The 72,089-nt window shown below is 32.9% G+C and overlaps 2 protein-coding genes and 1 long non-coding RNA gene across 5 annotated transcripts; 1 reads left to right on the top strand and 2 right to left on the bottom strand.

Annotated features, from left to right (window-relative positions):
* The first annotated feature begins 30,324 nt into the window (after positions 1-30,324).
* On the top strand, positions 30,325-32,641 carry LOC140446162 (uncharacterized). Its single transcript, XM_072538690.1, has 2 exons — positions 30,325-30,482; positions 32,129-32,641. Exons 1-2 carry the CDS (start codon positions 30,429-30,431, stop codon positions 32,471-32,473), a joined length of 399 nt encoding a protein of 132 aa, XP_072394791.1. The 5' UTR covers positions 30,325-30,428; the 3' UTR covers positions 32,474-32,641.
* Positions 32,642-36,698: 4,057 nt separating this feature from the next.
* On the bottom strand, positions 36,699-42,198 carry LOC140446161 (uncharacterized). Its single transcript, XR_011951462.1, has 2 exons — positions 42,093-42,198; positions 36,699-37,113 (listed from the first exon to the last, which is right to left on the bottom strand). It is a non-coding gene; the product is annotated as an uncharacterized lncRNA (long non-coding RNA).
* Positions 42,199-49,621: 7,423 nt separating this feature from the next.
* Positions 49,622-67,154, bottom strand: LOC140444901 (uncharacterized). 3 transcript variants are annotated; one of them, XR_011951347.1, is made up of 2 exons: positions 54,613-54,736; positions 49,622-50,102 (listed from the first exon to the last, which is right to left on the bottom strand). XR_011951347.1 is itself a non-coding variant. In XM_072536584.1 (2 exons), the coding sequence occupies exons 1-2, from the start codon at positions 67,070-67,072 to the stop codon at positions 49,770-49,772; spliced, it is 387 nt and encodes a 128-aa protein (XP_072392685.1). In that variant the 5' UTR covers positions 67,073-67,144; the 3' UTR covers positions 49,622-49,769. The 3 variants fall into 3 exon arrangements, 1 of the variants encoding a protein (XP_072392685.1); XM_072536584.1 differs by lacking the exon at positions 54,613-54,736 and adding an exon at positions 67,019-67,144; XR_011951346.1 differs by lacking the exons at positions 49,622-50,102; positions 54,613-54,736 and adding exons at positions 64,733-65,128; positions 67,019-67,154.
* Between the last annotated feature and the right edge of the window lie 4,935 nt (positions 67,155-72,089).

Below are 72,089 nucleotides of genomic sequence, written 5' to 3'. Positions count from 1 at the left end.
TATAAATGCAAGGTATAACAGACGTTGATAAAGATGTTAATAGAGACATGGGGAATCTAAAATTTGCATTCCACGACATGTCTATCAACTAAGCAGAAATCCATAGCAAATTTGCTTCTTGTACTCATACAGAGTAGATCCGAATAAAATGAAAAAGACAGCAAAGATTTGATTTCACGTTCAAAGCGTCTATGTATCTGTTAATACGTATTTCGACTTACTAAGTCTCATCAGAACAGATATTCGTAGCCGTTCTTAACGTGAAAAATAATCTTCTCTGTCTTTTAGGAAGCAACAATAAAATGGCTTCGTTATGGACGCAATAGCGACATCTGATAGAAAGATTAAAGCAGAAATCTGAATTTGTTTCGAAACTATCTTACCGATTTTTCTATCAGATGTCGCTATTGCGTCCATAATGAAGCCATTTTATTGTTGCTTCCTAAAAGACAGAGAAGATTATTTTTCACATTAAGAACGGCTACGAATATCTGTTCTGATGAGACTTATTAAGTCGAAATACGTATCAACAGATACATAGACGCTTTGAACGTGACATCAAATCTTTGCTGTCTTTTTCATTTTATTCGGATCTACTCTGTATGAGTACAAGAAGCAAATTCGTTATGGATTTCTGCTTAGTTGATAGACATGTCGTGGAATGCAAATTTTAGATTCCCCATGTCTCTATTAACATCTTTATCAACGTCTGTTATACCTTGCATTTATAGAAGGTTCAGATTAAAGCAGACATCTGAATTTGTTTCGAAACTATCTTACCTAATATTATTAAATTGGAACATGTAAAATTTAAGCATAAAATCCAACCAGTATATTACACAATAAAAAATAACAACACTCACAATTATTTCGAGCTTTTTAATATCCCTGAACGTATCCTTTGTACCACAACTCAAAAAACTTCCGAAAGGTCCAAAAGTTGCGAAAGGACAATGACCCGAGAAATACCTGACACTGCCGCACAAATAAAAATTGAGGACCTCGCTATAAGTACGTACATTTGTGCTATAAATAAATGGCATATCGGGAGCCCTTTTATACGCGACTGCAATAAATATCCCTATACTCGACACGTCACAATAAATGTAATATATAGATATATAGGTGGGTATCAGATTCGATAAAACACAGGAACGAAATCAGGATAAAATCGTTATTTTATTTGAACGAAATAAATGACGAATCGATACCGAAAATAGGTTTTTGTGTTGGCTTAAAATAAAAGTGTTGTCCTTTTAGTAAAGAAATAATAATGGACGGTATTCGCGTAACTTTTTATTAAAGTTCTTAAATAGTAGGTTAAGTTTCTCATTAATTGTCACAACTTTTAAATTACTATTTGAATTTCCTGTCAGGAAATACGTTGTAAGCTCCAAATTTTTATGTTTCAGTAGAAAAACATTATTTATGCGTTAAGTAAACTACTGACGCCATCTATTAGTATTAATTCCAATTCAATACCCTCCTTTAAATATTTAAAATAAATAAATTAAATATGAAAAATTGTGGAGAGTTATCGTCTAAAAAACGTGTCCTCAACCATCTAAATACAGGTAGTCCAGGAAATGAAGCATTTCACCTCTCAATTTTTTCGTCCTGCGTAGATTGACTTGAAATTTTGAAGGTAGGTAATAGCCTAAGGATCAAAATCTATATCGAACCAAAGTGCGTCAAAGCCTTGGGGGTGGTTGCCAACCTATCTCGGGGGTGAAAATTTTTTTTTTACGTTTCAACCACAGGTTTCGATTAAAAAAGTGATTCTAAACAAAAAATGTTCTATACATTTTTTTTGTAAAACTGATATTTTTCAAGTTATTCGCGATTGAAGGAACAACTTTTAGAAGAAAAAATCGACGTTTTTAATCGATTTTTCGCAAATAACTCGACAATGGTGCATTTTATCAAAAAAATTGTAGAGAACAAATTTGTAGCTTTTAAAAAGACAAATACAATTCATTTTTTAAAATGTTTTTGCGATATAATAGGAACCGAAATACGGCCTATCAATGTTCAGCGGTTTTCTTCAAATGCCAAATTTGAAAGATTAAAAGTCAAATATCGGGAAAATAATGCATTTTTGGAAGAAAACTCATACAACCTTTTTTAAAGAGCATAAATAGACCTATCATAAAAAAAAAGACTCTAGCTCAAAAATTGAGTGAGTTATGATGAAAATAAGGTCAATACCTCATTTTTTTACGAAAAAATCGATGAAAACAACCCCCTAACAACCCCCATAATTCAAATCGATCTTCACCCTTCTGCAATTCTCTTTGTACATGTATTGTTAATACGTCCAAGAATTTTGACCCATTTAAAATGTTTAGTTTTAGAAAAAGTGCAGCTTAAAGCGAGAAACGATTTACAATTTCATATTTTTTACCCTTCTTTTTTTAAATATCCCCGAAAATACTAAATATATGAAAAAAATAAAAATGTACTAAATTGTAGCTTTTTTAATGACTAAAATTTTCCTTTATTTAGATTTGTTGTACAATGAATATTTGGCGAGATATAGCCGTTTAAAGGATCGATTTGCGATCAAGCACCTTTTTTTCGAGCCCTTTAAACTCACCCCATTTAAAAACCAATGGTTCCAAAAAGATTTAATTTACAGATCCTTGTAGCTCTTAAAAACCTCTACAAAAAATAAAAGATTTGGAAGCTTTTCTCGAGCAGATGCGGTACGAACAGTTCATCAAAGCTACAACGAAAAACTGTGCGGTTAAGCTATCATCCCTTCTGCCCACTGTTGATGCCTTAGATGAGCATTCAAAAAGATGCTATTACCAAATTCAACAGTGGCTTGGGAATGAAAATATCAGAGCAACAGATTGGGGATGGTATTCCAAAGATGGTTTGTTATTACCCGTACGCATGAACAAACAACCTGCACCCGATGAACTTTTGAAAATTATTTTTTGCCAATGCAAAAAAGGATGCGGCGTTTCATGTGGGTGCAGAAAAGTTGGTTTATACTGTAACTCTACTTGTTCTGGGTGCTCAGGTGAAGGGTGCAATAATAGTCCACCAATAATTGAAGAAGATGAGGATGACATAGATCACGATGAAGATGTAATTGATGACGAATAAAATTAATATTATAATTGTTTTACCTATAAATGTAAATATTTTCAACTATTTATGTAAATGTATAAGAATATATGGTGCCTTTTTATGTCGATAAATTTTTTTGTATTAAATTCCATTTTTTTTTATTTATATCTATTAAATTAGTTTATAAAAACTGCAATTTTGTAAAGGGTGATTTTCAAAAGTTGAAAAGTTGCAAAATTTTGGCAAAAAATTGTTTTCACCTATAGCACTCATAACAATTGATTTAGGGGTTGAAAATTTATGAAATTGTATTTTAAAGTATAAAAAATCACTCTTTAACTAATCCAAACCAAATTTCACTCATCTTAAGATTTGTAATGTTATTTTACAATTTTTGAAAATTAGTGGTAGTTTTCACCCATAAGAACAATCAGGAATCATCGGCATGACATAAACTATAAAGCAGAGGGTGAGTTGAGCTTAAATCCAAATTTTTATCCAAATCGAGCCAAGGCGAAATCATTTTTTTAGAATTAGTAATTTTTTTACATTAATCTCTAACAAGGGTTGCTTTTTAAGGGTTGAAATATGATGGAACTCTATTCAAAAGTATAAAATAATCATTATTTAACTAATTCAAACCAAATCTTACCCATATTCAGGTTTAATATGTTATTTTATAATTTTTGACAATTAGGGGTAGTTTTCACCCCTAAAACCCTTCAGCGCACTTCGGTTCGATATAGATTTTGATCCTTGGGCTATCACCTACCTTCTGTTAAAATTTCAACTCAATCCATGCAGGACGAAAAAATTGCGAGGTTTTAACTTCTTTCGAGCTTCATTTCCTGAACTAAGGTAAAAAACGAAAAATAATTTGTGAAAACTAGGTAAAAGAAAGGTGTGAGCGCTTAAAAAATAGTGGCAACCTTACAACAATCTGTGTTTCAATGTGTACCTAATCTAACCTAACCTATAAACTCATATTTTCGTTTTAGGCTAGATCTTGTGCATGTTCATTCAACGGATGTTAATTAAGTACTATGCTTAGGCAAATATGCAAAAAAGTGAAAAATATGCGCATAAATATGCACTTATTTACCCAAAAATATGCATTTCTTTTCCATATGGTAAAATACTATTCCAGAGGATTATGAAAACAATAAACTACCAAATATTTTTCAAAATTTTTCAATAAAAAGGTATGGCTTCTATCTGTGTACATATATTTGTAAATTGAGCACTTCTTTTCATATTAACAGATGTAATGGGATCATAAATTATTTTAAATTCAGAATAGAATAACTAAAGCCAATGGACAAATAATTATAAATTAAAAAAAAAATAAAACTTTAATAAAACGCTAAAATTTTATTAAAAAATTCTATTTCCTGAAAAATTTGTCAAAGTGGGGATTGCTGGTTTTGGTTCTACATCCCTCAATTTTAATTCGCCCTTGGTACATTGTAACACATCACTCGCAGATGATAATTGTAAAATATAAAAAAAAAACACATCGTTGGATCCCAATATATTGGCGTCTACTTTTCTGCCAAAATATTAAATACGTCACTGTAAACGAACAGATATACGTTAAGAAAATAATGTAATTTTCAGTCAGTACACAAAAACCACCAATTTGTCATGTATTTCATAAATACGGAGTTGGTCGCCGTTGATTAAAAAATGAAGTCTTATTTAAATACGTTCTTGTTTTGAAGGTGATGATGAATTGAGGTTAGGTTCAATATGGCCGTTTGTTATGTTGCAAAAGAAGTCTTATATTTTTGTTGCGAGCCATAATTCTTAGCATGACTGGTTTTTGGTCGGACTGCCGGTGATGGAAACAGGAAAAAGGGGCAGTCGAAGGGGAAAATTCGAGATCGACCGTACGGAAAAACGGGATCGGGTATTTTAATTCGGAAAATTACACTCCTCGCTGTATATATTTAACAAAGAAATATACAAGAAATAATTTAAACAGTGAATGATTATTGTAGGAAATGACAGCAAGAGAATTAATTCCCTATTAAAAACTAAATTTGTTTGGATGGTGTTTGATTTATGTATTTTAATTTCTTATTTTATTGAATTTTGACAAAAAATTAACAAAAAACATAATGGGTCGATCTAAAAATTAACAAACAATATAAAATGTTATTGGCACGATTCTGAAACTACGTTCTTATGACATGGTTAAGTTAAATATTATGTTTTTGTTGGATTAAGCCACAATTATTGATTTTCGTGGGACCTATGATTATATACTTGCGTCCAAAGTAACTCGTAACCCAAAAGTGTGAGTTTAGTATTAATTCCTGTAAAAGTATTCATCTTAGCTTTAGATTTAATTGTACTAACCGTGGAACGTCTTTTCTGTCCTTTTTTATGGTGTTGAATCGTGGAACTTGAACGAAGATATGTGTAGAAACTGGAAGCATTTGAGATGTGCCTATATGGGAGAATCCTTAAGATCCCGTAGACTACCGAGTCACAAATGAGGAGGTCCTCAGAAGAATGAATACGAACCGAGAGGTACTGACCACCATCAAATCTCAAAAGTTACAATTCTTCGGATCTTCTTCTTCTGAAGGTGGCCGTGCATTTCTGCGTAGGCGTCCACCGTACATTGTCTTGTCAGGTGAGATGTTAAATAGTCAGGATTAAATAATTCTGTTTTTAGCAGCACTGCGAAGCATCTCGTAGCTGTGGATTCCTGTCCATTGTCGAATATTGTGCAGCCATGACATTTTTTTACGTTCCAGACCTCTCCTACCCTCTATCTTCCCTTCGAGTATCAGTTGCTGAAAAGTATATCTTTCTCCTTGTAATATGTGTCCCAAGTATGCAGTCTTCTTACTTTTTACATAACTAAAAGTTTCCTATCCTGTATTTCCTCATTTCTGACCATGTCCGTCCATGATATTCTAAGCATTCGACGCAGGCACCACATTTCAAACACTTCAAGTTTGTTAATGGAACTGGCCTTTATCGTCCATGCTTCCATTCCGTAAAAGAGAACAGGCAACACGTAACACTTAAGCATCTTGTATCGGAGGTTGAAGTCCAATTTGCGATCAGTCAGAAACTCTGCTCTTTATTTCATTCTCGGGATCCCAACCCTCGTTCAGCAAACAACTCAAGTATTTAAATTACCTGACCTGTTCGATTTCTTCTCCAGAGACATATATCTTTGCGTTGAAGTAATCATTTCTACTTATAATCATTGTTTTTGTCTTCTTGATATTTATTTTCAAACCCCGAGCTTCACTTGCAAGAGTTAGATCATTTAAAAGGCATTGAAGATCTTCGATGTTATCTGCCACTATGGCTGTATCATCGGCATACCTGATGTTAGAGTCTGCAACTGCTTCTGCGAAGGCTTTTTCTACGTATAAATGGAACAGCATTGAAGACAGTATACAACCTTGCCTTACTCCTTTTTTAATAGAAAAATCGTCTGTCTCGTTGAAATTTTGAAGACATACTGTTACTGTCTAGTTCCAATACAGATTGGCGATAATTCTTATATCCTTGTCGTCCAATCCCAACTCTTGTAGGTATTTTATCATCAATTCGTGTGTTACGTTATCAAATGCTTTTTCATAATCGATGAAACAGACAAAAATATGCGTTCTTTGATCTAAACAATTCTGTAATAATGTTTGCATAATAAAGATCGCTTCTCTTGTGCCAAGTCCATTTTTGAAACCAAACTGACTCCATCCACTGACCTCTTCACATTTCTTAAACAATATAGTGTGCAGTATTCTCAGGAAAAGTTTTAAAAAGTGACTCATTAGGCTTATTAGTCGGTGGTCCTTGCAGAAGTTCGCACGTGGTGTTTTTAGTAGGGCGATAAATGTAGAGCGAAGCCAATTTTTTGGAATCTGGCCCGTATCGTAAATGTCGTTAAAGAGCTTGACAATAGTGTCTAGGTTTTCTTCATTAAGTAACTTGATTGTTTCTGCGTACATATCATCTGGTCCTGGGGTTTTGTTACTTTTTAATAGTTTGATAGCGTGACAAATTCAGCTTTCAAAATACTTATAACATACAAATGGTCCCCCAGTTGTGGTGGTTTTTGTGTTCTGTCATCATTGAACAAATTGGCTGTGTACAATTTCCAAGTATTAAGTATATCGCTAGGGTCCGTTATTAGTTCATTTTGGTCGTTATGTATACCAACGACTTGTTTTTTCTTGAAGACACCAGCAATTTCCTTAATTTTCTTGTGAAGATTGAAGCTGTCGCCGAGTTTCTTCGGATATGTTATGCGAAATGAATCCAGATATACTATACTGAGAATATATTACAATATTGAGTAATTAGTGAATTTGATAAAATATTCACTGGATTTGGGTATTGTCCTCGGCAATTCTCTATTTTCACCCCTATGTAACCAGGTCTTTTGGCCAAGACCTTTTCAATCTTCGTTTCTTTATTGGTGGATGATATAATTCACTGACAATTTGGCTGTGGTATGTTGAATTACGAATTTTGCCTTATTGGAATGAGGTGATATGACTCTGTTTACGGTAAGTGCTACTAGGTCATTGTAGATCGTTGCCTTGCTCACATACCAAGGAGCGTTATCTATCATATGCAATGTTTTTGATTTGAAGGTCTTTCTTGGTAGATGATATAATTCACTGACAATTTGGCTGTGGTACGTTGAATTACGAATTTTGCCTTATTGGAATGAGGTGATATGACTCTGTTTACGGTAAGTGCTCCTAGGTCATTGTAGATCGTTGCCTTGCTCACATAACAAAGGGGCGTTATCTATCATATGCAATGTTTTTGATTTGAAGGTCTTTATTGGTAGATGATATAATTCACTGACAATTTGCCTGTGGTACGTTGAATTACGAATTTTGCCTTACTGGAATGAGGTGATATGACTCTATTTACGGTAAGTGCTCCTAGGTCATTGTAGATTGTTGCGTTGCTCACATACCAAGGAGCTTTAGCTATAATATGCAATGTTTTTGATTTGAAGGTCTGCACAATTTTTGTGTTTGAAGGCTTGCTAAAGCCCCAGAGTTCTACGTCGTAAGTTCATATTGGTCTTAGTATGACTTTGTGTAAGCAGTATTTTTTTCTCCAATGATAGTTGCGACTTTCTGCAAAGTGATCAATTAATTTTTTTCAATTTTATATTAAGCTTAGTTTTTTTGGCGTTCATGTGTTGCTTCCAGGGAAACTTTTGGTCCAAATGCAACCTAAGATCGTTTCTAACAGGAGTTGACTTTAATTTTTCATTTCGTTAGCCAATTCTCTAATGTATGCAAGTAATTTTTTAGCTTTTTGGATGCTCTGTCTGGTTATTTGTTTAGAACTAAAACGACTGTATGAGAGGCAAAAGTTGCCACTGTGACGTACAATTCCCTAGGCTCACCTAGTTGACCGATTTTAATTTTTTAAAGTGCGTTTAAAATCGTAAGTCTATATTTATAAGTAAAAAAAATCGACTATTTAAAGAGCTAATTTTCGGCCTAGCATAATTCTGCATTACAAAATTATTATGCAAAATTTATTAAACCGATCCTAATGAAATTTACCACACTTTTTATTCGTATTAAGAAGTTTTTTTGGCGGAACATGAAAGTTGTAAATTACGTCATAGAGATCGAAAAAAATTTAAATTAAAAACTCCATTTTTCCCACTTTTTGCCAATTATTGTTATATTTTAGCAAATACTTAAATCTAAGGGCTTACCCTATGGCTTACTCTTATTTTATCTATCAACTTATGCACTACAACAAACATGCAATAACTTCACAGCACTACACTCTGCTTTTTACACTAAACTGTTACACATTTACACTAACTCAAATGGCTTTGTCCTTATGAGTCTTCTCTTTAGTTTATTGTTGTAAAGAAGCTGGATTGCCTTGATATTCACATGAGTATGCAGCCTCTGCTCGTGACTTGCTGCTGTTCTCTTGATTACTTCGGTCACAGTTTCCATACCCAGCTCCTGGTGGAGGCTGCTGTTATGGAAGCATCAACAATGTTCCTCAGTACTTTGTTTTGAAATATCTTTACAACTAGATTACTAGCTTTGGTGCAGCCCCAGAGTTGGCACCCATATACCCATACTGGCCTTAGTACTTGCTTGTAAATGGATAGTTTATTATGAATGGATAAGGTTGATTTTTTTCCAATCAGCCAATACATCTTCTTATATCTAATATCAAGCTCCCCTCTTTTCTTTTTGACATGGACTTTTCAGCGCAGCCTTGCGTCTAGGGTGATGCCCAAATATTTTGCTGATGTTGCATAAGGAACTTGGATATCATTTATTCCAACTAGGAAATTTTCTATTTTTTCTACTGACAGTTGCAACTTATCAGTCGCTTCTTTACTAGTGTCTCCTATCGCTAGTATGGTTGTATCATCCGCGAAGGAGGCAATAGTATTTTGTTCTAGCTCTGGAATATCACACGTATACAATAGGTACATGACCGGATCTAATACACTCCCTTGTGGCACGCCAGCTTTGATCTCCCTTAAAATGGTGTACAATTCTTCTTGTTTTACTGTGAAATATCTGTTCGCAATGAATGATTCAATGAAGTTTAGGCATGAACGTTTTTAGTTTATAATTTAAACCCTCATGATAGACTTTATCACACGCCTGTGCTACGTCCAAGAAGATTGTAGAGCAGACTTCCTTTTTTTCTAATGTTTTTTCTATTATATTCGTTATTATGTGAACTTGATCTATAGTGGAATGTTTATTTTTGAAGCAAATTGTTGATTTGGTATAGGATTTTTTCTTTCTATTATTGGTTTTAATATTTTTAATAGAAGTTTTTCAAATAGTCTTGATATCACCGGAAGGAGTGATATTGGTCGATATGATGTCACTTCATTACGAGGTTTACTTGATTTGGCGAAAAAAGTAATATGTAAAATTGAAAAGTGAAACTTTTGCTTTTATAATTTTTTTTTGAAGGTGTTATAGCTGGCTAGTTATAGGCGAAAATCTGGGCGAAATTCAGATGTTGTTTAACAAAAACTTAAGCACAATGTTTGCGAATGGGGCTTATTGTGATTATTAATGCAAGTTACATCGTGAAGTGATTTCAGTAAAAAAATTGACAAGTCCATTATGGAGTACTTTTCTACAGATCCTGCCTGGACTATATATCGATAATTCAATTTTTCATGCAATAAATTTTGGTTTTAAATTTGCTATATTTTATTTTAAAATAATATTTTACATGATTTAACCTTAAACAAAATTTACGTAGACATTTTTGACGTAGGAACAGCTTTACTAACATAATACGCTAAACGATTCATAATGTGAGCTTCTTATGTTATTTTGTAATAAATAAATACTATGTATCCACATTAGAACGACAAATTCAATACTCAAATTACACTCTATCAATAATTGAGTTTACCAAGTATTTAGATCATGCGTGTTTGTAGGAAGTTCTCAGGATTAATATTGCTTTGCACACAAACGTCGGAGAATGCTTTGCAGCGACAAGGGTCTTTGGTTTCGAGGTTTCTCCAACAGAAACTATTATCAGCAGAAGTTTCGGCGCTTTGGCATAATGAGATTTTCAGATGTAGAAAATCTGTTAAATGCAATGTCTCACTTGTAGTGTTACTCAATGTACATACTTAATTCCATTGCAAGCGATCGTACTTTTCAAACTTTGTTTTATTTGAGAAAGGAGTTCATTTTGAAGATATAAGTTAAACTCTAGTCTAAAAAATAAGATAATCGAGATAAATTTAAAGGAAAAGAATTTATTATTTACAGTTATAGTCATAAAGTCATATCCTATATTATATATACAGGGTGAGTCATGAGGAACTTTACATACTTCTACCATATGTAGAGTCCCTCAGGGAGCACATCATGTGGCCACTAAAAAATGTCAACTCCTCTTCTTTATTAATTAACAGGGTGATTTGTGTAATTGACCATTTATTTCATTTTACTGTAGTGTTTATACGGCTCATTTGATTTTTTTTAATTTTTCCATGATACTGTACACTACTATCAAGCATTCGACTGGTATTAGCTAAACTAAAAAATTCCAGGACTGGCTTTGGAAAAATTAATTTAGGGATTCGTATTAAATATTACACCCTGTATATATATTTTTTAAAATGCAATAAGTGATTTTCAAACTACATAAATAGCCAATGAAAACGACATATGCGACAATGTTGTCGCACTTTTATTAAATTTTTAGTGAACGATCAAATCTTACCAAAAATAGAACAACCATAATGAAGTATCAAATTATAAGGTATTAATTTAAACAAATGTTATAAATTTCAAACATTTTAATTAAAATGAGTTCCTACAACATAATCTAATACTTAGAAAATTAACATCTTTACTTTCACTTTGTATTATCTCTACGATAGAATCAATTGTTTTTCAATTTTAAATTTTTACTCATAGATCGTATTGGGGCATTATTTTCGATAAATAATAAATTAAATTGATTAAAAAGTCAAACCTCTTGTATGTGTTAGTTTTTGTTGATTGTAAATGATTAAAATTTTATGTCAAATAATAATACATTGCATCAACTGTACTAAATAAAAATAAATCTAAAAAAGTTTAAAATGAATGTTGGCGTTGACCGTTTGACGTTTCTTGATATTTTATACCCATTGTCATTATTGTCATTATCAATTGTTATTTATGTGTACAAGAATACATATTTCTTCTGTCATATCTACGTTAAGTACATTGTGTTAGTTTTGGTAGAGCTTTTGTTACTTTCGTTCAAAATGCCACATCAGTTTTCGACCACAGAATATGCAGACCTAATATTTGTTTATGGATTCTGTAATGGGAATGGTAGGGCTGCTAGTAGAGAATATCGCAGGAGATTTCCTAATCGTCGAACTCCCAGTCATCCAACATTTGGGTCAGTTTTTAATTATTTGCGAGAAAATGGCACTTTCCCTAGTGGAACAACAGAGCGACATGTAGATGAAGCGCAGGAAGATGACATTATGGACGCCGTTACTATGAACCCTACAATAAGCACTAGACAAGTAAGTCGAGAACTCAATGTTACTCAATCAAAAGTAAGTAGAGTCTTACAAAAAAATAATCTATACCCATATCACATTCAAATGGTTCAGCGACTACATGCTGGAGATGAGATCGATAGGTTGGAATTTTGTAGATGGATTAACAATAATCGACCAACGCTATACAGGACACTATTTACAGATGAAGCCCAATTTACCAGAGACGGGATAAATAATTCACGAAATTCACCTGTGTGGGCAGAAGAAAATCCCCATGCTATTCGAGAACGTCGTTCTCAGTTAAGGTTTTCGGTTAACGTGTGGATTGGTGTCATAAATAGCCAATTAGTAGGTCCTCACTTTTTTGATGGTCCTTTAACAGGGCAGGTCTATTTGAACTTTCTACAAAATATTTTGCCGAATTTGCTTGCCAACGCGAACGTTGCTATCCGAGGGATGTATTTTCAGCATGATGGGGCACCCCCACACTTTTTACTGGCAGTGAGACAACATCTCAATAATGTTTATGGCAACAGGTGGATAGGACGTGCAGGTCCTATTTCGTAGCCTTCAAGATCCCCTGATTTCAATCCCGTTGATTACCATATTTGAGGACGATTGAAGCAACTAGTTTACGCAGTGAATATTAATAACCGACAACAATTAATTGATAGAATTATACATTGTTGTAATACTATTAGAAACGATCCCCAGAGTAACCGTAATTGAATACGTCAATTAACAATTCGGCAACAAAAATGTGTACAGGCTGCAGGGTTCCATTTTGAAAATCTATTTTGAATTATTTTTATTTTGTTACCATTATTGTATCTTTTCCAGTTCTAATTTATGGGTTTATCATAACTATGTACATATTTTTAGTTTTTTTTTTTAAATTGTTCTTCATTATTGTTAGTAGTTACTGTTTTTTGTTGTGCAGTGACTTAGTTTATCATTTCAATTAAAATATTTGAAATTTATAGCATTTGTTTAAATTAATTACCTTATAATTTGATACTTCATTATGATTGTTCTATTTTTGGTAAGATTTGATCGTTCACTAAAAATTTAATAAAAGTGCGACAACATTGTCGCATATGTCGTTTTCATTGGCTATTTATGTAGTTTGAAAATCACTTATTTCATTTTAAAAGAAATTTATACAGGGTGTAATATTTAATACGAATCCCTAAATTAATTTTTCCAAAGCCAGTCCTGGAATTTTTTAGTTTAGCTAATACCAGTCGAATGCTTGATAGTAGTGTACTGTATCATGCAAAAATTAAAAAAATCAAATGAGCCGTATAAACACTACAGTAAAATGAAATAAATGGTCAATTACACAAATCACCCTGTTAATTAATAAAGAAGAGGAGTGGACATTTTTTAGTGGCCACATGATATGCTCCCTGAGGGACTCTACATATGGTAGAAGTATGTAAAGTTCCTCATGACTCACCCTGTATATATATATACACTTCCCCAAGAAATTAACGCACCACTTCAATAAATCAATTTTATTTCTAAAAGGGCAAAGAATAAAAAATGAAACTTCACCAGATTTACTCTACATTTTATTAGTAATTATAACAAGTTGTCTAATCATCAGAAAATGTTGAAGTACAGGAGAAAAAAAAATAAAACGGAAAATTCTAAAAAAATAATAATAAGAAAAGTAAAGTAAAATATGAAAAAAGTCTTAATAATGAGTGTTTCCACCTCTACTACGTATAACAGTCTCACATCGTTGGCCCATACTTAAAATTGATTGCCGTATTTCATTTTGGTCTAGTTCTCTCCAAATCTGGATCAGTCTCTCTCCCACTTCCTGTAAGTTGTTTGGTTATATCGGTGTCGCTCTTAATCGCCTACCAAGGATATCCCAGAGATTTTTAATCGGATTTAAATCCGGACTATGTGCTGGCCATTCCATAGTGTTAATTTCTTCCTCTTCTAGATAATTTCTGACCATCTGTGCAGCGTGAGGTCTGGCATTATCTTGCATTAGTAAGAAATTTTCACCGATATAAGGAGCAAACAGTACTACATGTTGCTCCAGGATCTCCAATATGTACCTTTCAGCTGTAACAGTTCCATTTTGTATGACCACTAGGTCCGTACGTGCGGTCAAAAAAATACCACTCCACACCATAAGGGATCATCCACCAAAAAATGTGGTGTGTGAGAAGTTACACTGAGCATTTCGTTCGTTGGGTCGTCGCAACACACGAACATATCTGTCGTTATTGTACAAACAAAATCGGGATTCATCAGTAAATAGCACTCGTTCCCAGTCAGCCTCTAACCAATTAACGTGTTCTCTGGCAAAAAGGAGTCTCCCCCTTCGATGCTCTGCAGTTAATAGAGGACCTCGGGCGGCAATCCTAGGTGTTAAGTTGTATTCCCTAAGTCGCTGGCGAACAGTTTCAGTACTTATTTGTATAGCATGCACGTCTCGAAGCTAAACTTGTAGACTTCGATGTGTTACAAAACGTTGTCGAAGAGCAGAAATTCTTAAAAATCGATCTTGAATAGGGGTAGTTACCCGGTTTCGTCCTTGCCCTGGTCTGCGAGTATGATCCCCTGTTTCGAGAAATCTTTATAACACCCGTGAGACGGATGTGTGGGACACATTAAACCGACGACCAATTCTTCGGTAACTCCAACCTTCTTCCGACAGTATCACTACTTGGGCACATTCATCTCGGGTTAAATTACGTGATTGATGCTCCATAATAAACACAATTAACAATAATCAACAATTAAACAGTAGCCGAATAAAATTCGTCAACACTTGGAAATTAGTATATTTATAGAATTAGTACATTTTTTGCTTCTTTTTGTGTTGTTGCAAAAAAAACTATAGCGATAAAACACAGTCAATAAATATAGAGTGTACGAATAGCATATACAACGGGCTTGCAAAATATAACATTACAATGTAAATTTTTATTAACGCTAATAAAATATGTTAATATTTCAAAGTGGTGCGTTAATTTCTTGGAGAAGTGTATATATATATATATATATATATATATATTCTTCTTCTTCACGTGCCATATCAAAATATGTGCCATTCTGCCACATAGAATAATTATGTTGCATTTGTTATCTGTGTCCATTCACGAATGTTTTTTTACCAAGAAACCTGTTTTCTTCCTACAACTCAACAGCCTTCTATTTTGTCTGTAAGGATCACTTATATAGTAGTATTTTATATTGATTTTTCCTCACTATATTCCCCCAGATAAGAAATTTTTCGGTGTCTTTAGCAATCGAACAACTTTTTGTCTTGGTGACTAAAGGTGCAAATCAGTTTATTATAGGAACATCATATTTTCCACCAAAGTCTACATTTGAGAAATATTCCATATTTTATGAAACCTTAAAACAAATAGCTGAAGTTTATCTATCTGCACACTATTATCTGTCTGACTGTCTGTCTTGACTGCTGACTTCAATTTACCAAACTGTGAATGATTTTCAAATGACATGTGCTCTACAACAATTCCTCTACCAGCTGCCACAGCAACTGAAGTTGAAGCCGTGCAGGGTTGTGTCTGGTATGTGTGCATACCACAATTAGTTTCAGTTCAATAGTATTGTGAATTCCACTAGTAATATTCTCGATTTGGTGCTGGTTGATATAATTGTGACCAGAGCAGAAGAAGCTCTTTTAAGGGAGGGTATGCAGCACCTTCCACTAGAATTTGAGATAGAGATGACCAAAAGGTTTCCCAATAATAATGGTTTGGTTAGTTTCTATAGGGACTTTAAGTCGGCTGACTATGTGAAAATAACTGTTTTTTTATCACAGTTCTGTTGGGATAATTTCTTTTTAGGAAAACCACTAAATTAAATTATGAATATTTTTAATGATATAGTTTAATAAGCTCCAGAATTATTTATCCCTCTAAAAAGTTAATTAAAACGTAGATTTCCTTCTTGGTTTTCACCAGAGTTGAAGAAATTGATAGTTGAAAAAAAGAAATCTCACACAAAATATCTTTTATCTAAATCGCATCTGGATTATCGCACTTTTTCTCAAATGAGGGCCAACTGTAAATTGTTAAAGCTGAAGGCTATAATCATCATATTTATTTAACAGAAACATCACTAAGAAATAATTTGAAGGGACTTTGGTCGTTTGTGAATTCACAGGGAAAGCCTTCCTTGCCCACTGTGTTGAGTTATGGTGGTGTTGAGTCCAGTCGTGACATACCCAGTAATCCACCTTCATTTGGCCTTACTAACTTGATTGGTTTCAACATAACTACATATATCTGATATTTATTTAAAATTATCAGAACTGGATGTGAAAAGGGGTCCTGGTCCTGATGGATTGCCTCCCAGCTTTATCAAGAATTGTTGTTTTATATTATCTAGACCCCTTTTTCACATTGTTAATCTATCCTTAAATAAATTTCCAGAATGCTGGAAAAATAGTTTTTTAACACCTATTTTTAAAGCGGGAGATTTATTGGTGAATAATTATATGCCCATTAGTAAAATCAGTGTAATACCAAATAGTCTAGGCGGGATCTGTTTTGGATTGGACATTTTCCATAGGAAGCTATTTTTTTGCTGGAATCCCTTCAGGATGTGTCCAATATCGATAATCACGATATGCGCCATTCGCAAACCCTGTGCTAAATTTTTTATTTAACAAAATCTGAAAACAATTAAAAATTTCTCATTTTTTTGCTCCTATTTTCGTTTATAATTCGGAAAATATTGATCCTACAGAAAAAATTATAAGAAGTAAAAAGTTTCGTTATTCAATTCTACACAATATTTCGTTAGCTAGAAATTGAAAAATTAATGTTTATTGTTGAAAAAATAGCAATAATTATATAATAAAAAAAAAAGTACAAAAAAATGAAGTTAATCCTTTAAATGTTTTCGACTTTCTAAACTTGACTTACAAGCTCCATATTCCGCCTAGAGAAACTTCTTAATATGTTTAAAACGTGTGCTAAATTTTGTTAAGATCGGTCAGATAGGTTTTGCATAATAATTTTGCAATCCAGCCTACTAGGAAAAAAAAAATCGCAAATTTCCAAATTTATAGTAGGCCCTAAATAAACCTCTCAGATAGTTGCAATTTTTTTTACATATAAAAGAAGGCTCCAACTTTCAAACGCTTTTTGTAAAATTCAAATCGGTTCACTAGGAGAGCCTAGAAAATTTTTTAAAATTTTAAACATTTTTTATATATATATTAGGCTTATAAACAAATTGAATAACTTTACGAGCTTTAAACATATCAATTTCAAAATTTATACACTTAAAGAATATTAAAAGACGCTTCTTTAAAAAAAAAAGATAAATTCGGCTTACTGGTTGCCGAGATATTCAAGGTCAAAGTTGACATACATTTGCCGTGTAACCATAAGTGATAGAGGGCTTGTTTTTAAACAAATACGAATAATTGTTTATTGCATATTTCCCAAATTGGGAAATTTGCAATAAACAAATGTATGTTAAACAAGTAATTGCATTTTTTCTTCATGCATTTTTTTTGAGCTTGCAATTTATACATTGAAGTAAATTGTTACTTTTAGTAAACAAATATGTATTTATAAATTGTTAATAAATAATTTAAATTGTTAAGACAAAGGCGAACGAAAAAAATTTTTTTTTTCATAAATAAACTCAATCTCTAATAATTTTTTTTAAGTCTTTCTTTTTTTAAAAGGACAAGAATCTTCAGGTCTTATTTCTTCCTTAAAACCTTCATTTTCCATTTCAATATCTTCATCCTAGATCTGTAAATTTAATGTTTCTTCTCCTTCATCTGTAGCTTTATTTTGTGCCTCTAGAAAATCTAAGGAATCCATTCTTGTACAAAGTTTTTTACATTTGCAACTAATATTTCTGAATAATGAGTCAGGTAGTAATACCTGCTCAGTTTGTATTGGCTCAAGACCATTTTGAGTTAGTTCCCACCCCCACTCAGTAGCATTCAGGTTATTTCCAAGCCACTGCTGTACTTGGAAATATACACGAAGCGAGTGTTGCTCAGCTGCAGATTGTGTTGGTGGCAGCATGGACAATTGAAAACAATTTAACAATTTTGCTTTTTCCTTGATAAAAAAATGCAGAGGTTGTATCACCACCTTATAAATTTTGAAATTGATATGTTTAAAGCTCGTAAAGTTATTCAATTTGTTTATAAGCCTAAAAAATGTTTAAAACTTTAAAAAAATTTCTTTCTTTATATGTAAAAAAATTTGCAACTATCTGAGAGGCTTATTTAGGGCCTACTATAAATTTGAAAATTTGCGATTTTTTTCCAGTAGGCTGGATTGCAAAATTATTATGCAAAACTTATCCGACCGATCTTAACAAAATTTAGCACAAGTTTTAAACATATTAAAAAGTTCTTTTAGGCGGAATATGGAGCTTGTAAGTCAAGTTTAGAAAGTCGAAAACATTTAAAGGATTAACTTCATTTTTTTGTACTTTTTTTCCAATTATTGCTATTTTTTCAACAATAAACATTAAATTTTCAATTTCCAGCTAACGAAATATTGTGTAAAATTGAATAACGAAACTTTTAACTTTTTATAATTTTTTCTCTAGGATCAATATTTTCCGAATTATAAACGAAAACAGAAGCAAAAATATGAGAAATTTTTTTCAGATTTTGTTAAATAAAAAATTTAGCACAGGGTTTGCGACTGGCGCATATCGTGATTATCAATATTGGGCACATCCTGAAGGGATTCCAGCAAAAAAATAGCTTCCTATGGAAAATGTCCATTATGGTCTCAATTTCTACAGATCCCGCCTAGTCTAAAAGATATTTGAATGTTTCATAGGTGGCTATCTTTAAGTTTCACTTGAAAAACAGCTAGTAAACCAACAATTTGGATTTCGGAATAGCAGATCAACTGTATGTAATATACTATTGTTTGTCGACTTCCTGAGGAAGGCTATGGAGAGGGGCTGTAGGATGCATGCCTACACACTGATTTCTCCAAGGCCTTTGATTTGGTGAACCATAATATTTTAATAGTTAAACTTTAAAAAGTGGGTGTTGATGGGCCACTTCTTAGATGGCTGAGAACATACTTGATTGACCGAGTTCAGATGGTGCGTATTAGGGATTTTGTTTCCCTTGAGATTAAGGTTTATTCAGGAGTACCCAGGGTTCTCATCTGGGACCCCTGTTATTTAATATATTCATCAATCATATACACTACTGCTTCCAGCACAGTTCACCTCTTCTTTTTGCGGACGATGTAAAGTTCTTCACAATTATCAATAATACAGAAAATTGTGCTATTCTTCAACACGATCTGGATCGGTTGAGTGAGTGGAGTGTTTTGAAGGCCATGGCCCTGAACGCATCCAAGAGTCATGCTGTTTCTCTTGGACGATCAAGAGACCCAATCGAATATAATTATAATATACAGAACATTCTCGTTGACTGGGTTACCGAAATTCGTAATCTGGGAATTAATTTAGACTCTAAACTTTTATTTGAATCGCATTATATGTCAATATTTTCCTAGAAATGCTTGGCTTTATAAAAAGATTCACTAGAGATTTTCAGAATATTAAAGCAATTAAATTACTATATTGTTCTTTAGTCAGACCCCATCTAGAGTATTGTTCTTGTATATATATATATTTAGGGATTCTACAGTATTCACTGCCTTCCCTCGCTCAACCGTTTCCATCTCTCTCTGTTGTTCCATTCTCCATCGTTCAGTCCTCTCTTCTACTTCGTTCCTCCAGGATTTTCGGGGTCGTCCTCTTTTCCTCCTTCTTATGGGGCTCCATTCGGTTATTCTCTTTATCCATCTGCTGTCGCTAGTTCTTCTTACATGTCCATACCACTTTAGTCTTTTTTGTTCTATATATGTTAGTATGTCTGTTTCTATTGATGTTCTTTGCTTTATTTCGTCATTACTTCTCCTATCCATTCTTGTTACTCTGCAGCATCTTCGCAGGCATTCCATCTCTGTTGCTACTATCTTACTGCTGTTTTTCTTGTTTATGATTCAATTTTTAGCCCCATATGTCATAATACTTCGCACTAATGTTTTATAAATCTGCGTTTTTGTCTTCATATTTAGGTGTCTATCCCACCATACTGAGTTAAGTTGTCGGATTGCTGTTCTTGTTTGTCCTAATCTTTGTGTAATTTCTTCCTCTGTTGTTGCCTTTTTCGTGATTATAAACCCCAGGTATTTGAATTTATCCTTTCCTTTGATTGTTACGTTGTCATCAATCTGTAGATCTTCTATGTCTTCTTCACTTGTAGATAGGTACTCTGTTTTCGCGAGGTTAATATCTAGGCCAGCCTTGGTATATTCTTCTTGTAGTTTCTTCATCATGTAGCTGAGGTCGTCTTGGTCTTGTGCAATCACTACTTGATCGTCTGCAAAACTTAATGTATATAGGTATTCGTTCCGTACCGGTACTCCCATGCCTTCGCATTTTCTTTTCCATGTAGTCAAGGCTTTCTCTAAGTACATTTTGAATAGGGTTGGAGATGTGGAACAACCCTGTAGGAGCCCTTTTGTTGTGGTGAAGTCTCATATGATTCTTGTTCCCATTTTAATGGACACTTTATTTTCTTTATACAGAGCTTTTGTAGCTTCTATGAGTTCCGTCTGTATTTCTAATTTGTACATTGCCTCCCATAGTTCTGACCTTGGTACAGAGTCATACGCCTTTCTCAGGTCCACAAATGCCAAGTGTATATCTCTATTTTTTGCTTTTTTATTGTTCTTGTGTACTCTGTAATTTTATGATCGTAAATTTGGTTTGAAGGGGATAAAAGATTGTGGATTTCATTTTGATATATTTTTGAAGAAAAAATTGTTGTTTTATAAGCGAAATATGTAATAAAAGAATAAAGAATACACATTGTCAATATTCCAGTTGTTTTTCAAAAAAAATCTTAATTTATTTTTTATATATAGGTCTTCAAATTGACTCAATAAAAGAGATGACGGCATACGGTTAAATTCGACTTAGAGGACTTGGAGACCTCTCTTAAATAAAATATCGTCCGCTACACTCGTCAGTCAAAATCCCACTGTCACAAATATTCGCGACAAGACGATGCCAATTAAGTTGGTAAACTCCAGTTCTACAGTTCAGATGTAGACATATTTTTTTCAACTAGGAACTTACTGTTTCTGGTAAGTAATTCAATTACATCGGAATTGTTCCATATAATTCAACGTCAGATGCAAAGTTTGTCCAATTAATTATATTATAGATGGCCGCTATGACTGACTTTTTTCTGCAATTTTTATCTTATTTCCTTCTACAGTTAAATTTTTTCTTATTTCTGATCATACATGTTCTAATGACAGTTTGTCAAAAGATTATAATAAAAACAAATCCCATCAAAGATAATATTCCGGTTGTTTTTTAATATGGTCAACTATAAATCAATTTAATATTGTGAAATAAAATTATAGAGTAGTTTCTTATAAAATAAACGTAAGTTTATTTAAATTTATTTTACACTTCGTTTCGTTCCTCGCTTCCGTAAAAACCTGCAGTTTTATCAGAGTCGCCGTGGGTGGTAAAAACACGTGAACAAAAGTAGCACAAACACCCTTAAACACGTATTTAAAGACGAAAGCGCATACATCAGCCGTGTAACATTTAGATATTATGTCAGTGAACCTGTAACAATACAGTGTGTTTAAATTAGTGTAAAGTGCCCTAATATCGGATACTTTTTTTTGAACCCTAATAATAGTTTTAAAACGTCAATTAATTTATGAATATTTTAGAGCAAAACAAGTAATAGACTATGGAGAATCATTTATTGAACGAAAATAAATCATTTCTATGAAGTAAAAAATAAAATTTAAATTTTTATAAAAAACGGTAAATTTAGACTGACAAAAAAAATGTTCTTAATACCGGATATTAGGATAACGGGATAAAATTAGCCATCGAGGCAGAAATCACAAATATGTGTGTCTGTTTTGTCTACATTGGTGCAGTCGGTGTGAGCCCACTTAAAACACTGAGCACTGAATCCATTGTTCGCCCGAGGTATCTTCAGAGAAGAGTCCAGTACAAAACATACATTCTGCTCCATGTAAGAATCATCATCTAAAACGAATTCCATTATTTATTTTATTTACTCCATTATTTGGGAACATTGCATCTATTTCTTGTTTTCTTGAGACATTAATGCACATTAGGTTATTGAAAATTCTTCATAGAAAAGCAATGTGCCAATAGAAACAAATTTATATTCCTGTACAGCGGAATAGCCAAAAGCAAACAAGCTCAGTAAGGAGTAGGCCTCTTAATGCACAATAAATATAGTAACAATATTCAAGAAATAAGATATATAACGAACACATGATGCTAGTTTGCCTTAAACTTCACCAGACGACACTTAATATTATCCCCGTGTATGCACCGGATAACAGCAAAAACAAAGAAGACAAAGATGCTTTTTATGGACAGCTCCAAGATCTACTGGACACTACAAAAGCCAGACCTAAACGCCAGAGTCGGCAACATACCTGCGGCTGGAATTACATAAAGATTTAACGAAGAAACGCTCAACGATAACGGAGAAAGACTTCTAGAATTTTGTTTAATGAATAAACACCGAATTAATTCACATACACACATACAATAACACATACTTTGACCACCCAATACAACATAAGATCACCTGGTCAGTTACAAGAGGGAGTAACTCTTTGATTGACTACATTATAACAAACAGGCAAATACACCCCAAGAATTTAATAGATATGCGCACTCTTTCTTCCGCCAATGTAGGATCCGACCATGGCCTGGTACTAGAAAAAATAGATATAGCAATCACCACACAAGGCAAGCGAAATACAAAAGTAGAAAAGAAATTTAACAAAGAAAGCTAAGAAGAAGAAGGGACACACAACTTGTATAGAAACAGACTAATAGAAAAGCTAAACAGCCATAACCGAGAGATTTAAAAGAATATAGAAGAATTCTGGAAAATTAATATTAATTAATAATAATTATATAACTAGAAGCTTTAGGTAAAAGAAAAGTTAACAGAAATAAACGGGAATACAAAACTCCATGGTACGACGAAAGGGTGAAAGCACTAGCAAATGAAAAGAAACAGGCTTTCCTAACATACAAAGGAGTGAAGACACCAAAGGCACGAGAAGACTACGTAAGAATCAGGAATAGAGTAAACCAAGAAATAGATAACATCAAAAAAGAACACTGGGAGAAATTTACCCAAGATATGGACTACGACCTCTATGGATCCCAGAAAAAGGTGTGGAAGATGATAAGGACACAAAAAACAGAAATGAATAAATTTGTACGCATAGATAACATTACGGAGGAACAATGGATAATGGAATAAAAAAATTAAAAAACAGAAAAGCACCTGGTCCTGATAATATAAACAATGAACTGCTAAAATATGGAGGAACAACACTACGCAAATGGTTCCTAAAATTATTCGTCGATATAATAAATACCGGAGTAGTACCAACGGAATGGAAGGAAAGTCTCCTGCTACCGATACTTAAAAAGGGAGACTCGAGAAATCCTGAAAATTATAGAGGCAATAGTCAGATGAATAGTACATTAAAATTGTTAGCGGCAGTCGTAAAAGATAAAATCGAGGAAAAAGCCAACCAAGGCAGATAAACAACAAGGCTTCCGGAAGAACCGCAGCACAATAGGATTATTAGACAAATAATAGAGAAGTCTCTTGAATATGTAAAACCAGCATACATGTGCTTTGTAGATTTAAAAAATGCTTTTGACAGGGTGAAGCGAAATGACATCTTAAATTTATTACAAGCTGAACAAATAGACCATCAGATAATAAGGACAACTAATGAAATTAACAAGAACAACAAGACCAGAGTTATAATGCCAACAGGGGAAACATAATGCATAGAACTAAAAGGAGGAATCCGCCAAGGAAACTCGCTCAGCCCATTGTTATTCAGTATGGTGATGAATCAAATAATTCACTAAGTAAGAAAACGACACGGATACCACATGGGAGCGCATAAAATCACGATAGTATGCTATGCTGATGATGCAGTACTAATTGCTGATAACAAAGATCCTACAAAGACAGCTTCACACCTTCAATATCACAGCAAACAAACTTAATATGAGAATATCAGTAGAAAAAACTAAATGTATAGTGATCAGTAAAGAGCCACGTAGATGCAAACTAGAAATAGATGGCAAAATTATTATCATTATCATTATCATCAGATTCTATTTTAAGTAAGTTTAGCATAATATTGGATATTACTTACTGACGTACTAGTATTATTTAACTAACCTACTTCGTCTACAGCAATCGAAAATAATAGATTAAAATATTTCATTTGACATATCATCACCCTGTACATGACTAATTGTTATTGCGTGTTCCATTTTTCTTATTTTAATTACATTTTTTATTTGTGATATCTCCGCCCCTGTTCATATTGCTTCCCCGGTCACAAATATATCAAAACAAAATAGCGTCGTAAGGATATTGCACCTTCTACCTTCAACATTGCATGTGCACCTCACATTATTTTCCTTTCCAGCATTCTGATATATAGTCAGTCACCTGTAAACCCTGAAAAATACTAAATAAAATATATAAAACATTCCGTATTATCTTTCTCTAACACGAAATTCATTTACAATTTTTTAATACAGTATAATCTAAATACATTTTTTTTTATTTTTGTAAACTCATTTTAACTTATTTTTAAAGATTGTTATTTACGGTAATTGGTGGCAAAAACACGCAGTTTCGTTATGTCCTGTCATCTTCAAAAATTGTAATAGTTTAGAACTTTTCCAATGTTATTACGGGAGAGCTTACATATTGTTTTCCATTATAAGTATCGACAGTAGTTCTATAAGTTCACTAATAAATGAAAAACAGTTTTTAAAAAATCTTTACTTGCGTACTCTTCCCCCTACAAATGGAGCAGTAGTACGCAAGTGCGTATTTTTGCCCCAAAACTAAAATGTATACAACCTCAAATAAAAAAAATGGTAGGCGTTTAAAAGAAACCAATCTTTCTTGAAAAAAACCAAACTTAAAATACAAAACGTTAATCGAAAAGAGAAATGTATTTGGCGAGGTCGTCAGAGAATCCTACTGCATTTAAAAATCTGAAAGAGCTGGTTTTTATTGGCTTTGACATCTTCAAAAATACGTCTTCATAACGATCATCATTGACTTTGCCGACTTTGGCAATAAATAATCTGTATGATTTATTTCCAGAAGCTTTCACTACGACAAAGTCATCAGGTAAAATATTTGGTACATGAATGTCTTGCTCTTCATCTTTATCGGAAAAATGAACGTCACAAGAATCAATAGTTTCTTTATAGGAGAATGTTACTGATTCATCAGATGATGATTCGTTGAAAGCTATTTTTATTTTATATTTTTTATGAGCTGAAAACAAGTGACTTTTTCAACTTTGAAAAAATGGGCAAAGTATCGAAAAGTCCGTTTATTAATAGGAAAGGGAACACACACAATGAACTGTTTCTATCACCTTAAATTGTGCACATGAAAGTCTAAAGAGACCACCCTGGCAATATGTTTTATAAAACAACATTTCCCCAGAAAAATTTTAACTATCAATTTTAAAAGGAAAATGAGGAGTTTTCTCGATGGTCTCCTACCAAAGATATTGGACTAAATAAATATTGAAAAATCAATTCCAATTTATATTTCAAAATATAACCAACTAATGGAATTGTTAGAATGGGTTTACCATTCCTTCTATAAATCTTTAAAAACAGCAAAAAATAGAGTTGTCGTTAACGAAGACAATTTTTCATGTTCCGAAGATGATTAACTGCTTTTTAATTTAAGTTTTACATTATTTTTCTAAGGTTAAGTTCTGTTTATAAGGTTCTTTTCCTAATAAAGTCATACCAAAAGGCGGTTGACTTTAAATTCTGACGAACAGATTTGTTTTAACCAAATTGTTTGTGATATTTTTTACGCTCAATACCTATGGATTTTATTATAGAAATAGCTCCAAGAAAATGGTTTTAAGATTATCATACTTTTGTTTATAACTTCGTCGCAAATGCCTGTCAACTTTGACCGATTATATCTCAGGAGCTACTGCTCGTAATTCAACGTCTTTTTTTATATGAAAAACGTCTTGCCGTGTCTTTTTCAATGCGTTTTCTGAATGTGTCCATAGGAAGTGGACTCTTCTGAAATTTTCTTAAGCTTTCATTAATTTGGCCCTGATAATTTTCTCAATGGGATGTTTATGGTATACATTTTGCATAGCCTTGACTGCGCTGAGAGAGTGAGAAAGGACTAGACAACGAAAACAGTCATATTGGTTGGAGTTATATTTTTTTGGGGGATTCAGATTAGTTTCCCGTAGGCATATTACATCAGGAGATTGTTCACCAATTAGGTGACGGAGCATAGCAAGGCGATGGAAAAAACCATCAATATTCCACTGAAGTAGAGACTTGAATTTATTGTTGGCTTAACTGAGATGTGTCACTTTCCGCTTCCGATGCCTCACTGTTAATATAATTATGGATTTTTTTCTTATGGACGTGAATTTACGTTTTATGAATCTTTCCTTTAAATGGGGATAAACTTGACTGAGCATAAGGGACAAAGCTGGTAGGTCTGTGGTATATTCTTGAATTATGGTTATAGGATCTGTTGACCCCGTGATATTCATTAGGAGCATGTTAAGTTGATCAACGTTTAGAGGGAAAGATAGAGGGTGATTTTCTATGAAGTTTTTAGCAGAGTCAAGTAAGAGAGAAAATGGGCATTCAGAAGTTCTTGCTGAACTAATTTTAGCTTTTTTAGATTTTGTTTGGACTTTAGGTGGTGGAAAAATGTTACACATTCTTTTGAAGATGGATCTGCTTCAGCTGAAATAATTTCATCAAAGTTTCTTTTTGGTTGATTAATTATGTGACTGTCCTTATTTGATGCATCTACTTTGTTCGGTATCTCCGGGATATTAGAAATAGACATTTGTTCACACTGAGAAGGGTTTGTGTCATCGGATGCTTGCAAGGATATATTTGTTGCGCTGGATACCGATGCTTTATTGTTTTTGTTGGGGTTTAGTTGAACTAGTGGTTCGGAGCACTGTGAAGCGATGTGTCCTGGCTTCTTGCATCTTAAGCAAACTAAACTGTCTTGAGAAGTGAATATTCTATATGTCGTGTTGTCAAAAACAAGAGAAAATTACTCTGGCAGTGTTAGATTGTGAGGACTGATATAGATTTGTCTTCGAAAACTAAGGATGTGATTGTACTCAGGCATAGAAGCACTTATTTTGAGGAAGGTCATGGGGGAGACAGGAACTATGCCGATTTTTTGTAGCTCATTGATTAGCAAGTCGTGCGGTATTGAAGGACATATGCCGGAGAGCACAAGTCGTTCCGCTGGTGCAACTAACCTTCTTGCTCTGACAATTTCACCTTGTATTTCTATTTGACCATGATTATTCATAAAATTGTCCACTATTTGTTTATTGGATAAATACATACATATGCGATTATTAGATAATCTAGAAGAGAAGATTATATTTTTCGGTTGAATTATATTTCCAAGTGGGAGAAGGTAGTCTTGAAGTTTGGTGTTTTCTAAGGCACTTAAGATAATTGCTTGGGACTTTAAAGGAAATTGCACTCTCGACGCTGCCAAAGAGTGTGACTGTGATGTGTTTATTTGATTTTGATAGTCTTGTATTGTAGAACTGTTGTGTGATTCCATGTTTGAATTCATTTCGATAAACGTTTGTGAAAAGTAAGTCCGACCCTGTACACCTGCTAAAACAGGTATATCGGTCTTTACTAAAAGCGGTTATTTGCTGGTAAAACTGGATTTGTTTATTGAAAACAATAACAAATAATTGCAATTTGCTGACATTAATGCTAATTTAACTGGATATTATGTAAAGAGTTTATACACTTACAGTTTATTTCAATATATCACTAAGATTCACAATTTATAACTTATATTAAACTTTGTTAATGTTAAAAATATTCGGAGCCAACATTGAATACAACATTATAGTTATCGATGCAGAACCCAACTCTCGAAACTTATTAAAGTACCTATTATATATGTTTAATGTCAAATTTATGTAAATATATCCAATACACTTTTGTAGTTATTGATAAATCCCAATAAAATAGTTAAATATTTAAATGAAATCACAGTACAACACATCCCTTAATTACAAAATTGGAGAAACAAAAGAGCCTTGTCGTGTAGGGATGTAAGACATAGTTGGCATAAAATGAAAATAGTGTACGGACTATGGACAAGTGCCTCATCAGCGGTCCTTTGAGGATAAGGGATTGCCACCATTTACAACACAAGTTGATACTCAAGCAAATACCAGTCCATATTTGATGTTTGAGGTCCCGTTTCTATGCTAACATTTTCCAAACTGTGATTGTGTGTACACCCCGTTTAAATACTGATTTAATTAAATGTAAATAGGGGCTAAAGGAGTTGAAGTTTCCTTTCATGCTATTTCTAGTATGTGTGCATGTAGTTTCACGAGATTAATCTGTTTTGCTTTTAGTTTTAAATACGTGATATGAAATGTATGATGATGCTATATTCAGGATTACACTATGTATAATTAATTACAAAAACGATTTTATATTAAATAGCTACACTAATAAGATATTTGTTTCAGAGTTTATAAAATATGTTACTTTTGTATATTTTTTGTACGAATACTGACAAAATTAAGTGAACGATATTACATTCGAATGTCCATGAAACATTTTTATTCCATGGAAATATAATTCCAATATTTTGTATAAAAAATATATTTGTAAACAGTGAGTATGCTAACTTTACGGTAAAGCTAGCATAGTCGTAGCTATATCTCGGCAAGGAAAAGGGTATTGGGCTCATCTTAGCGTCCTATTCTATCGATGATTAATTGCTGTTGATTGTTATATTAACCAATTCCCAAATGCTACCCCATCATCCCCTAGCTCAAAACACACCCCAAAAAGGAACTAATTGCTAATTTATTGCCACAGTTTTATGCCAAGAAACAATATATTGCTGTAATCGCTCTCAAGAAACAATGGCTATGCTAACTTTATGGTAAAGATAGCATAGCCTTAGCTATATATCGACAAAGAAAAGAGGGCGTATCTTTACACATCCAACGGTCACTCAACTGCTGGTCTCTGTTACACTATCAACTGACAATATTATTCAGATAATTTGGCGCTATAAAAAATCGGATGGTGCCATATATTATTGAATGGACACGCTATGGCTTCAATATTGCAGAAATTCTTATAAATCACAAATAATTGCACTGATGCTAATAACTGGGTACATGCCGGCAACTGGGTAGCTTACCCTATAAATATATAGATGCAAACATAGATCTTTTTTTTACAAAAGTTTTGGGAAGTCTAAAACATATCTAAACCTGCTATTTTGTCTCAGGACGATGAAGCTTATGAGGATATTTTTTTAAAAATTCTTAACTGTTCGAGAGCCAGTAGGTAGATTTTGTTTTTCTTCCATTTCGACAACCCAATTACCTTTTGTTCGATAGCTATTCTCTGAATTTGTCAGGCATATCGACGTTTTTGTATATTAGAGAATCGTTTCAGAAAAATTCGGAATCTCAAAAAAATATGCTATCTAATTGTTAATTCGTCTCTTTTTGCCAAAATCTGTGTTCGTGTTCTTCTTCGCCGCCAGTATACGTAATCTTTGAGGTGTAACACTAAATGATACTTTATCTACTGTTTCTAAACTTTAAAAGGACATCTCTTGTCCATTTCACTTAATTTTTGATATTTTCGTTACTGCTTCACTTTGACAAATTAAAGTAAACAAAGAAATTTAAAAGAAAAAAATTTCTCTGAAGATCGACTTTGTCTAAATCTTTCCAAGAATATTTTTTTCAAGAATCCAAGAATCCAAGTAGAACGAAAAATTGCGGAATTATGAACGAATATCAGATAATGTTTATTTGTATTTTCTATACAGAGGTCAATACTGTGGTTTTGCATAATACCTTAATATTTGCATAATAAATCATAGATAATTGTTAAATTATCTATGATTTGCTAAAATTACACAATCTTTATTAGAATAAATAATAATAAAAAAAGATTTTTTTCCCTTATAGTTCAAAATAGTTCAACATTTATCAAAGTATCAAATAAAAATCGTTTTATATAAATAGATGAGAAGTTTATAGACTTACATAAATTAAAAGTGGTTTGTTTGTATCTATCAGAGAGGTAGACAATCATTATTTGGAATCCAAATTTTTTTCAACTGAGGTGATTTAGAATGTTGAAATACGCAATTTGTCTGTTTGCTCTTAGTTACTTGGTAAACAGTAAGGTAAGTAGTTAGCTATTATTCCTGTCACTATAAAAGCGCCTAATGTCGATTTTAAGATGGCTTCATATAGTTTAGAAGCAATTCAACAATTTTTTTTACCCTTTAGCTAGGTGAAAAGGATCAATCTCGCGAAATCTGAACATCGAGGTCACGCACCGAAAAGCGTAAGCTCGATGGCCAGCCTCTTCGGGCGCTCAGCCGGTGAGGAGAAAAATATTTATTTTGTCAATTTGGCGGCTGAGTGATCAAGCACACAATCCGGACAGAGAGACACCGACTTAAGTCAATGGCTGCTGTTCGGAACACACATTTTAGGGGAGACAAGTCAAAAGTCAAGTAAATTGTCTGATCATACTTAACAATATAAAAAAATATTTTTAAAGAAAAAATGTCTGGTAGAAAATTGCCCATTGATAACTTTCTGTGTATTCTTGGCACTGGAATAGTGGCATGTATGTCTTAGGGTTGGGCTTCTGCTACTAGTTTAGTTAATAGGTCGGTTATAGTTAACAATGCATATTCGACAGTTACGTTTTTCTGTCAGCTTATCTTTTATCAGAACTGTTTTTGTTTTCTTTTGCAACTGCTTTGCAAATGCAATTTTTTGTTTGACCTGATTTGTTTGTATATTGATTAATTTATGGGGGTTGTTGGGTTAATTGTTGATTGTATGGTCAAGGTATAAAGAAAAAGTTTGGTATATTACCTTGTATCCGTTTTGTTCAATAAGCATCTGTGGTTGTAAAAATTGCATTAGTCGAGGTTCATATTTTTGGTCATTTGTGGTATTATTTGGAACGACTGCATTACGGGCGTAGTTGTGGTGACCATTTGGATATTTTCCTTGTTTATGGTATATTTGTTTATCTTTCACTGACTTGTATGATTCCAATTATTAAATAATCCTACGTTGGTTGACACATTTTCACCATCAGCTTATTATTTATTTATTTGATTTTTATAATCGGCACACCTATTGTTACAGACAAGGCAAAAAGCTCGAAATCGTTTAGAAAAATGTTCCCATGAGATTTTTTTGCATAATCACTTTTATAAAATGCCCCAAAATAAGGTTTAAGAGGTCGCCCAGGCGAAAAGTTGTTCAAGTTATTTTAAACAATTTTTTTTTAACAAATTGTAACAATAAATTTTTTACGATTTTCAAGGCTTAAAAACTTAAGTAACAAACATTATTTTTGAATTCACCAAGACTTAAATCCAAGTGTAAACCTTGCTCTATAATTTTCCAAGTATTTTGGGCCTATTTTAATTTAATGAAGAACTTATGATAGGACGGGCGTTCGGACTAAGTCATTTATAAGATAGAGAAACAAAATCTAAGCCACAAATTTTTGCTGGTTTAAATTCTTATTAATATATTCAAAAATAATATTTTTTACTTGCGTTTTTGAACCTTGAAAATCGTAATTTTGCTGTTTTGTTCAAAATGATCTAAAAAAATCAAAAAAATTTGTCTGGGCCGAAAAAATTGATTGTTACAATGTATTTAACCCTGCGTTGGTGTGGTGCCTAAAACTCACGTGTCTGGTGTGGTGGGGCGTGACATACCCCATAGCAATAATATTTTCTATCTATGTTATGTAAATTTTAAGTTAAGCTTTTATAATTATAATATTTTGTTTAAGGTTGCTGTTACGAGATTTACGCAGGAAGGAGTTGTAGAAAAAATAAATGACTGTGCGAAGAAATTAGGCACTACATCTCTATCCCTGGAGAATCTCATTAGAGCTATAGAACAAAACCAGGACGTAGAAGTTATGAAAAAGTTTAATCTATGCTCATTAAAAGCTGTTGGTACTTTAAACGACAACAACCAAGTTGACTATGTGCAAGGCTCCAAAAACATGAGGATGTTCTTTCCCGAAAATGCTGAAGAAATTATTCAGAAGTGTTTCAAGAAACTAGAAGATCCTATAGAGGATGCTTATAAAATGAGTGTATGCATGCTTAGTCTTGCAAAAGAACATTAAATAATTTATGTAATTAGTGTATAGTCTATCTGTATAGATGGCAAATAACAAAAAATGCTTATAAGGTTTTTTCAGTTTTGTGTAAACATTTAATAAACTAATTAAATATTTTACTATTTTTGTAAATATTATTTAAAATAAATGTAAAAATAAAAAAATAGTATAAAAGTTTTTTTCATCTCTGCTGTTTTTAACATCCTTTTTGTCCCCTCTGTGCCAGGTCTTGTTTCTGCTGCGTATGTCATTATTGGTCTGACGACCGTTTTGTAAATTCTGCCTTTCGTTTCTTTCCCGATATTTCCATATTGTTTCATATACATCTTAGTAAATTTGCTGTTGTAACCATCTCTGGTGTTGGTGGTTCATTATCGTCACTTTTAGCAAATAAGGATCAAAAGTAGTCTACCCGTGGTTCATTCTGAATATGTTTCGTTTTTATTAGTTCGTTCATCTCTTTTCTTTGTCCTCTGATCATTCATCATATTTCTTTTTGTGTTCCATAGAAGTCGTGTTCTATCTGTTTTGAGAAACGCTGCCAGTGTTCCCTTTTTATTTGTCTAACTAAAGTATTCGTTACTGGAGAGATTCCACTCGCATTTAGAAGACAATATCTAAGTCTTTCTCATGCCGCAGCAGTATCGTCTAATCAAGATAATCCTGTTATACACAACGTATTCGCTGACCGCTTCAAAAGTTGTTTCCAAACTTCAAATCAAACTGATCACCCTTTCTATTACCGCCTACATACCTACTTGTTAACAATGGGTATCCATTTTCCAATCACCTAAGATATCTCCTCAATTCAAACCCCTCCTCCTTGGACAATTCGACTTCCCTCTACTGACACCAGCTCATTGCGCCTAAACAAATCAGAAACGCCAGCAAGTCAAATTAATCAAGAATTTCTAAAAATATTAAGCAAATATGGTAGCTGTTTCAAAGTTTACACCGATGCCTCCAAAAACGAAGACGAAACTGGGGCAGCAATCTACTCATCAGATTATACAGAAGCTTACAAATTACCTTCATATACAACAACGTTCTCAGCTGAACTGTATGCGATACTAAAAGCACTAGTTCTGATATTTAACAAAAATAAAAAGAGAAATTTCATTATTACAGATTCTCTCAGCTCAATAATGGCATTAAACCAACTCTACTGTAATCATCCACTACTCCTTCTCATTAAAAAGAAACTAAAACATGCAGAAAATATAAACATTAAAGTTAATTTTATATGGGTACCGTCACATACTGGAATCGAAGGAAACGAGGTTGTAGATAAAATAGCAAAAAATGCACCTACTAACCCAAACGCAGAAGAGAATACGAAAGATTTTCACACCGATCTGAAAGCTTTCTTTAAAGAAAGGATTAATTCAATATGGCAGGATACATGGAAGAACTCCCCAACCAAGCTGTACGAAGTTGATAAGAATCATAAAAAAATCCCAAAATTTAACAATAGAAGACAACAAGTAACCTTCACTCGCCTCCGGAGTGGCCATACTCGGTTAACACACGACTACCTACTAAAACGTACTGATAAACCTGTGTGTGATATGTGTAAAAGTGTCTTAACGGTAAAACATTGTTTATTGCAGTGCCCCAAGTACGATGTGCAACGCAAAATGTATAACATACCATCAACATTAAACAGTGCTCTTGGAAAAGACAGTAATACTAAAAATATTTTCGCCTTTCTCAAAGACTGCAAGCTGATATCAAAAATCTAATATTTTACTGTGTCTAGATCTAGGTTTATTTCTATTTATGTATTGCTATAGTTAATATTCTATTGTTAAGTTCTAACTCTGTATCACAATCCATACACGCTAATAACCCTGCGTGGTTGATGCGTTATATAAGGAAAAAAAAAGTATTCGTTCCATTTCTGATTCGTTTAAAGTGGTTGTATGCCTGTTGTATTTGTTGTGTTCTGTATTGTAAAAAGGCTTTCTTCTTTTCTTTACACTTTGTCTTCACTTTCTCTCTAAACCATGGTGTTTTCTTCTTTGATATGTTAGTGTTAGTTACTTTCTTCTCTCCAAGTGATTCTGTTGCTGTGTTAATTGTTATTTTTGAGCTTTTCCCAGCTTTCCTCGATGTTATCGTTTTCATATATTATTCCCGGCGATCTTCTCTGATATTCGTTTCCTGTATAATTATACCGTTGATTCCGTATTTAGTCCTTCGACTTCGATTTTTGTTTGTGTTGGCGCCGCTCTTTTGGGTGGGAAGTATTTCAGGATTATTCTTATTTTACATAATACTAGACTATGGTCGCTATCTACATCTGTTGAGTTGAGGCAACTTACGTCGATTATTTTTGACGGACGTATATCTCTGTTGGTTATAACATAATCTATCATAGATCTTTGTTCACGGGTGTTATTAAATGAATATTTGTATTGGTCTTTGTGGTCAAAAAATGTGTTGTTTATTCTAAGTTTGTTATTCACGCAGAAGTTTATCATCACTTCTCCATTTTCGTTTTTGACATCCTCGTTATGTTTTTGCTTGATTTAATTTTGCTTAATAAAGGAATTTTAAATAGAGCAATGTCATTTAGAAGATTGTTAAGGTTCCGTGGGTAGATAGAGTCACGAATACAGAGGTATTAAGGAGAACAGACAGAGAGAGGGAAATGGATAATACAATAAAAGAAAGGAAATTGCAATATCTCTGACATGTGATGAGAGGCGAAAGATACAACATACTGAGACTCATAATTCAAAGAAAAGATGGTAGAAGCTTAGGAAGAACACGCGTTTCTTGGTTGAAGAACCTGAGAGAGTGGTTTGGTTGCAGCTCAAGGCAATTGTTCAGAGCAGCTGCCTCGAAGGTCAGAATAGCCATGATGATTACCAACCTTTGTCGCGGAGATGGCACTTAAAGAAGAAGAAGAACTGACAGATATACTTTGTCAATTTCTAGTAATACTTTTCCTGCATACCACAATTTGAACCATTCAGTCAGTAAGGATATTTTATACAAAATATGTTTTACATATTTTTAAAAAAGGACGTCAATTTTGTTAATAAAGATGATCGTGTTGATTATCAAACTAGTCTATGTATATCTTTTTTTCCATAATACCAGAAGCAGATCTTCCAGTTAAACACAATTTATTTATTTAAACTTACTTTAATGGCTTATTCTCATTTAAATATTAATCAATTCATTGTGGCGATATGTTAGTGAATACCACAGTGAAAATTTTCCTGTGAAACACCACAGGAAAAACATATGGCCTGAAGATAAATGCTGGAAAAACAAAATGCATGACAATAAGAAAGGGCGCATTTTCAGAGTACAACTGCACGTAGATAATGCTCCAATCGAGCAAGTGAAAACATTCAAATACTTGGGAATGATGGTGAATGACCAATGGGATCCTCAACAAGAAATAAAATGCCGTACCGAACAAGCTAGACAAGCTTTTCTTAAATTTAAACCGCTACTTTGTAACCGCAATCTTTCCTTCAATCTCCGTTACAGAATGGTTAAGTGCTATGTATGGTCCATATTGTTATACGGCATGGAGACATGGATGTTGAAAATATCTTCCATTAACAAGTTGGAAGCCTTCGAAATGTGGACCTTGCGAAGAATGTTCCGCATACCATGGACAGATAGGGTGAGAAACGAGGAAGTCCTAAAAAGAGCAAATACTGAGAGAGAATTGCTCAGCTTGATCAAGGCACGAAAGATTGGATACCTGTGCCACATCCTGAGAGGGAAAAAATACGCAATCCCTCAACTAATTATCCAAGGAAAGATTGAGGACAAGAGAGGAGTAGGTCGCAAACAAATGTCGTGGCTGCGAAATATAAAGAACTGGACAGGCGTAACTAACACTGGCGAACTTTTGCATGCCGCAAAAGACAGACGTCTGACCTTAAGATAATTCGCCAACGCACTATAGGTGCACGGCACCATAAGAAGAAGAAGTTAGTGAATTTTCTGGTTTACATACATTAAAAATTATACAGAAGCTCGAAAAATTAACGAAAATTGGAAAAGGCTATTAGCCGTGACATTAAAATAACATGAGATTTTTAAAAAACTTTTAAGAAAGATAAAAGAAGTTTTATAAAATAACTTGCGTGAGGAGAGGATATTTTTGGTAGTAGTTCAAAGATGCCTGTTTCACAGGTATTTATCTAATAAATAAAATGTAACTATTAGAATAAGTTGGACGTTCGAAAGTAATAAAATATAAAAATGTATTATTAAGTGTATTACTTATATTATTATATAATTAGAAAAACATTTACATTATTTTGTAAACAACATACTTTTTAAAATTGATTTGCAACTCGAATAATACAAACACTTATATCATAAACATCATTCAAAGGATCACGAATGTTCTTTATGCACTCCTTTTTAATTCTTTGGGGGTCTTCGGGGAAGAATAAGGCTATTAGTTTGGGAGCTACTTCTTGATTTATTTGATTATCTTTGGTTATCATATCTAAAGATCTGTAACAACACAGATTAAATTCCTTCATTGCAAGACCCCCAGCATTTTGCTCTAAATTTATAAGGAGATCCTCAAATTTAAGGCCTAGTTTCTTTCCACAGTTATTGATTTGGTCTGCAGTTTCTGGATGATAAAATCGTGACGGAGATACCTAAAAGAAATTATATTAGTATATACAACTCCAAGAAGTATTTTAAATTATTAAATGCATCCCGCTGGATTTGTTTTAAGTATTTAAAAATTATAAAAAAATTATAATGTTTAAAATACAAATTTCTGGACTGGACAAGGTATAATACTAATGGTTCGATTGTTCATTTAGTGGTTAACGTTAATAAAGATTCCTGTAACTTTCTCCTACTCAACCGTTTACCATGCACTTATAACACAGGCTTGAAAAAAATAGTTTTTTAAAGTTGTTTAAAATTTGATAACTAGCTTTTATGTTCTTTTCAGCGCTGATTCCAAAAATGCAAACCATTTTTGTCTATCACGTCAGGTTTTCTCACAAAGGTGGGGAGTATGTTTGGGTAAAACAACAAAATGTAAGCAATTTTTCACGGTTTTCCCACGTTATAAAATTTAGTTTATTTATTAATTTGTTTTTCCGTCGACCATCCATTTATGATTAATTTAAACACCCTCAAAATCATTGATTAATGACCCCTATTAATGAATGATTTTCTATTAATGAACGATTTTATTATAGGCAACACAACATACATTGCTTGTATAATAATTTAACCACATTTAACGCTCTGTGATTGGCAGTGACCTGTGGTGTAGGCAACCAAACATATAGGTACCTATTTATATTCCCACTAAAAAATTATTTAAAATGACATAGCCGCTGTAAGTACTGTCTGTCATTGTATGTCATTAATTATCGTTAAGCAAATAAAAATTTAAACTAACATATTTTTATTTCTGAAAAGTTCGGTCGACGAAAAAGTTTTGTAACGAACTCGTGAATTAAAATGGCGATTAACAATCTCGAACATTATATCTCAATTGTTAATCGCCCTTATTAATACACTTGTTGGTTAAACAACTATTAACTACATTTTCAGTTAGTACACTTACATTTCCCTTTAACCGTGCTGTACCGTTCGAGTCAACTATGCAAATGTACTGTTCGGGTCAATATGACCCAACTATGGTTTACGGTCCTTAATCGAAATAAAATAAGCTAATGGTGCTAAACAACTTTATTAACAAAAAATTATAATTAATTAAACAAAAATTATGTTGCTAATATAAATTAAACCTTATTAACAAAAATAAAACGAATTTTTTTCTTTCCCAGAAAAGCCGAAGAACAAATACCTACAAAATTTAATTTAGTTTACAACTGGGACAGTAATAACAAGAATGGGTTTAACAAATATGTTTGTGACATATACAACATAAAATATTAGTCTTGTTATCGTTTTTAGAGCAAAATTTACAGCGTGCTCGTTTAGCAGGCGGAGTTGGATTGTCCATAGAAGGTTCAATAGAATTTCCATCTTTTCTCATTGCTTCTGTTCGTATTCTTTTTACCAATTCTGGTGAGTTTTTAGTTCTTGGTAAATTTTTCTTGGAAAGGATAAGTGGTTTCACCAGCGTTTCCCCAATTTCTCAAGAAAAATTCGCCGTTTTGTAAGTTAGTGTTCCATGGGGGATTTATTGATGTCCATAAAACGAACGCGTGGTAGGCAGAAATGTGCAGAATATTATAAAAAACAATCATAGGCCAGCGATTTGTCGTCCTCTTACATGTATATGTACCAACAAGCTGATCTAGAGTATCCACTGCTCCCTTACTGGAATTGTATAATGTAATCTAAAATAATTTGGAGCTTTTTGTCATTTCTATCACTAATAGCCTTATCACAATGCAAAGTACTCATAAGAATAACATTTTTATTCTTTTTAGGAATATAGTTACCAGCAGGGGTATCTTGCGTGAAGTAAACGAACTATAAACTTCTTTATTCGCAATTCAACGGTAACATTTTCATCAGGGTTAAAAAATTTGAAAGATTTTCTACCCATTTTTCAGTTCAAGTTTATCAGTACGTCTCCTATCCTGTCTAGTAGTCTTATTATTAAAACATATTACTTGTGAAATTTTTGTAAATACTTCCAGGGACATTGTTGCTCGAAATTCACTACGATCCGTTTCTTGTAACAACAATAAAAGACCAATGTATGCTTGAAAACCAATTTTATCCAAGTCTTTCCAGTTGGTTCCAAAAACACGCTGTCCTTCCATGTTGGTCATATTTATAATTTGGTTTGCAACTATGTCAGAAACGAGCGCTTCAAATGAATTTTTGACGATTTTCGTACACGTGTGCACGAAAATTCGTCCTGTAAAAAACCATCCTGTAGAAATTTGGACGTCGCGACAAATGTTCCGCATACCATGACAGATAGGGTAAAAAACGAAGGAAGTCTTAAGAAAGGCAAATACTGAGATAGAACTACTCAATTTGATCAAGGTACGAAAAATTGGATACCTCGGCCATATTCTGAGAGGAAAAAAATACGCAACTAATCATCCATTGAAAGATTGAAGGCAAGAAAGGAGTAGGCCGCAAACAAATGTCGTGGCCACGAAACATAAAGAACTGGACAGGTATAAATAACACTGGCAATCTTTTGCAGGCAGCAAAAGACAGACGTCTGGCCTTAAGATAATTCGCCAACGCACTATAGGTACACGGCACTATAAGAAGAAGAAGAATATACCGAGGTACTATACGTGAAATCAAATCTTAACTGTCTTTTCTTTAATTTCGATTTACTCATTATGAGTACAGGAAACTAGTTCACCAAGGATTTTTGCTTAGAAAAGGAGATATGTTTTGGAATGCAACTTTTAGATCCCCATGTCTTTCGTACACTTTTTTTTATCGTCTGATTTGCCTTGCAATTTATAGAAACCACAGATTAAAGCAAAAATATGAAACCTGAAATCTGAAAAATACTTCGTCAATCAAGAAATCTTCGCATTTCTACTTTGGAAGAATTTTTGGTAGAATTTTGTAGAATAGAATTTACTATACTTTTATTTCAGAATTTATATGTATTTTTAGATTTGTTAAATTGGATATCAAGAAAAAATTAAGTAGGATTTCCGAGAAAAGTGTTAAGTTAAAAAAAAGTGTGATCGATAAGCCAACATAAAATGTAATAAATCTATAATGTGCATAGTTTTATGCATGTTTTCGGTATAATCATAAATACATAATTAAAAATTGATTTGGATTAACTCAATTACTCATCGTTGTACAGAAAAATATTTGAACTTGAATTGAAGGTATTTGCACACCTCAAAAATAGTAATTTTTAGAAATATTACAGTTTAGATCTTAAATAATACTTATTCTTCTTCTTTTGGTGCCTATCCGTTTCAAATATTGGCGATAATGCTGGCTATAATGATTTTATTAACTGATGCTTTAAATAGATTATTAGTTGTTGTAGAGAACCATCTCCTCAGGTTTTTTAACCATGATATTCTTTTTCTCCCAATTCCTCGCTTTCCGAATACTATGCCTTGAAGGATTATTTTCAGTAATCTGTATTCAGTGCCGTTTCTCATTATACGTGTCCGAGATATTTTAACTTTCTCCTTTTAATCGTATACATTACTTCTCTTTCTTTCCCCATTCTTTTTAGTACAGTCTCGTTGGTTATCTTGTCCGTCCATGATATCCTTAGGATTCTTCTGTATAGCCACATCTCAAAGGCTTCAGGTTTTTTCTCCATCGCTTCAGTGAGTGTCCAGGATTCAACTCTGTAGTATAATATTGAGAAGATATAACATCATAGTAGCCTTAGTTTTATCTCCAGAATAAGGTTGCGACTTTTAAAGAGTTTGGCCATGTTATTGAACGCACTCCTAGCCTTATCTATTCTACATTTTACTTTTTGTAAGTGATCCCATTGTTCGTTTACTATTGCTCCAAGATAGGTAAACTCTTTTACTTGGTCCACTTGTGTATTCTTGACAAGCAGTTGGACGTCCCTAATTTTATTTTTGCTGATGACCATAAATTTAGTTTTTGACATGTTTACTTGTAGTCCAAATCTTTTACTTACTTCATTTACTTTGTTTATTAGTTGCTGGAAACTGTTTAAACTGTCTACAAAAATAACGGCGTCATCTGCATAGCGGATTAGGCGTTCTCCGTTTAAAAGGATTCCATGTTCGCAATTTTCCAAGGCTTTACTAAATATATATCGCTTCCATTGGTTCATCTCCAAGATTTGTTCTCATTGTGGCTGATTAGTTCCAGTATAAATTTTGTATTATACGGCGGTCTTTATCATCTATTTGGGCTTTTGTTAGAACATCGATCATTTTTTGAGGTTGAACTGAGTCGAATGAAATAAAACAGATAGTAAAGATTTGATTTCACGCACAAAGCATCTATGTATCTGTTGATACGTATTTCGACCTAATAGGTCTCATCAGAACAGTTATTCATAGGCGTTCTCAACGTGAAAAATAAATCTTTTCTGTCTTTAAGAAGAACGCCTATGAATAACTGTTCTGATGAGACCTATTAGGTCAAAATACGTATCAACAGATACATAGACGCTTTGTGCGTGAAATCAAATCTTTACTGTCTTTTTCATTTTATTCGGATCTACTCTGTATGAGTACAAGAAACCAATTCGTTAAGGATTTCTGCTTAGTTGAGGAGACATGTCGTGGAATGCAAATTTTAGATTCCTCATATCTCTATTAACATCTTTATCAACGTCTGTTATACCTTGCAATTTTTAGAAGGTTCAGATTAAAGCAGAAGTCTGAATTGGTTTCGAAACTATTTTACGGATGAGTCGAATGCTTTTTGGTAGTCCACAAAGCAGGTGTATGGCTCATTGGACTTATACTGTGTCATAAATATTATTGAAGATTGTTTATAATAAAAATGTAAAGATAATACTTATTGAGAACAGTTTTTTCTTCAGAATCTAATTATGCAACAAAAACTTTAATAGAGTATTTCTTTTCCAATAAAGACGAAAATTTCCCTTTATGTAATATACATGATTGTACATGTAATAGTACAAATTAAAATTTTGCTATTAAATACAAACTATTAACTTGTACTGTTAATCAATTCTTACCTTACTTTTTACGATATAAACAAAAACCAACAAAATTATTGCCAACTTCAACATTGTAAGTCACCTTGGATTAAACAGAATAAAAACAAATTTTGAAGTTATCACCATTTATATACGGTCCTTATTTATTTATAGCATTTAATTTCTGCGTAATATCTATATTAACGTTAACATAAATGTATCGTTAAATGCATATTTTCAATAATTATCATCTTGAACTAATCAAAAAACAGGTAAAATATTACTTAGTAATGTTTGCACTAGTTTGTTACAAAAATTAACATCAAGTGAATTGGCTTATTTTAATAAATTAGATATTGATTTAGAAGTTTTAAAAAATATTTTGGTATTAGTCGCGAAACAAGTTTGCAATAAATTGCACATAATGTATTATTAAAACGCATGCTAAACCATAGGTAATTTACTAAAAATCATAAAAGAAGACAAGATAATTGCTTCGAGGTGACAATAGTTCTAAACATAAAATCAGGAAGTTTATGCTGCAATAACACAACTGATGGATGTCAAAGCAGCAGGCCCGATAACATTCAAGCAGAACTACTCAAACTAATAGTCTAGGCGGGATCTGTTTTGGATTGGACATTTTCCATAGGAAGCTATTTTTTTGCTGGAATCCCTTCAGGATGAGCCCAATATCGATAATCACGATATGCGCTGGATATGCGCCAGTCGCAAACCCTGTGCTAAATTTTTTATTTAACAAAATCTGAAAACAGTTGAAAATTTCTCATTTTTTTGCTTCTATTTTCGTTTATAATTCGGAAAATATTGATCCTAGAGAAAAAATTATAACAAGTTAAAAGTTTCGATATTCAATTTTACACAATATTTCGTTAGCTAGAAATTGAAAATTTAATGTTTATTGTTGAAAAAATAGCAATAATTGTAAAAAAAGTACAAAAAAATTTTAATCCTTTAAATGTTTTCGACTTTCTAAACTTGACTTACAAGCTCCATATTCCGCCTAGAAAAACTTCTTAATATGTTTAAAACGTGTTCTATACGGGTTTTGCATAATAATTTTGCAATCCAGCCTACTGGAAAAAAATAGCAAATTTTCAAATTTATAGTAGGCCCTAAATAAGCCTCTCAGATAGTTGCAAATTTTTTTACATATAAAGGAAGGCTCAAATTTTTTTAAAAATTCAAATCGGTTCACTAGGAGAGCCTAGAAAATTTTTTAAAATTTTAAACATTTTTTATATATATATATTAGGCTTATACTCTAGTCATAAAATGAAACTACACACACACACACACACATTAGGCTTATAAACAAATTGAATAACTTTACGAGCTTTAAACATATCAATTTCAAAATTTATACACTTAAAGAATATTAAAAGACGCTTCTTAAAAAAAAAGATACATTCGGCTTACTGGTTGCCGAGATATTGAAGGTCAAAGTTGGCATACATTTGCCGTGTAACCATAAGTGATAGAGGGCTCGTTTTTAAACGAATACCCTCGCCTTGTCAAGTACTTTTTATATGAAAAGTTTTACGTAATGCGCTTCATGGCAACATCCATAAAAAAGACAAATAAAAAACCATTTTCGAATAAATGTCGCTCGGAATGCATAAGAGGTGGTGGTGGGGGACATTCACTCGAAATGTGAATCGGCGAGTTCAAAATCATAGCGCGAGCTAAAAATTGCATTATCTCGGCTTCTTGTTAACCAATTTTGCTCTTTTTTTTTTTTAATTGATGTCTCGGACGACAAGGATTTCAAATACCATTTTTAATTGCAAATTGGGAAATTTGCAATAAACAATTGTATGTTAAACAAGTAATTGCATTTTTTCTTCGTGCATTTTTTTTGAGCTTGCAATTTATGCAGTGAAGTAAATTGTTACTTTTAGTAAACCAATATGTATTTATAAATTGTTAATAAATAATTTAAATTGTTAAAACAAAGACGAACGAAAAAAAAAATTTTTTTCATAAATAAACTTTATTTTGACTCAATCTTCAATAAATTTTTTTATAGTCTTTCTTTTTCTGGAAGGACAAGAATCTTTAGGTCTTATTTCTTCCTCAAAACCTTCATTGTTCATTTCAATATCTTCATCCTCGATCTGTAAATTTAATGTTTCTTCTCCTTCATCTGTAGCTTTATCTTGTGCCTCTAGAAAATCTAAGGAATCCATTTTTGTACAAAGTTTTTTACATTTGCAACTAATATTTCTGAATAATGAGTCAGGTAGTAATACCTGCTCAGTTTGTATTGGTTCAAGACCATTTTGAGTTAGTTCCCACCCCCACTCAGTAGCATTCAGGTTATTTCCAAGCCACTGCTGTACTTGGAAATATACACGAAGCGAGTGTTGCTCCGCTGCAGATTGTGTTGGTGGCAGCATGGACAATTGAAAATTTTTATTTTTGCAACCTTTATTAAAGCACAAGTAGCGAATTTTATTCAATGTAAAATCGCAATTTGAGTGGCCCATATACAATGCCGGTATAATTTTATATCCGCTGCGTTTAATTTCTTCCTTAGTGGCAATTTTTTCATTAAAAATGGTTGCTTCTTGCGATATATCATAATTTGTTGAAAACAATTTAACAATTTTGCTTTTTCCTTGATAAAAAAATGCAGAGGTTGTATCATAACCTTATAAATTTTGAAATTGATATGTTTAAAGCTCGTAAAGTTATTCAATTTGTTTATAAGCCTAAAAAATGTTTAAAACTTTAAAAAAATTTCTAGGCTCTCCTAGTGAACCGATTTGAATTTTACAAAAAGCGTTTGAAATTTTAAGCCTTTCTTTATATGTAAAAAAATTTGCAACTATCTGAGAGGCTTATTTAGGGCCTACTATAAATTTGAAAATTTGCGATTTTTTTCCAGTAGGCTGGATTGCAAAATTATTATGCAAAGCCTATCTGACCGATCTTAACAAAATTTAGCACACGTTTTAAACATATTAAAAGGTTTTTCTATGCGGAATATGGAGCTTGTAGGTCAAGTTTAGAAAGTCGAAAACATTTAAAGGATTAACTTCATTTTTTGTACTTTTTTTCCAATTATTGCTATTTTTTCAACAATAAACAATAAATTTTCAATTTCTAGCTAACGAAATATTGTGTAAAATTGAATAACGAAACTTTTAACTTTTTATAATTTTTTCTCTAGGATCAATATTTTCCGAATTATAAACGAAAATAGGAGCAAAAAAATGAGAAAATTTCAATTGTTTTCAGATTTTGTTAAATAAAAAATTTAGCACAGGGTTTGCGACTGGCGCATATCGTGATTTTTGATATTGGGCACATCCTGAAGGGATTCCAGCAAAAAAATAGCTTCCTATGGAAAATGTCCATTATGGTCTGAATTTTTACAGATCCCGCCTAGTCCATAATGGACAATCACAAAGATACTCAACAACATATACAACTCTTGACAAATACCAACAGAATGGCTAAAGTCTGAGTTTATTGCACTACTTACAAAAAAAAACCAGAAGCCAAAAAATGCGAAGAATACAGTATTATAAACCTCCTCAGTTATCTCGTAAACTTGTTCCTAAATATAACCCATAAGAGAATTTACCAGCTGTGTAAAAGTCAAATTTTCACCAACAAGTTCTCGTTTATAAATGCTGTTGGTACTAGACAGGCTTTATTCTTAATATACTTATTATTATAGGAATGCAGAGAAGTCAGTTGCAACGTATAAGCTTGTCTGGTTGATAACGAGAAAGGGTTTGCTGAAGTACAGTACGCCAAGATGATACAAATATTAAAAGAAGAAAAAATTAACAACCAAGATCTAAAATTAATTAGAAATGTTTACTAGGAAGAAAACAACTCAAGGTAATGACATAAAATATATTTCAACAGGGAAAGCAACATACTGGTCATCTGTCAAAAACACGATACACGACCTACTAGACTTCTGTATAAATAAAGCCATCTTCTTTTTAAAATACCAAATAGTGAATGTTGGCGATCATTATAGCAATCTTTATCTTATCTGCAGCAGCGTGGAAAGGCTGCACAGATATGTTGAACCAAGTTGTGAGGTTCTTTAGCCAGGATGTTCTTCGTCTTCCTGGACCTTGCTATCCAAATATTTAATATTTTTCTCTGCAGAACAACTTGTAGGAGGGCATATCTGGATTCATTTCACATAATGTGTCCAAAGTAATGTAACTTTCGAGATTTGATGGTGATCAGTACTTCTCTGTTCTTCTCCATTCTTTTATATGATCCATAGCCCTTCTTCTATAAACCAAGAATAATCAGAGAAGCCATAGAACTTAGAAAACGGCCAAATTGTTTCAATAAAAGAGATTACGGCATTTGGTTACCTTCGACATAGAGACCTCTGGAGACAGAAATGTTCTCGCCAACTCCTGCACCAATCACCACGCTAACTCCTATGCCAGCCTCCAGATAAACTACGTCAGCATCGACGGTATAAATGAACCGTCCTCTGTTCCCAGTAGTAGTAATGCATTGGGTAGTGATCAGTGTAGTAGTGCCCGGGGGCTCGGGAGATTAAGGAAGCCCTGAAAAAGACATCAAAGGGGATGTCGAAAGCTCGACGCTATGATAATCGACGTTGAGACTGTTAAGTTTAATATTTTTTATTGAATATGATTTTAATATAAAGACGAAATAAGAAACATATTCATTCATATATTGGTGATTATGTAAGACATCTTTCAATTGATATTACACAGCGATAAATTAGTAAACATCCACACTTTACATAACCTTAATTTTTAAAATAATCTTTTTTTTTTTAACCATTTCCGAAGTGGAACTCAAAACGTCAAAAAAAATCGTAGAATGTAATTTTGATTACAATCAATAATTGTGGTTTTAGTCCCATATTAATACGATATTTAACTGGAAAAGATAAATATAAATTAATATTCGCACAGTAAACAATTTTTTTTCACTCTACATAAACAATTTAAATTATTCTACTTTTTTTCAATAGTCAATTATATCCGCTTGCTTTTAAATTTTTAAATATTTAAATAAATACGCCGGTTTTAATAATAAATAATTAATATTAGTCAAGGTAACTAAAATTCTGCTTAACGCGGAGAATTAATGCATTAATACAAAGGAATAAATGCGAAATGTTATTTTAATCTAGAACTTGAATCAGAAAACGAAATCAGTATAAACTTATTGATCATCATCATTATCATCACCTAGCCCTTTACGTACACTGCTGGATATGACCTTTTGACATTGCCCATTGACATTTTCACATTGGGTGACAATGCCCTTTTTCTTTGTTAATATTTCTACTACTTCTAGTACTTATTGTACAATATAAATATTCTACCTCTTGGATAGTAAAAAAAGTTGTATATTGTCATCCTTATATATTATACTAAAATAATAATTTTTTTTGCTTTATTTTTTGGGCGGGCTTTTCGTTTTTAAAACGAAGCCATTTTATTGTTGCTTCCTAAAAGACAGAGAAGATTATTTTTCACGTTAAGAACGGCTATGAATAACTATTCTGATGAGACTTATTAAGTCGAAATACGTATCAACAGATACATAGACGCTTTGTACGTGAAATCAAATCTTTGCTGTCTTTTTCATTTTGTTCGGATCTACTCTGTATGAGTACAAGAAACAAATTCGTTAAAGATTTCTGCTTAGTTGATAGACATGTCGTGAAATGCAAATTTTAGATTCCCCATGTCTCTATTAACATCTTTATCAACGTCTGTTATACCTTGCATTTATAGAAGGTTCAGGTTAAAGCAGAAATCTAAATTTATTTCATTTTGATTTCTTTATTAATTTATTAATTACTTTAACTTCATTTCTCTTTTTACTATTATTTATTTAAAAAGTCGTTGGAGCCCTCTGTTTTTCTTTTCTTCCTCTGTCTCTATTCTTTCTCTTTCTGTTTCATAAAATAAATATTCGCCCTCTCTATGTCTGTCCGGTAGACTAGATATTCTGTTCCATGTTGACAAAAGATATTTCTATCATAGGCTTAAGTCCTATATCATCTGTGCTAACTTGATTTCAATCTCCCACTTAGTTTCTGTCGGTCAACTTTTCTAACGTAGTAGGAATATAATTTTTTGCCTCTTTGTAAAATTTATAAAAGAGGGCAAACATTATTATAAGCCTCATTTTATGGTCTACAAAATTCTCTTGGGGTAAGTACTTTCATCTTTATCTTTATTCTATAATTCTGATAACGTTTCCGATATTCATAACCTTACTTCTTTCGAAACCACACTTCTTGAATTGATTATGATTTTTTATCCTTGCCATCTGCTATTTGTTTCATTGTAATTTTGTAAAATGGCAAGGAAGTTAAACCCCTTTTGGTGTGTCTAATGCAAATTGTTGTTGAATTTTTAGTTTATTGGGGAAATTGGGTTTATTAACGACATTCCATTTCCATTCCCCCAACACAAATAAATCAAATATGAATATTTATCAAACATTGGAGGACCTAACCTAAATTCTTAACAAAATATGGAAATTTATTGACCATTGGAGGACCTAACATCTACAACACACAAGCAGCCCTTAGTCATAAGTATCAATAATTATTGTTAGGCTTTGGCAGGGTGGATTATTGTTTGTTTTTTATTCTTTTTAATAAATATGTTTAGTTAAAATTTGTCTTATTTGCTACAGCTAAAAGTTCAGGTTCAATCCCTAGTTTAAGACAAGACGAACTCACACTAAAAATACGGAGCTAAGCAAGGCATAGAAGATAAGCTCCCATGGTTGATTGAGGTATTATTTTTATAATAGTACTTCAATTCTCTTTGGTAGTCTTATCGTTACAAACTTTGTGCGAGTGGCACAAAGGCGCATGGAAAGATCAATTCTCGGCGTGACAAAAAAAGACAAAATAAGGAACCAAGACCTAAGGAAAAGAACAGGTATCAGTGATGTCGTCGAACGTATAGCCAAGCTGAAATGGAATTGGGCAGGTCACATAGCGGGACTGAAAGACACAAGATGGACCAGAAAACTAATTGACTGGCGCCCACGAGAAAACAAACGCAGCAGAGGACGACCACCAACACGCTGGATGGACGACATTAGACGAATATCCAAGAAATGGCAACAAGAAGCACAGAACCGTCAAGAGTGGCGAAAAATGGGAGAGACCTATGTCCAGTAGTGGACAGGAGAGGTTGCATGATAAAGTAGGAAATCCTAGGATTTCTAGTGTTGTTATTAGATGGCGTTGTAACGTCTGTAAATAATTATTGTCCTATGAAGGGAGATATTTAATTTCGATTCAGAGCATCTGCATACACCTAATATACCTATATCTCTGATGATATCTAATGAGGTTGAAATACGTATAAATCGCTGGCGGCTTCTCTGCATTGAAATTAAATCTAATACCATCTTTTTGTATTATTTCATTGTTAAAAATTTTGTAATGGGTCAAGCACTTACTGGAATATTATTTTATTTATGATGTATAATTATTCAGCATTAAGTAGCATCCCACTGCTTTTTTAAAAATCTGTATTTTCAATGAAACAAAGTTTTTCTTAAAAAACAATATATTTATAACAAAAGCATTTTATTGTAATATTCACATTTTTTTAAATTAAATGTACTAAAATGTTATAATTCAAGTACTAACAATAAAAAAAAATATTATAATGATGGTTGGGAATAAAGATCAATAATTTAACTCTTAACAATTTTGCTCATACAAGCACTCATTTGATACGCTTCTTCAGTATTACTAAGTACATCTTTAATACATTTATCTAAGATTTGTTGAACGTGATCAGGATAAAATATTTTCAGATACGGCGTAATCACTTCTTTGTTGACTTTATTATTGCTATCTACAGCATTTACAGCTCTGTATAGACACATGTTATATTCCTTCATGTTTTCGTCTCCATCTCCTTTTTCTAAATTTTTTAGAAGGTCAGCTATCTCCAATTTATGTAAAGTTGTACAGATTGAAAATTCTGCTAGTATCTTTGGATCATTAAATCCTGAAACTGATAGCTGAAAGAGAAAAGCAAAAGTATAAAGATCTATCTAGAATATAAATAGGTTTGTTTTAGTATTTTTAACGGTAGATTTAGATGTGATTAAGTGAAGAAACTCCTCTCTGACAATACATGCGTGTCGAGAGCGGTGGCATCGTGAAGATAAGAATCTTGGTACAGGAAATACTACCCAATACAGCAGTAGAGGTGATCAAAATGGACACAGAGAAAGCAGCTGACAAAGAGCGGGCCTGTAACATCATAAAAATTTGAACCGAAACACGATTCGAAATAATAGGGATGATGATTGCCGTGATGGACGTGGATGAAGACGAGGCTGAAAAGATCCTGAAAATGAAAAGAATAAAAATGAGGTAAATATACCGAGATGCCTGAGATGTCTCTTTGGACACAAACAATGGCGCTTCAAGGGGCAGAACAGAAGAGGATGCTGCTTCCGAAGTGGCAAAGAGCGTCACGTAGCGCTGGAATGCAAGGAAGAAACAATCGGATGCCTCAACTGCGACGTGACCGGACATGTGGCGAATTTAAGAATATGCCCAAAGTTCAACCGACTGGTTGAAAATAGGAATTATTGAGGAGTAGTCCCAAGAAGAGTACGCGAGTACAAACATTACGAAAGAGTGCGCGAAAGAAGTCCAAGGCTTAGAAATGGCAAAAACAGGAAACAAGACTTGAGAGCTGAGAATGCTCCAAACTAACGTAGAAACAGCAAGCTAAGCACATGATCTTGCCGAGGCTGCAGTTGTAGAAAAGAACATCGAAGATCTGGTGACAGCGGAGCCAAAGCCAACAGCGGTAAGGAGAAGAGGATGGTTTGTAGATACGATCGGGAGGGCTGCTGTACTAATCTACAATAGGAAGCTGCGATTGTATGAAATTAAGCCGAAAGATACATATGTGATGGTTTCGATGGAGGGGGTGCGGCTGGTCTGCTGTTATATTTTTCCAAACGTGACGGTGGGCAAGTACGAGAATAAGATGGACGAGATCATGCAGGCAGTTGGAAAAATAGGAGGAGAATGCATAGTGCTGAACGGAGTGTGGATCTCCCATCACCGACACTCGAGGCATTATACTTACTAACTTTGTGGGTACTCTAGACCTAGTGGTACTGGGTCTAGAGTACCCACAGCTCTGGAGCTCACGTTTGTTAGGAGAGGTACATCGACGTGGCCATGGCGACACAAGGAATAGCGGCGAAAACAAGAGGCTTGAAGGTTTTGACAGACTACACCGGAACGAAACATCGGTACATCGGATTCTCGATAACCGTAACGGGACCACTAACGCGGTCCGTGAGTCCGGGACATTAAGGGGCGGATGCGGTGATGGAAATAACTGCAAAGTACTGGAAAGTATACAAGAAGATTAAATGAAAAGTGAGCATGATGCAGGATCAATCACCGATGGTGGAAAACCTGGAGAAAGTCATTAAAAAAGCAATGGAAGGAAGCAAGATAGGTGGCTAAGATGTCAACAGGATGCCACAGAGCAGGGATCAACCCTGATGTCATCGAGGAGATCGAGGAAGATTACCAAACACTCAAGGAACGAGGAACTTTACAGGAAAATCCGTATAGAAAAAAGAAGAGACTGAAAAGAGCTCCCTATGGACAACAAGCTTGAGGTAACACGAGAGCTCTTTCCGGACGGCAATTGGCAGAGAGTATGGAGGGATGAGGGAGCTGATCGAGCCATACCGTTTATCGTGGATAAACTTGTCGAGGCATTGGGAGCACTCAAGATGCGCAGGTCCTTCGGACTGCATCAGATAACACCTGAGACGGTGAAGTATCTAGGACAGGTGGAGCCTGCGTGGCTTCTGGAATACATCTATGCACTGCTGAAAGCAGAGAACTTTTCTGAGCCTTGGAAAACATCAAGGTTAGTACTTCTCCCCAGGACTGGGAAAAACTATCGGCCCATCTATCTTCTTCCATGCATCGGTAAGCTGTATAAAAGGATGCTGCGAGTACGCATAGAAGACGTGATTGAGAGGTCAGGTGATTTATCTCGGAGGCAATTTGGTTTCTCTAAAGGGAAAAGAACGATTGATGCAATCGTGAGTGTACTCGACTCATTGCGCAACAGAGGATATAAACATCGCTGGGCGCCCTGCTGTTGTTAGGAAAGCATTCAAAACGCTGCAGTGGAACGAGATAATAAAAACAATGGGGAAGAGAGAATGTTCTGGTTACCTGATGAATGTGGTGGCGAAGTCCGAGAGAAGGATTATGGTAGAAAAAAATCATGTAAATTACAGCACATAATCCTAATGGCACTCACTAAATTATTTAAAATTAGGAAACATTTAGGCTGAAAAAAAAATTTACTCAGAATCAGTCATAAACTGTTACTTTTATGTTATTTTCCTATTTTTCCACCACTACTAAAAAAAAAATCAATCTACAACAATAAAGAAGTGTAAATATATTCTAACAAATATGTATAAAAAAATCCAAATTACATGATTATGTAATTTATGAAAAACTCCAAACAAAATACAACAAATAACAAAATAAAAGTGATTATGAGTGTGTAATTTAAGGAACTATATATGCAGTCAAACAATTTCGAAAATAAGTAGATAATGTAGGAAATATATCATAACTTTCTTTTCGAGACGAAATGGCATATAAGAAATTATTTATATATACAAAATGGCATAAGGGAAATGGCATCAAAGACGTAAAAAAATCAACAATATGTGATTTTAAAATAGACGCAAAATGAAAAGTATTTAATAAAAAACCTATTTCAAAAGAAAAGAAAATATTTCATTTTTTTACTCCGACAACAATGGACATTATAATAAACGAAATATTGGAGAGACAGTTGCAAATTATGTGCTCCCATAAAACTGATAGGTTTTAATAGAGGAAATCGAACAAGCAATACGAAACGCAAAAAACGGAAAAACTGTAGGTCCAGACGAAATACCTGCGGAACTACTGAAATGTCTAGACGATGAAACTCTACCTGTACTTCTGGACCTATTTAATGAAGTATATAAAACTGGAAAAATCCCACAGGAATGGTTGGTGTCCACCTTTGTAGCAATACCAAAAACAGTATATGCCAAAGATTGTTCAGACTATAGGACAATATCACTAATAAACCATACCCTCAAAATATTTCTAAAGGTGATTCATGGAAGATTATATAGAAAACTAGAAGATGATATGGATGATACTCAGTTTGGGTTCCGCAAGGGACTGGGAACAAGAGAGGCATTGTTTGCTTTTAATGTCCTCTCTCAAAGATGCTTAGATATGAACCTAGATATTTATTCCTGTTTCATCGACTTCGAGAAGGCATTCGACAGGGTCCGACATAAAAAACTAATAGAAATACTGAGAAACAAAGATATAGACAGACGAGACTTACGAATCATTATCAATCTGTATTGGAATCAAAAGGCCAATATAAAGATAGAAGAACAAAAGTCCGAAAATATAGATATAAAGAGAGGAGTAAGACAGGGCTGTGTTCTGTCACCATTACTGTTTAACGTGTACAGTGAAGCCATATTCCAGGAAGCGATAGCGGATCTGGGTGATGTAATCTCTGTAAACGGAAGAATAGTAAATAACATAAGATTCGCTGATGACACCGTTATAATGGCAGACACCCTGGAATCGCTACAAGAATTGGTAAATAGAATTAACGATTATTGCATTAGATACGGACTAAAAATAAATAAGAGAAAAACTAAATTCATGATTGTCTCAAAAACGCAACATGGAAATGCAAGATTAATGATAGAGCAAACCCAAATAGAAAAAGTAGAGACATATAAATATCTGGGAACCTGGGTTGATGACAAAAATGACCAAAGCAGAGAAATCAAAGTTCGAATTGAAACTGCAAGGCAAGCATTTGTGAAAATGAAGACAATGCTTACCAACAGAGACCTTCAGTTGCATCTTAGATTGAGGGCTCTAAGATGTTACATATTTTCTATCTTACTATACGGAATGGAAGCTTGGACATTGAAGAAACAACACATAAGGAAAATAGAAGCGTTCGAAATGTGGTGTTACAGAAGAATATTAAAAATTCAGTGGGTTCAAAGGATTACCAATGCTGAGGTACTACGACGTCTAAATAAGGAGTTAGAAGTTATGAACAGCATAAAAAGAAGAAAACTAGAATATTTGGGTCACATAACCAGAGGAGAAAAATATGAGCTGCTGAGAATAATTATGCAAGGAAGGATCCAAGGAAGAAGAAGCATAGGAAGAAGACGCATCTCCTGGCTGAAAAACCTTAGAGAATGGTTTAACTGTAGTTCACTACAACTTTTCAGAGCAGCAGCTAACAAAGTGACCATAGCCGTTATGATATCCAACCTCCGATAGGAGATGGAACTTTAAGAAGAAGATAAAACTGATGTTCCTCTTGTTATAATAAATTTTCAAAAATAAAAACAAATGAAATTCATAAAGCAAATAAAAATCAAAAATTATTGCTAAAATTAAATTGAACTAAAATATACCTACTTCACTGTTTACAACATGCAAAGCACATAATACAAATAGAACAAACTTGAACATTGTTTTGAATTGTAATTGTATGTGGTTTCAAGAGGATAAGTAACTGATAAATAAGAAGTATTGTTTACATCTATTTATATTAGTATTAATTTGAACTTTTTTTGTACACATGCTGAATATTTTAAATTATAACAATATAATATGCTAAATGATTGTGTAACGTTCGAGAAAAAACTTTTAATTGGTTGCAAAAATGTACCACGATATTTGTAAATCACTCATAAATATAGTCCAGTCGTCAGATATTTGATTTTTAAAAACGAGACAAACAAGCTGAATTTTGTTAAGAATGTCAGTTTTATACAATTTGCAAAAAAGCTTACCACTCCTTCCCCCTGTCTTCCCCTCGTAGGGGGAGCGATAACGGAAAAAATTTATTTACCAAAAATCTGCACGCCGAAAAAAAAATCTTTCAAACGAGAAATAAAGCAGAAATAATGATGATTAAAAATATATATTAGAATTTTTCTTATCGCTGCCTCGGTGAAACAATAATGCAACTACAAAAATGTAACTTTTCAAGAGAGCCAAAAATATAAAAATATTTTACATAATACCTCATGCAATGAAGCATAATGAGGTTACTGGATTAGTATTGCAGTTATACTTAGCCACCGTGATCTACTGTAAGACTCTACTACACATTCGTAATAAATTCTTAATTTTTTATCCCCAAATTTGATCCCTAATTGCAATTAAGTCATTGTTGCCACAAAATAACTGAGGCAACAATGACGTAATTGTAATTGTTGATAAAATTTAGGGATGACAAGTTAAGAATTTAGAATTTTTGGAAAGAAAAATTTAGAATTTATACTAAATTTACTCTTAAGTTTTTTTTTTATCCCGGTTTTTTTCCCGGTTCCCAGTTTCCAGCTACGTCGGTCATTCCATTCGCCAGGGAGAAGGTTTCTTTCCGACATTGCCTTCTGAATGCCGGCCAGCCAGGATTGTTTTGGCATTCCTCTCTTCCTTCATTCCCTTGGCGACCATTTTAAAATTTGGTTTGGCAGCCTGTCGTCGTCCATTCTTTTCACATGACCATACCAGATCAGTTGTCTCCTTTGAATTTCGTCAATGATGGTTAACTTGACTCCCATTATATTTCTGATATGGTGATTTTGTATTCTATCAAGCTTTGATTTTCTAGCTGATCTCCAGAAGTCCATTTCCAATGCAAGTAGGCGTCGCTCAAGGGATTTAGTAAGTTGCCATGTTTCGCATCCATAGAGCAATAAAGATGGAGTTAAAGAGGAGATGCTTTCTTTGATTTGATAGTTCTTTTGACCATAGCATCGGGTTTAGGCATCCTATCACCCTTTTTCCTTTCACGATTCTTTGCTCTATCTCTTTTTCGGTGCGCCCACTCTTGTTGATTGTTGTTCCCAAATATATATATTCCTCACAGTTCTTGATTGTTTTATGTTCGTTGGCCATTAGATCTTCTACTTCATTCCCGATGCATAAGTATTGCATTTCGTTTCTATTTACAGAGAGGCCCCATTCTTCATATGTTTTAAACAACCGTCTCGTCATGAATTCTAAATCTTCCTTGTCTGCTGCCACTACTACTTGGTCGTCCGCAAAATGTAGAGTGTATAATGTTGTATCTTCGTCAAGTTGGATCCCCATTCCTGAACATGGTCTTCTCCAGTGTTTTAGTGCTTCATTTAAATAGATCTTAAATAGTATTGGAGAGAGGCAGCATCCTTGTCGTAAGCCTTTTGTTACTGGAAATTCTTCTGATAAGGTGTTTAGTTTGATTTTTGATGATGCTTTATTGTATAATTGTTTGACTGCGGCGATGATCGTGCTATTTAATGAAGATCGTTCAAGAGAGGAACTCTCTTGGAAGTTCTCTTGGAAGTTCTCACAGGAATCGTGTCATATGCTTTTGTGAGATCGACAAATAAAAGGTGTATTTTCTGGTTTCTTGCAACTTTCTTTTCATTCAGTTGTATTAGGGTAAATATGTGGTCTACGCAAGATCTTCCAGCTCTAAATCCTGCTTGCTGTTCAATTTCATGAGGTTCGTATTCTTTCTCAATCATGTTTTTTAAGATTGCAGCCTGCTAAAGGTACTGGTGACAGAGATACATCTGTAGTTTCCGCAAATATCTTTTGGACCTTTTTTGTGAATTGGAGTAATCCATGTTTCTTTCCAATTATTCGGGATTTCTTCCCCATTTAAGTATCTTGTGAATAGCACTTTAAGATAGCTTATTAGTTTTGGTGTTCCGTTTTTTAGAAGTTCTGCTGGTATGTTCTCCGGCCCGGATGCTTTGTTATTCTTCGTCCATTTAAGCACTTGTTGTATTTATTCTTCTTCCATGTTTACATATTCACCTTATACTCGTATTCGTTGAGGTGAGTCAGTATTATACATATCTCTGTCTTCATTCAGTTACCTTGCGTAATGATCTTTCCATGTATCTATCTGGACGAGCTGTATTCGACTTTTATTTGATGTGTCGGTTTTCAGGGTTTTTATTCATTTCCATGCCGCTGATGATCGCGCTCCTCCGATGTAACAGTCAACTTCTTTACATTTTGCATCCCATGTTTTATTTTTGTTGTTCCTTGTCATATCTTTAAATATTCTTTGCTGTTCTTTGTATATTTCTTTATCTTCAAGATTCTTAGTGTTGTGCTTGTAGCCAATGATAAGACGTTCGTCACATTCAGACTGGAATATTACACGGTGACCTTTGTTTATTTCAACGGTAACTTGAGTATGAATGGGTTATAGTTTTAAAGATAAAATATTCCACATACATACTTATTTTGTATAATTTTTGGTTACCTAGCTAGTTTTGAAAGGTGGCATCGAAATAAGAAAAAAAAGTTTGTTAAACAAATTAAAAATTGTACTTAAAACAAGCATTTTTAATAAAAAGAAACGTAAAAATAAAATTCAAATTACAAAAAAAGTATCAACGAAAAATTGAATGCTTCTTGTATGGGATCTAAAAATTGAAAACAAATTGAAAATTGTAGTTAAAACAAGCATTTTTAATAAAAAGAAACGTAAAAATAAAATTCAAATTACAAAAAAAGTATCAACGAAAAATTGAATGCTTCTTGTATGGGATCCAAAAATTGACATTCAAATGAAAATTTAGCTTGTTTTTATAATTTATAGAGATTCATTGTTATGTTCGTCTCTGACGACTGGACTAATAGGATAGCATAATAATTAATAACTATAACTACGGATGTCTGAATTTGCGTGTGAAAAAAAATATAATACATAAAAATTCACTTAAATGAAGATTTGTTCATGGCCCTTACTATATTAATTATTTAGACAAATTAAGTAAATAAAAATTTTGATAATAATGACAAACAATATAAATATTTATAACAGACTGCGCAAAAGGCGTTCTGCTTTCGAAAATTTGTTCACTTAGAGCTTAATTTAATACCAAGAATATTTGGATTGAATTAATAAACATATTGAGAAATGCTAGGGATGTTTTTATCGTAGTTTAACAAATTTTCAACTCCATGACTTTCGCAAAGGATCAACAATGGAAAATCATCTTGTGGGTCTTGTAACTCCAGATTTTTCACAACTTCTTCCCCAATACTATTGTTTTTAAAAACCCACACCTAATGAAACTCTTTTTAATTGTTTTGGTTAAAACCTCTCTCCATGCTGCAACAAGCTCTTTTCTCTATTCGAATTGCCGAATATAGGCTGTTGTTTGTATAAAGTTTCCACATTGGTCCTGCAGTTCTTTTAATATCGTTGCTCTAGCGCATTTGCGGTCTTCCTTGTGGTCTTTTGATTTTATATGGCCGTCAGTTTCCGATTTCTTTATTTCATCTGATATCCTTAAGGTGGTATGGGCATGTTCAACGGATGCCAGCATCAAGAATCCCCAAAAAAGTAATAGAATGACAACCGATAGGTCGACGGAAAAGAGGAAGACCCAGATTAGAATGGCAACACGGCGTAAACAAGTCCATGAGCGAAAGAAATTTAACAACAAACGACTGCGAAGATAGGAAGAGATGGTGTTTAGGTATCGGACAACGTCGAAAGACGTTCTAAACCGATGTATATATATATATATATATATATATATATATATAAAAATGTGCACTCGTAAGTGAATGGGATGTTATCGGTCTGGAGATAAAAAAGACAAGAGTTGTGCTACTTTATCTATTTATTGAAGACGTTTCGCCTATTGTTCAATAAGCATCATCAGTTCATCTAAAAGAGTGTTATTAGCGATACATCTAATATGAAAAAACAATTAAGTAAATGATCTTACCTTTAAAAGATCTGTAGCATTACAATGTTGTTATTGCAAAGAAACATCAAAAAATTAATATAATAAATATAACAGCAAAAAATATAGAAACACAGAACGCTGGAAGATTCCCAATTTAACTAATTTGTTTTAAATTTCACTTTTGAAAACATTTTGAAATTTGAAATGTTTTCAAAAGTGAAATTTAAAACAAATTAGTTAAATTGGGAATCTTCCAGCGTTCTGTATTTCTATATTTTTTGCTGTTATATTTATTATATTAATTTTTTGATGTTTCTTTGCAATAACAACATTGTAATGCTACAGATCTTTTAAAGGTAAGATCATTTACTTAATTGTTTTTTCATATTAGATGTATCGCTAATAACACTCTTTTAGATGAACTGATGATGCTTATTGAACAATAGGCGAAACGTCTTCAATAAATAGATAAAGTAGCACAACTCTTGTCTTTTTTATCTCCAGACCGATAACATCCCATTCACTTACGAGTGCACATTTTTTTATATTAAATTAAACGGTCATATACCTTAAAGATATATATATATATATATATATATATATATATATATATATATATATATATCCTTAAGATGTTCGTTATGTCCAGCCCATTTCCATTTCAGTTTAGCTGCCGACAGCATCTTTTACTTTTGTTCTATTACGAATGTCTTCATTGGTTTTATGGTCTTTGAGTGAGATATCCAACATTTGTCATTCCATAGCTCTCTGAGTTTTTCTGATATTCTATATGTTTATTTTAGTGAATGTCCAGGTTTAAGCTCCATATGTAAGTACAGGTAGGATACAGGAATTAAATACTTTGGTTCGCAGTCTTTGAGGTATATTTTTATTTTTAAGTATGTATGAGAGTCTTCCAAATGCTGCCCATCCCATTTTTACACGTCTACTTATTTCGGTTTGCTTACCTTGACATTTTGAACCATATATGTATATTCATCTACGTGTTCTATCTCTGTCCCTTGGATGTTTATCATAGGTTTGTCAGTTTTGTTTGACATTAGTTTAATTTTGCTGAAATCCTTTTTTTTGGGGGGGGGGGGGGTTCTGTATGTAGCTCCTCAATCATCATATTCAGTGCATTCCACGTGTCGGCTATTAGTACTACATCATCTGCGTATCTAAGATGGTGGTTCAAGTATCTTTCGTTAATAGGAATTTCCTTATTTTCGCAGTCTATTGACTTAAAAATATCTTCTAGGGCAGCTGTAAATAATTTTGGAGATATTGTGTCTCCTTGTCTTACGCCTTGGTTGATTTTTACTGCCTTGTTTCGATTCCATTTCCCAACGTCACTTTCAGCTTGTTCGTAAATATTATGTATTAATATTCTGTACCTAGAGTCGATCCGGTTGTTAACTAATGCTTTTTCTATTGCCCACAGTTCTACGCTATCAAAAGCTTTTTCATAATCTATTTCATATTTCCAGACATAATGGGAGATTGTATTCGTTAGGTGCTGTACCCTTTTCTAAATCCAGCTTGTTCTACTGGTTGATATCCGTCAAATTTAATTGTTAACCTGTTTGTAATAATCTTTGTAAAGGTTGTGTAAAGTTGTAAAAGAAGTAAAATTTGTCGATAATTTTTCAGGTCTGTGATGTCTTCTTTTTGTGTGTTATTATTGTTTTAGCAGTATTCTATTCTTCGGGTATGTTACCTTCAAATAGACATTTATTAAATAGTATTTTTAGATGGCTTCTTCTCTGCCTTCCTTCAGCATTTCTATTAGGATTCCATCGGTTCCAGGAGCTTTATTCCTTTTTATAGCTTTTACTGATCTTTCTATTTCTTTGTGGCTTATTTTGGGCATCACTTCTGAATTGAAATTTGTTATCTGCCTTTTCAAGTTCTGCTTTGAGAAGTTAGGAGGATCGTTTCTGGAACTATACAGATCAGCGTGGAACTTTTTAATTAAACTTGCTATATCAGATTTACTTTTTTCTAGTTGTCCTTGTTAATTTTTAATGGTTATTATGTTTTTTTTTCTAGTTTCGGTTTGGTGCATTTGAGACTTTGGTTTTTCTCTATCACTTGTTTGATACGGTCTTCTTGATGTTTTTTAATGTCCTCTTTTACATGTTTTCTTATTACTCGTTCCGTAAATTCTGCAGTGTCCCTTTTGTTTTGTTTCAGAAAATATTTTGTTTGTTTCAGCATGTTTTGTGATTCTACACTTATTTGTGATTCTACACTTCGTTTTCTGTTAGCGGTTGCCACTTCTAAGCTGGCATTTAATAGGTCTTTTGGTATGACTTCATTGATGTCATTTAAGCTAAGTTTATATAGGTTTAATACTTTCGCGGGTTTTAACTTGCTTTTAAATTGTTTGTATTAGATTTTAGTTTATCTGTGTCTGTATTCCAAGTTTTCCTTAATTTATTTCTATTTTTATTATGCTTTATCTCTAATTTGGCTCTAACCATTCGGTGATCACTACCTACTGAAGTTTTCCTTAATTTATTTCTATTTTTATTATGCTTTATCTCTAATTTGGCTCTAACCATTCGGTGATCACTACCTACTGAAGCAGTATTTATTACTGTTACGTCCTGTATATCTGTTTTGTTACACAATATGTAATCTATTTCGTTCCGTGTTTTTCCGTCTGGGGATAACCATGTCCACGTTCTTTGAGGTTTTTTCTTATAGAGTGTGTTTATTTCATAGCATTTGTGGGCTTGTAGGAAGTTAACCAAGGTTTCTCCTCTCTCATTTCTAACTCCAAAGCCGAATAGTCCTATATAGTTTTTGGTTTTTTTACCTATTACCATCGTATACGTGCTGTACTTATTCGTGCTAGTTTCTGCAATTTTCTTATAAAATTCGTCTATCTTTTCATCGGGATGTGCTGAGGTTGGAGCGTATACTTGAATAATTCTTTATACAGGTATTTAAAGTTTTTAATTATTCCTTGGTCTAACGGTTGATAATGTGCTATAGTATTAGGTGGCAAAAATATTATCGGTACGTTAGATAAATGAATATCCGGATGGGATATTGTGTTATCTAGGAATAATAGAATTTTTCTTTTTTAACGTTGCATTTTTCTGTCAAATTTGTGTAACCAATCTGTCATGATATCTCTGGTCATCCAGGTCTTTTTTAGCATTACCAGTCGACTTGGAGTTTATCAAAATATAAATTTTTAAAACATCGAGGATTTTTACTTTTAAGAATCACCAAAGGTTTTTCTTTTTCCCCGTTTAAATTTGCACTCAATAATACGGTCAGCCTATCCTTAGAGATTTTCCTTCAGTGCACTTTTCATTACGAAATGTAAAAGTTTTACTTGGTAAGGCTCAATAAGACAAACCAGTGTCGTCAGCGTTATAAATATTTTTAGGTAAATGGCGAATTAATAAATTTGACAGTTTTTTTTTGCTTCACTGAAACGTCTTCAAGGTTAACTTTTGCAGCTTCTTCAGAAATTGCTCTTAATCTAATGTTATGTCTTAAGAAAAACTTGTGAAGCCAACCATTGGAAGCCTTAAAATTCAAATTGAGCTTTTTAGCCGCCTCTAAAGCTCTATCTTTTATTATCGGCCCAGATAATGAAATGTTCTAGCTTTTCAGTTTACATAACCAATCGTACACTATAGTATCAATCGCAACACCTTCAGTTTTAATTTTTTTTTTGTTAAACATTTCCACTTTCACTATACCACTTCTTGAAATCGGCCTTTTTCTTTAAAATGTCACTAACTCGAGTTTTTCCTATTTGAAACTTTTCGGCCAAAACTCGAACACTATAATTATTTTTTCAGAGGCTTCTACCATCAATAATTTTTCTTTCAAACGTCTTCCAAATCAAACTCAATGTACATAAACTACCTAATTTTATGACCATAAGTACCGACTTACCTACATAATTAGTGTTATGGCTACAACAATATATGTACATATTTGGATTTCCGGAGGCATAATTTTAATCTTTTAATCGCCTTTACCTGTCTGTCCGTTGTTGGCAGGTATAATTACAATAATTTTTTAGAAAAACTGAAGGCAAATCTTGTCCGGAGTCGTTGTGCGGAGGATCCGTTGTTCGGAGGTGTCTTCCTATTTACTCACATATAAAATGTTCGGTGACCTAAAGACTGGCCGTTCAGCAGAGGTTTTCGTTATAAAGAGGTGTTCGTTAACAGAAGTTTTACTGTATTTATAAACTAAATCATCATCATATAACGGGGGTCCTACGGCGATTGCCGCTTCCCGCATTTCAGCCTCCATCTTTTCCTGTCTCTCCAGGAATTTGGTGGTCTTCCCCTTTTCCTTCTTTCTGGCGGAACATACATTAAGGCTTTCTTTGGCCACCGCTCCTCCTCCATTCTCATCACGTGACCATACCATTGTAATTGCCTTCCTTGTATTCTATCTGAAAGAGTATCTCTAATTCCTGTACGGTTTCGTATTTCCTCATTCCTGATTCTTTCCATTCTCGATACTCGACATGACCTTCTAAGATAATCCATTTTCACAACGTCTACTTTATCTCGTTCATTCTTTGTCATCGTCCAACATTCGGCACCATATGTGGTAACTGGTTCTACAATTGCTCTGTATACGCGAAGTTTGGTATGCATCTTTATTTTATTAGACCACAGTAATGAATTCAGTATTCGGATGCATTTTTTCCCTTGGGTTATTCGGTTTTGTACATCTATCTTAACTCTGCCATCTGCTGATATGATGCTTCCTAGATATTTATACTGGTTGCAGCCTTTTATGACTGCGTTTTCAAGCCTCAGATCTGTGGTATTTCCTCCAATTTTTAAATATTCTGTTTTGCTTATGTTTACAGTAAGCCCCCATTTGGCATATTCCTCAAATAATTTTCGATTCATATAATTTATATCTTCCTCATCGGTTGCAACCACCACCTGATCATCTGCAAACAACAATGTATACAGAGTTTCTTGTCCCACTTCGATGCCCATAAATCTACATTTATTTCTCCAATTCCTCAATGCTTCTTGGACGTATATTTTAAAGAGTGTCGGTGACAAACAGCATCCTTGCTTTAGGCCTTTAGTGACTTTAAAATCATTTGAGGTTCTGGTTCCAATTTTTACACAACTAACTGCATTTTCGTACAATTTATATATCGCTCGGATATACGTCGAATCCAATCCGGACCTTTTGAATATAAACTAAATAATATGTTTAAAAATAATTTATATGAAATGATTTTAAAGACGTTCTAAGAAAATTTAAACAGATAATTCAATGTTGTTGTGTGTGGAGAGAGAGAGATGGCATTAGATAAAGAATCTTTTTGTCATAGAAAATTGTTATAAGGATGTTTAAATTTTTATCTTGAAATCGTTTATAAACTTGATTAAAATATTATATATAGATTTGCCAGAATAAAATAACAGATTGCTGGTGTTCATTGGTAGGCAAATGTTGAGATCGATCATTACGAATCGAATCTTTTAGTGACAGGTATTCGTTTAATTTTGTACTTCTCATTTAATGTCCACATTTTATTAGTCATATTTCATGCAGTTTTTAATTTAAACCTGATTAAAGTAAATATATGATTACTAAAAACAAATTGATCGAGAGTAATGAATCGGTGTCAAGAACTGCTATTCTATGACGCTACCCGTGACCACGCCATCTTGTAGCGCTAGTTCCGTGACGCTCGGCTCACCATTTTACTAAAGAGAAAAAAGTAATACAACGCCAGTATAGAAGCTTTGCTTCAAAAATATAATAAACAAGAATATCTGGAGTAAATAGAGACCAAAAAAAGCCTATTTCATTTATAAAACTTTTATTTCACAAAAATATTTGTCAAATTTAATTGGCAACAGATACTACAACTTCATTATATCTATTACACAGTAGATAAATTGTTTAGCATTTTCCATTGCTGATCCTCTTTCGACCAAACAATCTTTCACAAATGAGTCCATTTTTAAAGGAAATATAATGGAAGCGAACCCTTTAGCTACAACAGTATTGAATTTTCCATTTTCATCGATATTTCCTATATCCTTTAGTATACATAAACCGTAGTCTAGTATTTTTTGGTCATTAGTACGGGCCTTCATTCCTTTCAGAGCTTGGGGAACGGTTACCCCGTTTACCTTTTTACATGTCGCAAAAGCTTGCTGTATCCGAAGGGGGAAGAGAGGTGTAATGTCAATTTCCTAAAACATATTTATTATATAAATTACTTTTTTAAAGTATAAAAAAAAATACTAAAATACATTAATGCGTTTTATATAACTGTCAAAGTTTAAATATACCCTATTTGATGGCTCCTGATAAATTATTGCATTTAGAGAGTAAAAACGATCATCTACTGTTCATACTACATAAATATTAAGTGAGAGAATCTGTTAAACGTAGATAGATTTTAGTCAATGTGTCGTTAATTAACAAATATTTTGTCCCTCTTATCAGTTTGATCTGCTTCAAGGCAGGTTCGACCTAAAGGGATACATATAGTTATTTATAGTTATTGGAAAATAATGGAACTACAAAATAATCCTTCTATTATTACTGACACCAACTCTAACAATCAACAACATAATTACTCAAGAGCTCTTAGTTAACCGAAATTCTTATCCAAAATTCAAGCTATAGTTTTCAATTCCCATAGTGGAATCTAACTAGAGGAATATCGTATATCCATAGGAACGAATATCAATCAAGAAATAAAGAAATTAACATCAGAAATCAAAAACACTGACAATGTGAATATTATGTGGAGCAAAATCAAAGATTCTGTTATAAAAACACAGAAATAAAACAGAAAGCCGGAAACCTTGGATGACTCAAGAAATACTGTAAATCATGGAGCAAAAAAGACAATATAGAAACAAAAACCCAAATAAGTACAGAGAAAAACATAAATTAATAAGAAACAAAATAAAAGAGGCTAAGGAAAAGTCGATGATGGAAACATGCATCGAAGTGGAAGAATTGGAGAAAAAGCATGATCATTATCATTTACTTAAAAAAGTAAAAGAATTATCTGGAAAATCATGAACAAATACAACTAACCGATTAATTGACTAAAACAATAAACTTATTAATAAGCCAATTAAAATAACAAGTATGGACTAAATATATTGAAGATATCTTCATGGGCAAGAACGGAACACAAAGGAAGGAGTAAACATGCATTATTTTCTGGAAATGGAAAATTTTGGGCACATTCAATGGCTGTTCAAATTAAGATGTGGAGTTCAATATTTGAATAATCGACCTGACAGAAATGATGAAAGAAGGTTTTGCTCAATCTGTAATACGAAGAAAAGGGAAGATGTGATATATTTTTTGGGAAAATGTTCCATTTGGAGACAGATTAGGTTAAAGTGGTTAGGTAAAAATGAACTTAGTAGAGTGGAAGTAGTTACTATGATGAGACAGGAACGAGCTGAGTTAGCACGTTATTGTAGGGAGCATAGCCGTATAGGTATGAGTTATTGGGCCTATTTAATTACTAAATCGATTAGCATGGTGTTAGTTCTATGGGATAAAAATATTGAAATTAGCATTAATAATTTGTTTGCGTATATCTTTGTATCTGTCTTGTCTATCTTGACTAACTTGTTGTCCTCTAAGGGACAAATTCATTCATTTCAAATGCATGCTATACCTTACTGTTATTCATTGTTATTTAATTTATTATTAATTAATTTTAATGACCTCTTTAGATAGAATTAGCCCTAGTGCAATTTTTTGTATATTAGTGACTAATTTGTTTGCCAACCCTCCTGATGGCATATGTCAAGGAGAACAAATGTCGGTAAAAGAGAATATTTTATTGTATTTTGTTTAATAAGAAATAAAAAGGCATTATTGATTGATTCATTAATTGATTAATTAAAATGACTGAAACGCCGTTAGAGTTAACTAAATACAAAATGACAATATATCTAATCAGGTCAAAATTTATCAAAATAAAGAACAATTATATAAAACGTGATAATTATAGGTTTATATAATAATAAAAAAACGCACTTCTTCCCCCTTATTTTACAAATAAAGGTATTGTCGAAATATTGAACATATTGAAATGAAATACTCACCACACAATATGCAGCACAAAGTAATCCACAAAACAAAACAGCCAATTTAATCATCTTTCTTATCAGTACAATTACTACTTCTTAGTATATAATATTAGTGTTTTAATGAGTGAAGAACGACACAACCGTAGCAGTATATATAGTTCTATTTCCATTAAATCTCAATTAATTTTTCAAGCTAATTACTTATTTTTTAGGAACATTTATTTTAATTACTAACTAATATGTTTTTACACTATGGTTTACACTAAACAAAAATGTCACCAAAAAAAGAAAGCTTTCTTAAAATATGTCAGAAAAAACGAATGAATAATATGAAGAATATAAAAGAATAAGAACTAAAACTCAAAATCAAATGGTAAGAAAAACAAAAACAGATTACTGGGAAAGATTCACAAAAGGCCTAGAGATGGATTTTTATGGACAACAGAAACAAGTATGGCACTTCATAATACAACAAAGAAGCGAAATGAAAGAACTAGTTGAAATAGAACACATACAGAGGATACATGAGTGGCCTTCTTGACAGAAATGTTTAAAAAAACAAAACGAAAAACCTTTACCAGAAACGCTAAATATAAAAACTGAGGAAAAGACCGAAATCTCCCAAAACGATGCGAAAGAAGGAATAAACAAATTAAAAAACATAAAGTCACCAGGAGAAGAACAAATACCAAATGAACTTTTAAAAGATGGAGGTGATCATCTTGTACAACAACTGCAACTTCTTATTAATAAAATAATCACCATGAACAGAATACCAGATGAATGGAGGAGAGCGATCATGGTGATGTTCTTCAAAAAAGTAGATAAGAAAGACCCCAATAATTATCGAGCAATAAATCTATTAAATACAACACTCAAATTGACAACAAGAATAATAGCGACAAAAGTAAACGAACGAATATCTCTGCAAGAAGAACAGCAAGGATTTCGTACAGGTAGATCATGCACGGATGCAGTTTTTGTAATAAGACAAATAAAAGAAAAGTCGCTGGAATACAACAAACCAGCATATATGTGTCTGATAGATTTGAAGAAAGCGTTTGATAGAGTGAGAATTCGGGACGCGATACATTTATTATATGAAAAGGGAATATCACTGGATTTAGTAAAAACGATTGAGAATATATATATATATATATATATATATATATATATATATATATATATATATAAGATAACGTAACTATGGTAAGATGTAAAGGAAAACTATCGCAATCTATCAAATATGAAACTGGCATTAGACAAGAAGATTCGCTGAGCCCATTAATATTTAATCTGATAATGGATGAAATCATAAAGTTAAAAAAAAGAAGAGGATATAGAATGGGAGAAAAGGAAATAAGGATAATATGCTACGCCGACGACGCCATAATAACAGCCGAAAATGAAGATGACCTACAAAGATTAATTAAAGAATTCGAAAGTACGGCGCTCATATACAACATGGAGACCTCAACAGGGAAAACTAAAGCGATAGTGATATCAGCGGAACCGAGACGATGTAAATTAGTCGTAAATAACAAAATAATAGAACAAGTGATGGAAACTGAATACTTGGGAATAAAACTATCAGGCTACGGAAAAGTGGAAGAAGAAGTACAAAACAAGTGAACAATGCAAACAGAGCAGCAGGATGTCTCAACAACACAATCTGGAGAAACAAATACCTCACAACGGAAACGAAAACCAGGATATATAAATCAACAATAAGACCGATAATGACGTACACAGCGGAAACAAGAGCAGATACGGCGAAAACACAAAAACTACTGGAAACAACCGAAATGAAAGTCTTACGAATAATAACAAACCAAACTCTAAGAGACAGAATAAGAAGTGAGGAAATACGAGCGAAATTTGGTATAGACGAAATAAACGCGTGGACCAGAAGAAGAAAAGTGGAATGGAATCAACACATCGAAAGAATGACAGAAAATAGAATAGTACGAATAGCAAGAGACAAATCGCCACAACTTAACTAATTAAAAAGAACTATATGCATGCCAAGTCATCGTATAAATTATCTTTCGCCAGTTATTGTAACACTAAATAAAAAAAAATCTTTACAGGAAAAAACTATGTTTATAACATAACCGAAAAACAAAATTGAACATCTTTAAACATCTAGAGGAGAAGAAAAAACAAAACATTCTTTTAAAGATCATCGAAGAGATAAAATATGCTGTAGAATACTTTAGCTCAGTCATACAATAAGCTACCTGGGACTGAACAACACCCAGCAACAATGATTTGAAGAATATACTTCGATATCTATAGAGAGGAAATAATCTAGAAAAGAAAACTTAGAAAATAATGCCAAGCAACTAGATAGCCACAAACACAAAGGTAGCTGAACAATGCTGTAAAGGAGCTAAAAGAAATAATAGCAACGGAAAAGAATCTACAAATACCACAATACAATATACCACCATTAAACAAGGGCAAGGCGGATGGTTAAAAACACCAAAAGAGAAAGTATCTTAAATGTAGTATTGTAAGTCATTCATTACTTTTGTTGACTTTCTAAATATATTTTTTCTAAATATATTTTTTTCTTATCTTAGTATAGTGTAGTAGTACCATACGCCATTATAAAAAAAAACTAATTCTACACAATGTTATATATTGGTAATCAGGAAATGCCGGGATACTCAAACCTATAAAAGAATACAGGGTGTCCCATCTGAAATATTGAAGATGCATTTTATTGGGCACTCCCTGTATACAACATTTGGTCTGTTGCTACATTGTTGGTCGACACAGATAAAATAATACAACTTTTATTTAAAACTTTTTTTTGTATTCCCGAAATTAAGGAAAATAAGTGGGAGTCAAAATATAATGAGAAACCCGGTACATATCGGCAACCTATTAACAAAAATGAACTAATTTTTATTAAAATTACTAATACACTAATCGAACTCAAATTTACAAATCACTTTTTTTATAACAATAACAACATCAATATGTAATTTATTAATCTACTAATTTAATATATATTTTGTGACCTATTTAAAAATCATTTGTTAAAATTGATTACACTTTCCGATATTGTCAAAAATAAATATGTTTTACTGTTTATAATAAAATTATAAAGAATTAAAAATTATAAATAAAAAGCTTCGCATACAACTAAAAAAAATAACTTACAATGGCGTTTTAGATTTTATACCATAATGGAAAGTAAATAAAAAGTTTGATATATGATTTTGTTTATGAGTTTGATTATGAGTTTGATTTTTGTGCTTTGGAAATTATAGATATAAAAACTATTCTAGTATCAGTGTATAGAACAGGTAACGCAGATTTCCAAATTTTCTTAGGCCTATTTGAAAAATTATTAATATTCTGTTCTAATAATTATGTTCAAACAATTATAATTGGGGATTTCAATATTGATTTCAAAGGCACTTCAAATGAATTAAAATATTTTTCCGATCTAATTTCTTCTTTTGGTTTAACTATGAGGATTGATGAATTTACAAGAATCACTGCTACATCAGCAAGTTGTTTAGATAATATTTTAACAAATATAGATAATGAAATAGTTGGGTGTGGTGTTGTAGACCCATGCCTTGCTGATCATTGTGCTCAATTCCTGAATTTAAAAATAAAATCTGATCAAATTGACAATGATAGGATATTCAGAAGACATATAACATGTAAAGGCACCCAAATGTTAAAACAATTACTAAAATCTGTGGATTGGTCGTTAATAAACAATTCAATAACAGCAACGGAATTAGCTGAGTTCATAATTGACACATATGTAAAATTAACTGAAGTTTGCTTTCCAGTAAAAAAGTCAAGAATTCATTTTGAGGCACCTGTTTCTTGGTTTGACGATGAACTAAGGAAAATGCGAGTAAACCTTTCGAAGATAAAAATTACTGCTAACCTTACTAGTGATTACACTCTGTATAATCAATTCAAAAAACACTATCAATTAACAATATCGATAAAGAAAAAACTGGCATATGAGCAGTTTTTCTTAAAATCTGATAATATATCTCGAGATTCTTGGAAAGTCATCAATTATCATAGGAATAAAACTCAAAATAAAAAAGTAACTTCATGTAATATTTCATCAAACGAGTTTAATAATTACTTTACTTCGGTAGCGGGAAATATATTGAACTCGTTAGATGAGACAGATGAAAATGATGCCATGAATTTTTTGGAGGGAATATACTCCCCTTGCCACTCGTTGTTTTTAACACCTGTTAGTGATACTGAAGTTAGGAATACATTATACAGCTTGAAAAACTCAAAATGCACTGATTTTTACTTCTTAAACAAACAATTAGTGATAGAAACTCTGGATATTATTATTGATAAACTGGTCATACTTTATAATCTTTGCCTTATCGAAGGAATTTTTCCCGATGTATTAAAAGTAACAAAAGTGTTACCGCTACTCAAAAAAGGATCTCCAGAAGAAATTGAAAATTATCGCCCTATTTCTATTATTCCCATTCTTGGTAAAATTTTTGAAAGTATTTTGAATAACCGCTTAATAGAGTACATAGAAAAGTACAAAATACTTCATTGTAATCAATATGGTTTCAGAAAAAAATGCAGCACTACTCAAGCAATTCAGGAAATTGTAAGGGAAGTAGTTGATGGCCTAGAGAGAGGTCACTTCGTGTCTTTAACATTGTGTGACTTATCTAAGGCTTTTGATTGTGTCTCACACACTTTACTTTTAGACAAAATGCACAAATATGGCATAAGGGGAAATGCTCTTAATTTATTTCGATCGTATTTAATAAACAGAAAACAGGCCGTTTTTTTAAATAATAACTACTCCAATTTTCACAATGTTGAACATGGAGTTCCCCAAGGGTCTATATTAGGACCTACATTTTTTCTTCTATATCTCAACGATATATTTCATTATACCCACCCCTTAAGGTGTATATGTTTTGCAGATGATACAACCGTTATTAGTACCGACCAGAATCAATATAATTTAAATAACAAAATAGGAAACGATGTGCTTAAAATTAAAAACTGGTTTACACATAATAAACTAAAACTAAACGAGGATAAAAATCAAAATATA

The sequence above is a fragment of the Diabrotica undecimpunctata genome, chromosome 7, assembly GCF_040954645.1.
Source record: "Diabrotica undecimpunctata isolate CICGRU chromosome 7, icDiaUnde3, whole genome shotgun sequence".
Classification (NCBI taxonomy): Eukaryota; Metazoa; Arthropoda; class Insecta; order Coleoptera; family Chrysomelidae; genus Diabrotica; species Diabrotica undecimpunctata.
The sequence above is the reverse complement of the archived record's forward strand: the minus strand, read 5'-3'. Positions and strand labels throughout refer to the sequence as shown.

Coding starts and splice junctions, on each gene's coding strand:
- LOC140446162 (XM_072538690.1), top strand. CDS start 30,429: ATGTTGAAATACGCAATTTGTCTGTTTGCTCTTAGTTACTTGGTAAAC. Junction 30,483..32,128: donor GTTACTTGGTAAACAGTAAG/GTAAGTAGTTAG, acceptor ATTTTGTTTAAG/GTTGCTGTTACGAGATTTAC.
- LOC140444901 (XM_072536584.1), bottom strand. CDS start 67,072: ATGATTAAATTGGCTGTTTTGTTTTGTGGATTACTTTGTGCTGCATAT. Junction 50,103..67,018: donor TTTGTGCTGCATATTGTGTG/GTGAGTATTTCA, acceptor TTTCTCTTTCAG/CTATCAGTTTCAGGATTTAA.